The 72,089-nt window shown below is 34.0% G+C and overlaps 2 protein-coding genes across 3 annotated transcripts in view; both read left to right on the top strand.

Moving 5' to 3' along the window:
* Positions 1-4,113, top strand: part of LOC306641042 (uncharacterized protein) — an 87,098-nt gene extending 82,985 nt beyond the window's left edge. For both annotated transcript variants that reach the window (XM_079105889.1, XM_079105888.1), the window contains one exon: positions 4,006-4,113. The gene's annotated coding sequence lies outside the window, so the exon portion shown is untranslated. The remainder of the gene's footprint in view (positions 1-4,005) is intronic.
* A 20,245-nt stretch (positions 4,114-24,358) lies between these two features.
* On the top strand, positions 24,359-59,788 carry LOC306641929 (uncharacterized protein; the record flags this gene model as incomplete). The annotated part of the gene is made up of 8 exons (XM_079107271.1): positions 24,359-24,646; positions 26,688-26,774; positions 37,402-37,485; positions 38,156-38,239; positions 57,329-57,436; positions 57,638-57,688; positions 59,557-59,679; positions 59,781-59,788. Exons 1-8 carry the CDS (start codon positions 24,547-24,549, stop codon positions 59,786-59,788), a joined length of 645 nt encoding a protein of 214 aa, XP_078963397.1. The 5' UTR covers positions 24,359-24,546.
* Between the last annotated feature and the right edge of the window lie 12,301 nt (positions 59,789-72,089).

The raw sequence follows: 72,089 nt of genomic DNA, 5'->3' as shown, positions 1-72,089 counted from the left end.
TGAGTAAATTGGTTTCACCTTAGGGATGCAAATTTGGTTCAACGTATTCAAGTCAATAAATGTAATACATCACATAAACAGAAACAGGACAAAAATCACATGATCATCTCAAAAGATGCAGAAAATGACTTTGAAAAATCTAGCACCAATTTATGTTAAAAAAAAGGCTGAAGAAACTAGGGATAGAAGTTACTTACCTCAACATCTTAAAGAGAATGAAATTAAAGGGATATAATAGGAAAAGAAGTAAAATATTTCTGTTTGCTGATGACATGTTCCTACAATTCTGTGCAATAAGAGCAATGCTGGAGTCTTCGCAATACTTAATCTCAAATTATGCTACAGATCTGGAGTAACAAAGACCACATGGTATTGGTGTAAAAACAGACATAAAGAGCAATGGAATAGAACAGAAGAAATAAATCCACATAGACAAAGTCATTTGATCCTTGACAAAGGTGCCAGAAATATACATTGCAGAAAAAATAACCTTTTTGCAAATGATGCTGTGGAAACTGGATATTCATATGTAGAAGAATGAAACTGGATCCCTACCGACCTCTCACCCTGCATAAAAATCAACTCAAAGTGAATAAAACCCAAAGAATTAAACTAGAAATACTGCAACTTCTAGAAGAAAACAGGGTCAACACTCTAACGTACTGGCAATAGAATCAACTTCCTTAATAAGACTCCTGAAGCCTAAAAAATAAAACCAAGAATTGATAAATACAGTCTCATCAAATTATAAAGTATCTGCATGGTAAAAGAAAGAAGAAAATAAAGAAAGCACATATAGAAAGAGAGAGAAATCTTTGCCAGTTGCTCTTCCAACAGAAGAATATATAAAGGACTCAAAAAACACCATCAGAAAAACAAAAAATTCAATCAATAAATGGGCAAATGATCTAAATAGACATTTCTCAAAAGAAAAAAATACAAATGACCAAAAAAGATATGAAAAAAATGCTCAGTATCTTTAATAATCAGGAAAACACAAATCAAAACTACACTGAGATTTCATCCTACCTCAGTCACAATGGCAATCATCAAGAATGCAAATAATGATAAATGCTGGTGAGGATGTGAGGCAAAAGATATACCATACATTGTAACTACAAATTAGAGCAACCACTTTGGAAGACTGTATATTCTTCAAAAACTAGGAATGGACTCAGCTATCTCACTGATTGGTATTATCCAAAAGAACTAAAATCAGCATGTCATAGTGATACTTCCATGCCAATGTTTATATAATGCAACTCATAATAGCCAAATTATGGAACCAGCTTAAACTATCAACAGATGAATAAAGAAAATGTGAGACACACACACACACACACACACACACACACACACACACACACACACACACACGTTTTCCACATACATAAAGAATAGTGAAAGTTTGCCATCTGCTGGTAAGTGGAGAACATTATGCTAAGTAAAGTAACCCAGACAGAAATTCAAGAGTCCAATTCTTCTATGTAGAAGTTAGAGAGAAAACAAAGGAATAAAATAAAGTCTCCCCGCAAAGTAGAAGGGCAATAGAGTAGAGGAAGTGGTTCACTATGGGGGGAGGACACAGGAAAATACTGTGGTATGAAATTGACCAAATTATGCTCTTGTCCATGTATGAATATTGCATAATGAATCACACTTTATATATACTTATAATGTACTAGTTTGAAAATAACAGTATAAGGAAGGTCAGTAGAATAAAGGAAGTGGACAGGGAGAGGGCAGAGGGAAGAGAAAGGGAAAATACTAGGGGATAAGATTGATAAAATTGTTATGTGTATATATGAAAATATCATAATGAATTCCACTGTTATGTGTCATTTTAAAGCACCAAAAAAAAACCATAAAATACTTAACACCATAAAAGCAAATAAACCAATTAATAAGTGGTCAAATGAACTGAACACTTCTCAAAAGAAATACAAATGGCTAATAATTATATGAAAAAATGTTCATTATCATTAACCACAGGAAAGTATAAATCAAAACTATATTGAGATTTCATGTGATCCCAGTCAGACTAGCTCTATCAAGGCTACAAAAAACAATAAATACTGGAAAGTCTGTAGGTGAAATGGAACACTCATACACTATCGAGAGCAATGTAAATTAGTATGGCAACTATGGAAAACAGTATGGAGGCTCTTCAAGAAACTAAAAACAAAACTACCATATGATTCAGCTATAGCACTCCCAGGCATATATCCAAAAGAATTAAAATCAGCATACTATAGTATAATTTACATTAGTCAAGTTGTGGAACCAGCCTGGGGGATGTGCCAATAGATGAATGGATAAAGACTATGTAGAAATTATCAAAATATTTTAAATACATATTTGAATATGCCACAATAAAACCATTAATATGTGTAATTTATATGCACTAATGAAAATAAGTTATATGGCAAAGGTCAGAAACGGCATTAAAAGGAGTTTACAAGTTAAGGATACATATTGTGATCCTTACATAGCTGGTTCTCAATCTGTTTGGTCCCATGAACTATCAATGCACTTAAAACTTACTAAGGAGACTAGACCTCTTCTTCTTGTGGGTTATATCCAAATTAACTGTATTGGAAATTAGAATTGAAAAATTCTAAAAAATTAACCATTTGTATGTTAATTCACCTACCAGAAAATAAAAAAGAATTTTCTATGAAAAAAGAATACATAATTACATTTAGATAGGAAGGATAAATTTTAAGAGCTCTATTTTCATCAAGAAATATATTCTCGAATATGATAGGGCTCTCACCAAAAAATAGTAATAATGATAATTACATAATGTTATATCTAATTCATTTTTATATAGCTACATTTAACCATGTGACTCACACCTGTGCCCTTTGTCTATTTCTATTGGCATTACCTTCTTACCTCCATAATTATCCCAATTGACCATCATTGTCAATTTTTATTAGAAATCTGTGTTTAAAGAAATATCATTAGTTCATCGGTATGGTTTCTCCATCATCTCTTCTTTCTTAGAATCCCAAATATGGTTACCATCATAAAAGTCTATTATACGTTCCTTTCCCTCATGGCATTTTGGAGGAAAATCTGTGTATTTCCATAGGTCCGAGATAGCTTGACTCTTATCTCTCATTATTCTCCAGAGCATTATACTGAATTTCATGATAGTGGTTTTAAATCAGGGGGCTCAATTCCCTTTTTTTCTCTTTCCTTCTCTTTTTTCTGGGTGTTTATAGAAAACAAGGAGGAGAGAGAGAGAGAAGCATTATTCTGTTATCTTCCTATGGATTAAATAATAGAAAAACAAATTTTTAAAGCTTTATGAGTATGTGACTTTGAAAACCTTGATGAATCATTAAAAGCACAATGTAATAGAGTATGATGGTGCACACCTGTGATCCCAGGAACTTGGGAGGCTGAGGCAGGAGAATTAGAAGTTCAAGGCCAGCATTGGCAACTTGAGTCTCTGTCTCAAAATTAAAAAATAAAAGAAAAAGGAGTGGATATGTATCTCAGTGATAAAGTACCCCTGGGTTCAATCCCCACTACAAAAAAATAAATGGTTTAAATGTCACCCCAATTACTACTAGGTTCATTTTACCCATATTGCATGTCCAGATCCCTATAGGCATTTATTAACTGGACAATAGTTTCTGAAATCCAAAAGAACCAATTCATTTCAAGTTTTTGCATTTAAAAACTGTGACTTTTTATAATATACATATCTCTAAAGTCTACTTTTTCCGTCTCTTAAAGGGGAATGAAATAGCTACTTCAATTATTTTGAGAATTAAATTAGATATTTGAAAAGTGGTTCATATAATACCTGTCATATAGTGACTATTTTTAAAGGTTTTGAAGATTATTGGGCATATTTACATTCAATTGAATAACTGGGACATTAAATTTTGAAGTAAATAGGGTTACATGACGTTAGGATAATATATCACTTCTATAATTTTAAGGTGTTATTTTTAAATGAACTAATCTGGTGTTCTATTATAATTACAGCTAAATATGAATCATCCTTAGAACTTCCAGATACATCAGAAAATCTTCCAAAATTGAAGCCATCAATCAGTGACATAATATTTCAGTTAGACTTAGACAAAGTGGTTGGTGAGTAAAGATTTATGTTTGGACACAGTAGACCATAATCTGAAAATTAAAGTATTTCAACTGTGTAGAAGGTATCTGTTTGGTTCTATTTCATGCTACCTGTCTCTTTATTAAATTTCCCATTTAGAACATAAATAAAACATAGAACATTTCTGCTTTTATTGATTTGTCCATCTGTATTGTATTGTATCTAGTTGCATTTGCTTCAGATCATTATTCAAATTCCTTTTCAGCCTATTAAAAATGTCAATTACTTTGGGGTCTTTAAATATTATAAATATATAAAGTGGAGTTCAAGTCAAACTTACAGTACTATTTTTTTAAAAAATTTTGCCCATATTCTTACCTTTACTGGATATCTTTATTTTTTTCATGTGATTCAAGTTACTAACATCATTTTATTTTATTTTTAAAAATTATTTATTTTTTTATTTTCTACAGACTGCATTTTGATTCATTGTACACAATTGGGGTACATCATTTCATTTCTATGGTTGTACATGATGTAGATTCATACCATTCGTGTAATCATACATGTACATAGAGTAATGATGTCTGTCTCATTCCACCATTTTTGTACCCCCTCCCTCTCATTTCCTTCTACATAATCTAAATTCCTCCATTCTTCTCTCACTCCCCACCCCCTCATCCCCATTATATATCATCATCCACTTATCAGTGGTTTTGGGGGATTGGCTTATTTCACTTAGCGCGATATTCTCCAGTTCTATTCATTTACCTGGAAATGCCATAATTTTATTCTTCTGAATAATATTCCATTGTGTATACATACCACAGGCTCTTTATCCATTTATCTATTGAAGTGCGGCTAGGTTGGTTCCACAATGTAGTTATTGTGTATTGAGCTGCTATAAATATTGATGTGGCTGCATTACTGCAGTATGCTAATTTTAAGTCCTTTGGTATAAACTGAGGAGTGGGATAACTGAGTCAAATGGTGGGTCCATTCCAAGTTTTCTTAAGAATCTCCATACTGCTTTCCAGGATGGCTGCACCAATTTGCAACTCTACCAGCAATGTATGAGTGTGCCCTTTTCTCCACATCCACACCAACATTTATTATTGTTTGTGTTCTTGATAATAGCCATTCTAATTGGAGTAAGATGAAATCTTAGAGTTGTTTTAATTTGCATTTCTCTAATTACTAGAGATATTGAACATTTTTCATATATTTACTAATCACATATATGTCTTCTTCCATAAAGTGCCTGTTCAGTTCCTTGGCCCATTTATTGATTGGGTTCTTTGTCATTTTATTTTAATCTGTAGGACTTCCTTCATCATTTCTTAAAGGGCAGATCTATTGGTAATATTTTACAGACCAAAAGTTCTCCCACTCTTTGCAGACTGGCTTTTTACTGGGACATGCCACCATTTTCACAAAATTTCTCACTGGAGATAGCTTGCTCCTAATTGGACATTATCTTGGTTTCTATAAAGCTTTGACTATTTTCCAAAGTTTCTGACATATTGTTTATTTTTTAATTGCAACTAGATACAAGAAAATGCAGATAGATAATTCAATGAAAGCAGAAATGCATGTTCTAAGTGTGAGAAATTTAATAGAGATAGATACCATAAGATAGAACCAAACAGATATCTTAGAGCTGAAGGAGTCAATGAATGAAATTTAAAGAAATGCAATTCAGGTTTATTCAACAGTCTGTTAAATACACTTTAACAAGCAGAAAAAAGAATCTGTGATTTACAAATAATTTTTTGAAATTACTCAGAGGGTAAAAGCAATGAAAAGGAATGAAGAAAGCTTATAAAATTTTTGGGAGACCATTAAACAAACAAATGTTCATATTAGGGGAATTTCTGAAGACGAAGAGACAGGGAAACAAACAGAAATCTTATTTAATGAAATAATTGCTGAAGAATTCTCACAGTTTGTTGGAAACACGAACATCCAGATTCTGAAGCTCAAAGAATCTCAGATTTAACTGAAAGATCTCCTCTCTGAGGCACATGGTAAACAAATTGCCAAAAGTCAAAGACAGAGAATTTTTTAAAAAGTAAGAGAAAAACATCAATTTATATATAGAAAGGAATTCTCTTTCAAAGGCAGCAGATTTCTCAACAGAAACTTTGCAGGCCAGGAGAAAATAGAACGTTATGTTCAAAGTCCTGAAAGAAAAAAAAAACCAGCCAGCCAAAAATACTATAACCCACAAAGCTGCCTTTCATAAATGAAGAAGAAATAGTCTTTTCAAACAGCAAAAATTAAAGGAATTTATCACTAATGTATCTTTCTTAGGAAATGTTTAAAGGGAATTCTTCAAGCATAAAAGAAAGGACAGTAATTACTATCATAAATGCATGTGGAAATGTAAATCTCATTGATAGAGGAAAATATCAAATCAGAATACTCCAATATTTTAATTGTGGTGTTTTAAATTATATACATCTTTAGTATGAAGGTTAAAAGTCAAAACTTTAAAAAATAACTAAAGCTTCAATCAGTTTTTAAGGAATAAACAATATAAAAATATGTAAATTACAAAATCAAAAGCAAATTGTGGAGGGGAAGACTATAGTATAACATTGTTGAAGGCAAGAAGTTAATATGGCACCTCTCACAGAAGTGATGTGTGTGATCTTGAATTGTGGTAATGGAAATGTTTGATATTTTGACTGCAATATTTGCTAACATCCTGGTTGTGATATTGTTCTTCAGTTTTGGGTTTATTATTATTCAGTTTTTGTTTATTTTTCAGTTTACTGAGGAAAATTCAGTTTTTCCTATTATTTTCTTACAACATAGATCACTTCTGTAATCCCCCCAAAAAGTATGATATTGTTGTAAGCAATAGAAGCTATTCACTTAAAATAGTCAATTACAGCTATTAAATGTTTACATGAGCTGTGTGCTAACCATAAACCAAAAAGCTATAGCAGATGTGCAAACAAAATAAAGGAATCAAAACTCAGTATTGAAAAAAAAATCAAATTATGCAGAGATTAGAAAGAACAAAGGAACAAAGAATCTACATAACAACCAGAAAACTAACAAAAGGGCAGTAGTATGTCCTTACCTGTCAATAATAACCTTACAGGTAAATTGATTAAATCCTCCAATCAAAACATATGGAGTAGGAGAATGGATTTACAAAATACATGTGGTGGTTCCTCATCTTACTAGGGTACATTCATCCTGACTACCTATGTAAATTTATTATGACTGTTGAATGTCTAAGTCAGGAAAGACTTTAGAATACAAAATTTAATGGCATGATTCTTACTAAATCATGTCCATTAGTAATGTTCAGTGGAAGAATACATAATGAAGGCTAAGCCACTGAACAATCTTTCCTTTCAAAGATGAAATTTTGAGTTATCCTAATTATTAAGTGGATGACATAGAATTGGGGACATAGAATTGTTAGAAGAAAATGATAAATATTATTTGAAGCCTTGTAATTAATTACAAAATAATCTTTAATAGCTGTACATATTTTTATGCATATATCAATCAAGGTGCTTTTCTTCACTTCTCTTTCTCCTATTCTTTGTGTTTAGCTATTAGTGTTACAATTCAGTTATACATCCAAAAACATATGACTAGTGGAAAGGATTAAATATGTAAAGATACTTGATTTAAGATTGATATAAATACTGATGGGACTTTATGCCTCCTTTTTAGGATAGAAGCCAGAGCAATGGAAGGTCAGAGAAAGCATTCTGTATGGTAATGCACAGAACAAGAATCACATGCCAGGAAATTAAAATAGGGTTGGGGGTGCTGGATAAGATTTGTAACTATCAAAGGTTCTCTGGCTAAAGCTAGATCTGCTGAGATGACACCAAATACAGTGAGAAAAGGAAAGGGTTCTTTGCACTCCTTAACCTCCAATCTCCTGAAATGCCTCTCATTTACCAAACCCAACTGAAATTCAGCTGACATGGGATGTATCAAATCCAGCCCTCCTGTGATGAAGTTAAGAGAAAGAGAAAAGAGAGAAATGGATTTGAAATAAATAGGCAATCAGTACTTTCTCTCATTCTACAAAGTGGAATATTGAAAAAATGTGAACCAACTAATAAAATTGATAAACTTCTGGGGAGAATGATCAACAGAAAAAAACATTAGAGTAATGAAAAAATCACATAATTCCATAACCTAAAGATATTTAAATATTATAATCAGGAATGATGGGGTAGATTACTTTTCATGAGACTTCTGTGTGAGAAAGGAATCAAGGCAACAAAAGAGAAACTATACTTCAAGGGAGAGAAGAGGAAGAATTCTGGTAACTAATATAGAAGTGATGGGAAACCTAAACAGCACAGAAAATCAAAAAGATAACACAGAAAAAAAAAGTACAAATTTTCAACTTCAGCTGTAGCTTCCAAGCTGAGATCAGGGAGCCTGAACACTGCAGGCATAGGTAAGCTTGGAGAGGGTGGAAACACCCATGATAACAGCTGTCTAGCAGTCCCAAGTGAGAGGAGATCCATGATTTTTATAAGCTTTAAATCCTTTGCATGGTTTTGGTCTAAAAGTGACCTTGAACTCATCACTCTCTGAGTTCTGTGACTAGTAACCCTTTGAAGGTCCCTGTTTTTAGGGACTGAACTGCCCTGGGGATCAGAAAACCCAGAACAGTCTCAGATCAGGGTCCCTATGGACACCCTGATGCATTGGCTAAGTGGGAGATGGCTGCATGGGCCAGTTGTGACTTTGGGGAATGTCTGACAGAACTCCACTGGGAGGATTATATTGTAGGGAGCACAGGCTATGAAGGAAAGAGGAGTGGAGATCACAGTGGTCAGTGATCCCACCCTCCATGATGAGAAGCAACACCAGTCACATGAGGTATCACATGGGGACCAGGTCTAAAAGCATATGACTAAGGCTAGCAAAGTGCTTGATTCTTGTGAAAACCCCCGCTAGCACAGAACTGGGTGGTTTTATAGCTCCTCCCCCAGCACATGATGTTTTCGGGGGATACATCTAATATTGGACATTTGCCAAATTCCTGAGTGTACAATCTAGAAACCTCTAGGCTGAAAATATGTCTGCCCAGCACAGACAATATATGACCAAACCTCAGTTGTGAGAAGGGCTTGCCAAGTTCCCAACTTTGGTCAGGCCACCTGATACACAGACAGAAACCCTGTTTAGCATGTATACATGTACCCACCATGGTCCGTAATCTGCCAAAACTCAGTGAGCTTGAAGGTTCACTGTGGCACCAACATGCCCCATGTCCCCAGGTGCATATACCAAAAACCTCTGGAGAGAAACAGTCCTGGTATGGCCAACTTTCTCTTAACTAATACAAGAAGAGATAATGGGTGCAACATGCTTTTTGCACCAATTGGTTTTGTGAGAACTGAGAAGAATCACAAGCTGTAGACATAATCCACTCTGTCCTCTATACCTGGCAGATTCCAACCTTAGAAGACCTAGACAGAAGTCTGCAACTACCTCAGCTAGGAGGAATATTTTTACTTTCTTTTCCTCCTCTCTTTTATTATTATTTTTGAAATGTTCTTGTTTTTTTCCTTTCTTACTTTTTAAAAATTCTGATTACATCTCTCTTTTCTTCTTTCTCATATCCCTCCTTTTTCCTTTTCTTACACTTTTAATGTGTTTTAATCAGCTTTTTCACTGCTGTGACCAAAAGACCCAACAAGAACAAAGTTAGAGGAAGATAAGTTTATTTAGGGTTTCAGAGGTCTCAGTTCATGGATGGCTGACTCCATTCCTTGGGGCTCAAGGTGAAGCAGGATGTCATGGTGGAAAAGTATGCAAAGAACATGGCTCAGGACACAGCACCAGGAAGCAGATAGAGGGAGCTCTGCTCATTAAGGACAAAATATAAAACCCAAAGGCACAGCCCGCAGGGATCCAACTCCCCCAGCCACATCCTACCTGCCTATAGTTACCACCAAGTTAATCCCTACCAGGGCATTAATGCACTGATTAGATTAAATGTCTGATAATCAATCATTTCATCTCTAAACTTTCTTGCATTGTTTCACACATGAGCTTTTGGAGGACACCTAATATTTAAATCATAATATCCTGTTTTCCTCTTTTTTCTTTTGACTTTTTAATTTTAATTTTTAATTATATTTTTGCAATACTTGGAATTGAACCTAGGGATTTGCACATGCTAAGCACACACTGACCTACATCCCAAGGCTTTTAATTTTAATTTTCTTTCCGAGATAGTGTCTAAGCTGCCCAGACTGGCCTTGAAGTTGTGATCCTCATGTCTCAGTCTCCCAAATATTTGAAGTTACTGGCAGATACTACCACAACTGGTTAATATTTAAATTCCCCCACACACATAAACACCTTTTTCACTTTTCTCCCTTACTTTTTTTGAGAGGGAATTGCTTTTCTTTTTTAACAATTTTACTTTCATTATTTTTAACACTTGTCTTATTTTGGTTCCTTTTCTTGTTGCTATTTTTGTGGAGGTTTTTGTTTCTATTTGGTTTTTAATTAATTTTTTATCTGATTTGTTTTTATGATGTTTTTCCTTTTGTTTGTTTCATTCTGTATCATGTTGGGGATCAAATCTAACACCTCCAGTAAGTTGGGAGTATTCTTTGCTGCTGAACTATATACCCCACCCAGCTGAGACAAATTGCTTTTTACTCAAGTCATAACCCAGTCCCACTCAAACCTTGGCAGATACCTCAACTTGAAGAATAGGGGAAGTGTAAGCTCCAAACTGACAACCTGGATCCAAGTAAGCATGGCTAGGGAATCCTGAGTTCACACCCTTTGACATTTATCATCATAACAACAGAAAAGAGAAATAAAGCATCTATTATGGACCCTGTACATATGAGGTAATTCATCATAAGTTAATCAATAGCCTTTAAGACCACAAAATGCTGACAAGACTGGAGGAGTTAACACAAAGGGTACTTACTCCCTATATACTCCACTATCTACACCACATCTACCTGAACTACTAAGGTCCACATACTCAAGAGACATACAAAGAAAGTGGGTCCCTCAGTTTGAACACAGTATGCATTGTGTCAAAACTCAGTAACAATAGCCAAATAAGTCACAGGGAGACTACACTACCAAATGCTTTTGGAATAAAACTCAACATTACACAACAAACTTATATCCTAAGGTATGTCATCAAGAGAAGGCTGCTTACTAAGAAGGACCACACATAAAAGTGGAAGAGACATCTATTACAGGATATGCACAAATGTTCAATAAAGAACACAAGAAAAATTTTTAAAAAGGCAACATGACAACACCTAAAGTTGATAACTCTCTTTCCAAAGATATAAGTGGATGAAACACTGGACAAAGAATTTTTTTAAAAATCACCTTTTTTTAAAGGTTGGTGATTGCTGTTTGGTGGCACATATATATAATCCTAGTAGCTCAGGAGGCTAAAGCAGAAGGATGGCAAGCTCAAGGCCAGCCTCAGCGACTTAGCAAGACTCTCAGCAACTTAGTGAGACCCTGTCTCAAAATAAAAAATTAGAAGTCCTGTGTATGTAACTCAGTGGTAAAGTACCCCTGGGTTCAATTCCCAGTATCAGCAACAACAACAAAAAACTCAACGAATCCAAGAGAATGTAAAGAACTCAATGAATTAAAGAAGACAATATGGGATATAGATGAGCACTTTAACAAAGAGGGATTCTGAAAAATAAACAAGTAGAAATCTTGCAAATGAAAAGCTCATGAAGTCAGATAAAATTCTTAATTTGAAATTCCCACCAGTAGACTAGATCAGACAGAAAAAGAAGTATCAGGTTTGAAGACAAGGCTGAAGAATTATCATATTGAACTAGTAATAATGATGAAAATAATAAAACAAATACACAGAGCATACAAGTTCTATGGGATATCAAAAAGACCAAAATACATATAATCAGAATAGATGAGAGAGAAGAGCTACATACTGAAGGCATAAAAAATATATTCAGCGAAAAAAAATTGCACAAAATATTTTGAAGCCTCAGACTGACACAGACAGCCAGGTATACATGTAACCCAAGTAGATATGACCAGAGAAAAACCAAAAGTACAACACAAAAAAGATTATTAAAAACTGCAAAAGAAGTGTGCCACACCACATTTAAGGGCAACACCACCAGAAAAACAGCAGATTCCTTAGCAAAAACTCTAAAGGCCAGGAGGACAAGGAATGAGGTATTTCAAACTCTACACGAAAATAACTGCTGATTTTGAGTACTCTAAACAGCAAAGTTTTCTTCAGAATTAAATGAAAAAGACCTTCCAAGATAAGCATAAACTAAGGAAATTCACAACCACTGAACAAGGAGAAACTTTACCGAAGGCTTATAGAAGATATTTAAGGAAATCCTATACTCCAAAAAGAAAAAAAGAAAAAGAAACAACCATGAAAGCATGGGAAAGACTAAATCTCACGAGAAAAGTAGATAAGCAAATGAGAATTGAGAAATGGGTTAGGTTTTTGTCACTTTGAAAAAAATACCTGAGAAAATCAAAGTGGGAAAGATTTATTTTAACTCACAGTTTCCGAGGTTTTAGTCCATAATCGCCTGGCTCTATTGCTGTTTGTTGTTGTGAGGTGGAACATCATGGTGGAAAGGAAATGTTGGAGGAAGGCTGCAGAGAGAGAGAGAGGCTGAGGAGAAGACCGATTCTCCAAGGGCATGCCCCCAAGGACCTACTTCCTTCAACTAGGTCCTACCTCCTACATTTTCTACCACCTCTCAATAGCATATTCAAATTATAAATCCACCGATGAGATTAAAGCTATCGTGATCCAATTATTTTCTAAAAGTCCCACCTCTGAACATTGCTGCCTTATAGACCAAACCTTCAACACATGAGTCTGGAGAATATTCTAGATCCAAATCATAACAGGAAATAATCAAACATCATCAATACAGTAAACCAACCTATCTCTCACCCTGCATAAAAATCAACTCAAAGTGGATCAAGGGCCTAGGCATCAGACCAGAGATTTTGTGCCTACTTGAAGGAAATGTAGGCCCAAATCTCCATCGCATCAGCATAGGAACCAACTTCCTCAGTAAGACTTCTAAAAGTGCAAAAATAAAATAAAAAATCAATAAATGAGATGCTATTCAACTAAAAAGCTTCTTCACAGCAAAGGAAACAATCAAGAGTGTGAATAGGGAGCCTACAGAATAGGAGAAAATCTTTGCCACCTGCACCTCAGACAAAGCATTTCCAGAATATATAAAGAGATTTTAAAAAACACCAAAAAATAAATAAATATCCCAATCAATACATGAGCAAAGGAACAGAACAGGCATGTCACAGGAGAAGAAATATAATTGGTCAAAAATTCTATGAAAAAACATTCAACATCTCTATCAATTAGAGAAATGCAAAGTAAAACTACACTTAAGTCAGGATAGCAAGTTATCAAGAATACAAGTAACTATAAATGTTGGCAAGAATGTGGGCAAAAATGTACACTTATCCATTGCTGATGGGACTGCAAATTGGAGCAACCACTCTGGAAAACAGTATGGATATTTCTTAAAAAACTTGGAATACCATTTGACTCAGTTATTCCACTCCTCACTTTATACTCAAAGGACTTAAAATCAGCATGCTACCTTGATGCAGCCACATCAATGTTGATAGCAGCTCAATTCACAATAGCTAAACTATGGAGCCAACCTAAGTGCCCTTTAACAGATGAGTGGATACAGAAAATGTGGTATTTATATACACAATGTATTACTTAGTCATGCAGAAGAATGCTGGGGAATGGATGGAACTGGAGACTATAATGCTAAGTGAAATAGGCCCATCCCAAAACTCAAAGGCCGAATGTCCTCTCTGATGTTGACACACCATGGGGGTGGGGGAGAACAGAACGCCATTGGATTAGACAAAGGGGAATGAAGGGAAGGGAGGAAGAGAGGAATAGGAAAGACAGTGGAATGAATCAGACATCACTTTCCTGTGTTCATACATGAATATACGACCAGTGTAACGCCACCTTATGTCCAAACACAAGAATGGGGAGTTATACTTGATATATATATAGTATGTCAAAATACATTCTACTGTTGTGTATATCTAAAATAAACAAAAATGAACAAAAGATATTCAAAATAACTAGAAGAAAAATTTAAATGAAAGGAATAAATATATACTTTAAATAATAACCCCAAAGGTAAATGGTTTTAATTATCAAAAGACAGATTGACTTAAAAAACCAAATCCAACAATGTGCTGCCTGAAAGAAATTCATCTCACCTGCAGACATACACAGATTAAAAGTGAAAGCGAAAGGATGGAAAATGATACTCCAAGCAAATGGAATCCACAATCAAGCAGGATTCAACAAAGTATACTTCCAAGCCAAAATCAGTCAGAAGAGGCAAGGAGAATGATTCATTAATAAGATAAAACAATTATAAATACACTGAACATTGGAGTACCCAATTTTATGAAATAAACAATACTGGACATAAAAGGGCAGATAGGCCCCAATATAATGATACTAGGTGATGTTAATAGATCACTCACTCAACAATCATCAACAAGGAAACATCAGAATTAAATTATGATCTAAATCAAGTGAGGTTTACAGACATTTACAGAATATTCCACCTAACAGGTGTAGAACACACATTATTTTCATCAGTACCTACAGCTTTCTCTAAAATAGATTCTATATTAGACCATAAAGCAAGTCTTAACAAATACAAAATACTGAAATAATTTATTATTGCATCTTATCAGCTCACAGTGAGATGAAACTAGATAGCAACATAAAAATGGCAGAAATTCAACCAACACATAAAAATTAAGCAATAAATTTTTGAATGGAAACTGGGGTGTTGACTAAATCAGGGAAGATACTTAAAAATTCCCAAAATCAAATTAAAATGGAGGAGGATGGAGAAAATTGTGGGGGTGAAGTAAGCCACAAGTCCCAATCCCCTCACACCACAGGAAGAGGACAGTGAATAAAAGCAGAATTAAGCAGTGGGTGACAAAATCAATGCTCTGAGACTCAGTACTACATAGTCTGAGGCCTGGAGAGACTGGAAGATAAGTTACCAGGGTAGAAATCAAAATTCAGAGTGTCCTGACCCAAACCTGTGGATGAGTGGGGGACGAGATAACAGAGAAAGAGAGGCAGGGAGCAGACATTCTCTTAAGCTCACACAGTTAAAAACCACTGGAAAACTGTTGAAAAGACAAAAAAAATTTAAAATGCGTAAGGTTCCTTAAAGCAGCATAAACCATTTAAAACTAAATTGTGGGGGAAAAAAAAAGCTGAGTGCAGGCCCCTGCAGCTGTCTTGCAGAGTCCACAGCTGACCAGTCAGCCTCTTAAATCAGCACAGCATCTTCCCACACCCAGACAGCCACAAATTAAACCAGAGGGAAGCTTCCCTGCAGTGGGTCTAAGAATCCAGCTAGAAAGGTCTTTTTTTATTGATTTTAGATATACATGATGGTAGAGTGTATTTTGACATATTATACATACATGGAGTACAAGCCATTCCCATAAGGATCCCATTCTTGTGCTTGTGCATGATGTGCAGTTACGCTAGTCAGCGTATTCATTTATGAGCAAAGAAAAGTGATGTCAGGTTCATTCTACTGTTTTTCCTATTCCCATACCCACTTCCTTCCCTTCATTTCCCTTTGTCTGATCCAATGAACTTCTATTCTTCTCTCCTCCTCCTTCCTTGCTCTGTGTTTGCCAGTAAATCTATCTGGAAACTATCATGCTAAATGAAATAAGCACATAAGACCACAGGTTGCATGTTCTCTCTGATACAAGAGTGCTGACACACATCAAGGGAGGGAGGATAAGAAGAGAAGTTTAGTGGATTATACAAAGGGAAATAAAAGGAAGAAAAGGGGACTAGGAATGAGAAAGGCAGTAAAATGAATCTAACATGATTTTTCTATGTACTTATATGAATACATCACAGTGAATCTATACATCATGTGCATCCACAAGACTGGGATCTTAATTAGACTAAGATATACTCCATGTTTGTATAAATATGTGAAAATAGACTGTACTATCATATGTAACTAAAAAGAACAAATTTTTAAAAAATATATTACTGATAAACATTTTAGATGTTAATCCATTTATAACAAAAATCACTTTAAATATCTATAACCTAAACACATCAACTTAAAAACCAGACATGTTACCAGGTGTAGTGGTGCATGCCTGTAATCCCAGCAGCTCAGGAGGCTGAGGCAGGAGGATCAAAAGTTCAAAGCCAGCCTCAGCACTTTAAAGATGTCCTAAGCAACTCAGTGAGAACCTGTCTCTAAATAAAATATAAAAAAGGACTGGGGATGTGTTTCAGTGGTAAAGTGCCCCTGTGTTCAATCCCTGGTGCAAAAACAAACAAACAACAACAACAACAACAAAAAGACATGTTCAGACAGGGTTGGAAAAAAAAAAAAGATCCAGATATATGTTGTTCATAAGAAACTTACTTTTAATATAGACAGACAAATTAAACCCAAAGAAATGAGAATATATGCCATCCTATCACTAATCAAAAGAAATCAAAAGTAGCTACATTAATCAGAATACGCAGACTTGGGAGCAGGACAATTACTATGATAAAAAGAGTCATTAAGTAATGATTAAGGAATCAAGTCTCCAAGAAGATATAGTGATCCTTAACATATATGAACCTACCACAGTGCACCAAAATGCAGGAAGCAAAACCAATAGAATTTCAAAGAAAACTAGACAAATACACTATTACATTTGGTAACTGAAATACCCCTCTATCAGTAATTGACACATCTTAGAGACAAAAATTTATTGAGAAAGTAGTAAACTACACAGCATCAATCTACCTGATAGATTTAGAATACTTTACCAAATAATAATAGAGTCATTTCAGGCTTTTTTCAGGCTCACACTATATATTTACCAGGAGAGATTACAAATAACTCCGTTCAAAAATAGGCAAAAGAGCTAAACAGATGTATCATCAAAGATACAAAGAATAACAAAAATAAGATACCACTGAATGATCACATTCATTGCTGGTGGGAATGCAAAATGAGATAGCCATTTTAAAAGAAAGACAGTTTGACAGTTTTTACAAAGCTAAACATAATCTTATTATATAATTGCCATCAATATCGCTTCTGATACTCAAATAGTTGAAACCTTACATCTACACAAACACTTGCACATAAATGTTTATACCTACTTTATTTATAATTGTCACAAATTAGAAGCAACCAAGATGTTCTTTGGTAGAATAATGCATAAACAAACTGGTACTTCCATGTAATGTTTCATTATTTAGTAATGAATAGAAAGGAGCTATTAAGCCACAAGATGATGTATGAGGAACTTAAAATGCACTTTACTAAAAATAAGCCAATCTGAAAGGGCTATATAAAGTATGATATCCTGTGATATTCTAGTAGGTACAAAATTACAAGTACAGTAAAAATATCAGAAGTTGACAAAGATTCAGAGTAAAGGGAGGTGCAAATAAGTATAAGCACGAGAACTTTTCAGGGTGCTGTAATTATTTTGTATGATTATGTATCAGTGGACACACGATTTTATCCATTTGCAAAAACCCATGAAAATACACAACACAAAGAGTTACCTCTAATGTAAACCATGGATTTTAGTTATCTATGAATTCAATGCAGTCACAGTCAAGATTCCAGGACTGGGGATGCAGAGGTAGCTCAGTAATGGAGCACTTGCGCAGCATGAGCTAAAGGCCTGGGTTCCATAACTAGCTCCTCAAAGATAAAAGGAAAAAGAAAAAAAAAAAAGAATTCCTCAACATTTTTTTCTGAAAAATTGATAACTGAATTCTAAAAGTTTTATCCCAGTAGAGGTTCATACAGACAAAATAGCAAAGATCCTCCTGAAAAATTACAAAGGACTTAAAACATTAAATTTGAAGGACATAAAACATTAAATAGCATGTCTTAGTATAAAGACACAATCATTAAAGCGGTTGTGGGTGTTGGTACAATGTTAGACAAATAGATGAACGGAACAAATTATTGTGAGAAACTCGCACATGTATTGATGACAATACTGAGTAACAAATATTATGAATATGTGAATATTCTTTTAGAAATAGTTCTATTCCTATGTATATTGTAAAATAATTAACCTTCTTGAAAATAATATAAGAAAATATCTTGTTTTGGGATTAAGGAAATACTTTTTAAATAGTGTACAGCACTGTTCTGTTTTTAAACTGGACTTGACTTTAAAAATTTATACACATTAATAGGTATCAATTATTAAGAAATTTAAAAAGAAAATGCCAGAGTAGGAGATTATTTTGCAGCATAAATACCCAACAGAAGACTTTTATCCAAGAATATTTAATTGCCAAATGACCATCCAGTTCTAATGTTTAGAGATTTGACAGTCTACTTTTATATCATTCTTATTTTGAATAAAAAAACTAATTATATTAGTATGTCATCCATTAATTTTTTAAAAGGCTAATTATGTGCGTGTCTCTCTCTCTCTCCCTCCCTCTCTCTCTCTCTCTCTCCTTCTCTCTCTCTCTCTCTCTCTCTCTCTCTCTCACACACACACACACACACACACACACACAGATTCATGCACCCATGTAGCACGAACGCAAACCTCATATCCCTATGTTAGTAATGCCTTACAAAGTGTTTTGAAATCTTTTTATTTCTATAGAGACTGATCCAGAACTCTTGAAAGATGCTTTAAAACAACATTTATTGAAGAGTGAATTCAGGATACCACCAGTGAATCTCCCTGGTATGTAAAAGCTTCTCAAGTCTAATATTTCTCATTTTTTATCACTTTTGGAGTATGGTTAAGTATGTGTCTGCAATGACAACACTATCTGTATATTACATGACATGGGAACAAGTCCTCACAAGTACCCTCCCATAATTGTACTGTGCTACTTACTAAAAATAGAAAATTAGCTACGTATCACTACTCTTAGAACTCATCCATTTAGCAAATACTTTAGAAAAGTCAAATGAGCTTAGTGCTTTATTCGTTCACATATATCCTATGCTATCCTAATTGATTAGATGAAAAGTTCTCTTTCTAATGTAGATAAAAAGTTCTTTCAATCTGCAATAATAAAATGACTCATACCTGTGGTTAAGAATATAACAGTTACGATTGTATTACAAACTGGATACGTGTTCTTGGTCATTCAGTAAACATGTTAAACCTCAGTATCCTGAAACTTATTTGATTTCAAATGACCTTCCAGTTCTAATGTCTAGAGATTTAACAGTGCAGACGTATCATAATAACTACATCCATTGTTACAAAAGGCTAATTATGTTAATCTCTCTCTCTCTCACACACACACACACACACACACACACACACACACACACACACACACACACACCTTTCACATCCCTATTTTAGGACTACCTCACAAAGTATTTTGAAATCTTATTCCATAGAGATTGATCCAGAATACTTGAGAGATGGTTTTAAACAACCTTTATTGAAGAGTGAATCCAAGACACTGCCAGTGGATATCCCTGGTAAGAAAAAAATTTGCAGGTCTAATATTTTACCTTTTTTTAAACTTCTTCAGATAAATATATGTCTTTAAGGACTATACTACTTCTACATTATCATGACATAGACAAAGATCTTCATGGGTACCCTTCTATGATTGTTTTTCACTGTCTTACTAGAAATGGAAAATTTGTTAAATGTTATTACTTCTGGAAATCATCCAGTCAGCAAGCAATTCATAAAATTCAAAAAGCACATTTTATAGTGAAATTAGAATATTATTGGTAAAAGTATGTCCGAAGCTATTCTTGTCACTTTGTATTTCCACTCTAGATAGAAATTTTCTTTGAATCTGCAAAAACAGAAAATTTGGCTTATACATGTGATAAAAGGAGAAAAATGTTATTTTATTAGTTACCAATTCTTGCTATACTTTACAATGTCGGGCATGGCAGTAATATAACTTTAGTAGAGTCCCTTAGTTGTGTTATATAATTCAGATATTTTAATACTGTCATTAGTCATGGAGTAACAGAATTAGATAAAGCATTCACTGATGTCTGATATACTGTTCAAAGGGGCAGACAGCTTAACAGAGAAATAAGGTAAGGAGACATTAAGAGAGAAAACCTCCAAAAGTCATTGTCATTCATTGTCATTGTACCTTCCAAAGGCCGTTCCTTAGAGGTGCAACATTAGCAGCTTCACACTACAAGAGTAAGAGACCCCTATTTCTCACCCCTACAATGGATCATAGACCTTAATGTAAGAACTGAAATTTTGCAACTACAGGAGGAAAACATAGGAGAGACACTTTAAGATAGTGTACAGGCAACAACTTCCTGAATAGGACTCCAAGTGCTCTGGAAATAATAGCAAGAATTGACAAATGGGATTATATCTAATTGATTATAAGATAAAGAGCAAGGAGAAAGGCAAGATAACATATATTGTATATCATATATATAAACATCAAAGGAAGATCTCCTTGAGCTGCTCAAACATATCAGTCTCCTCTGGAAATACCCAAAAATAATACTTTATGGGTTCTCTAGGTATTCCTTAATTCTAGTTTGCAACTAATATTAACCCTCATACCCAGTATGATTAAAAACTGGCTTAAACAGAAACTGTTCCAGGAGGCAGTATAATGACATATTCAAAGAGTTAAAGGAAAAAAAAATCTGTTATCTAAGATCTGTATATACAACAAAGTTAATTTTCCAGAAAGAAGGTGAAATAAAGATATTTCTAAATGAATGAAAATTTAGAGAATTTGTTGCTAGCAGAACTGCTTTCTAATAAGTTAAAAGAAATTTCCTCAGGCTAAGAACAATTGATCTCTGACAATAATTTGAATCCCACAAAATGAGCTTGGTTTAAAGGAATTCTGCAATTCTGAAAGACAATATAAATACATATGGCCTCTCCTTCCTATTGTATTGATTTAAACCTTGTTAGGACATTAATATATAGACATGCAATTTGCTCTATAATAGCAGCACATAGGTAATAGTAGGGAGAAATTATATATTAGAGTAAAATATTGACAAAATATGGCAATCTGAATCCACAGGAACAAATGTATAGAACCAGAACTTATAAATAAGAAGGGTAATACAATAAATGCTATAAATACAGTCATGCATCATTTAACAAAGCTGATACATTCTGAGAAATATATCATTAGGCAATTTCATCATTGTGAAAATGGCTACTTAAATCATATAGGCTACTATACACCTAGGCTATACGGTGTAGTCTATATTATATATATTTAGTCCATCACTGACTGAAACATAATTATGCTATGCATGACTGTATATTTTTATTCTTTTTGTCTCAGTTTCTTTAAAAGGCATGTGAATTTATGTAAAGAAATGATTATAACAATAACAGTTCAGTAATAGCAGTTGTCTTTAATATTTAAAGTTGTAATTTGTAATTTTTTTCACTGAGAAATAAGATTTTATTGGCTATTTTAGCATCTCTTAGCCCAGTCAATTTTTTTTTAAATTTATTTATTTTGATTCATTGTAAACAAATGGGGCACAACTTGTTTCTCTGGTTGTACATGAAGTAGAGGCATACCATTTGTGTAATCATACATGTACATAGGGTGACAATGTTTGTCTCATTCTGTTATTTTTTCTTCCCCCACCCCCTCCCACTCCTCTTTTTTTTTCTATACAATCCATCCATCCTCCATTCTTGCCTCCCTCCCAACCCCCATTATGTATCATCATCCACTTATCAGAGAGATCATTCGGTCTTTGTTTTTGGGGGACTGGCTCATCTCACTTAGCATGATATTCTGCAACTTCATCCATTTGCCTGCAAATGCCATAATTTTATTCTTCTTTATGACTGAGTAATATTCCACTGTGTGTATATATCACAGTTTCTTTATCCATTTATCAATTGAAGGGCATCTAGTTTGGTTCCACAATCTAGCTATTGTGAATTGAGCAGCTATGAACATTGATGTGGCTGCATCACTGTAGCATGCTGATAACAATAGCACAAAATGGGGAAAAGAAAATAGAGCTACATAGGAATAACTTTCCTATATTTCATTAGAATTTATTAAAAATAAATCTGAAGTACATTCTAAAATTGTGATGATGGTATATAAATCTCTGAATATTTTAAAAATCAAAGAATTGAACTTTTTTTTTTTTTTTTTGGTACCAGGTATTGAACTCAGGGGCACTTAACAATTGAACTACATCCCCAGCCCTTTTTTTGTATTTTATTTAGAGACAGGTTCTCTGAGTTGCATAGGGCCTTGCTGTGTTGCCAAGTTTTGGACTCTTGATCCTCCTGTCTTAGCCTCCTGAGCCACTGAGATTACAGGCATGTGCCACTGCGCCCAGTAGAACTGAATGTTTTAAATGGGCTAATTATATGGTACAGTGTAGATGTTTAAAAAATACATCTGAAAAAAAACCTTAAAATTATTAAAGAAGGGAAAGATTTTTTTAAAAATTAAATCAAAGGGATGATGTTGCATAAAAGGAAAATGGTAACTCCTATTAGATCATCTCTAGCATATACCTTTTACTTCCTATTCCTTAACCCAATTTTTCCTCAAATTCTCATTTCTTCCATTTATGTAAGGATCATTTGCATGCTCATTTCAAATGAATCAGTCCTTTACACATATACCAATTGTAGAAAGGACCAGAGAGGCTAAAATACATGTGTTAATATTCCAAGTTTTGAGTTGATGTATATCTTACTACTTTAACAAAATGCTGTTCCTTAATTATCGAAAAAAGAAAAATTCTGCCTTATCTCATGCATCTTTTTATTTTAGTAATAATGTATCCATTGTTATAGAGTGTAATCATGAAATATTTGAGCAACCTATTTCTACAGGAACGGATACAGATGGATCGACACATGCAATTGAAAGAGGCAAAAAAAAGAGTGAATCCAAGATACAAATACAGAATCCCCCTGGTAATAACAAGAATTTTTATGAACTTAGCATTTCTTTTTAGCTTATATTCTCCAGAATTAATTTATTGTGGCTCCTTAGTGAGAACAGTACCTATAAATCCTTACCACATGAGCAAAAGTCTTCATGAATTCCACTATAATCCATATAACTCTAGTATTAACTGGCAATTTCAAATTAACTAAATACAGTTGTTTTTCTTAACTCTCCACTTGGAATGTAATCCATAAAAAACAATAGTATAATAACCTTAGAATATACTTCATGGGAAGATATCCAGTTATGCAATATAAAGTTGCATAACTTTATTATGCAACTATTCAGTGCTATTCTATTCACTGTTTCAGGATTATATAGAAATGTTCCAATTTTTCAAAACCAGAAAGACTGGCTAATAGATATAATAATAACAAGAATTTAACACATAGTTATTTTCATTAGTTATCAAGTCCTCTTTATGATAAAAACATCAGGCAACATGTATTCAAGTTCTTTAGTTGTCTTATTTATTCATATGTGATCCAGTTTTCCAAAGAGAAAAAGTCTACTCTATAGGGTCAGAATCATAACAGGTTTCCAAACACAGTTACATGCTCTGCTAAAACCAACTCCCACCCACAAAATGTTAAGTTTCATCATTGACCTTACCTCACCAATCCCCTTTTCAATAAATTTCCTTTTAAATAATTTTTATGTTTTTTATGAAATGTTATTTTTATGTCTTTGAACCTAGTTAGTGGTTTTTGAGTCCAGCAAAAATATAAAGTTGCATAGAAGCTGAAGAGGGAAATGATCTCATCATGCCCAAGTATTTTGCAAATTTAGCTATTTTCTTTTTGCTAAATGCTACAGGAACCTCAGAGGTCACTTTTTTAAAGTCCAACAAATATCTTGTCATTCTTTTTATCACTGACATTTAGAATGATTTACAGTTACATGATCTAAAATGAAATGGAAATATTTGTGGTGAATCAAAGAATTTCTTCCTTATACTAAGTATCTGTGACTAGTGAGATTATGATCTGCAGCTGGAACTATGGGGGGAAATGTTAAGTTCCATTTCACATGGAACATACTACAGAATTAATGTGATTTTAATTTTAATTTGAAAGTTATATTATTATCATAATGTCTCTGAGTGATTTCAATTTGTATAAGAGCTATAACTGCATAGAAAAATCACTGGTTAAAGAGTTGCATGACTTTGAGATGTGCATCAGGTTTGCCTTTCTCTGGAAATATGATCTTGGTGAACTCAGTACACATATCTAACCTCAATATTATGTGACTTATATAATTGCTAGCATCCTTTCCCTTCGAAGGTTTTGTTGTTTTCCAATTTAGGCATTTCATTATTATTCTATAAATAAAATTGTTTAGTTAGCACTACCAACACACACACATGCACACATCACTTACACAATCATATTTGTGAATATCTGGTTATCATACAGTGTTTTGATATATGTGTATTTCTACAGGAACGGATACAGATGGGTCGACACGTGCAATTGAAAGAGGCAAAAAAAAAGGTGAATCCAAGATACAAATACAGAATCCCCCTGGTAATAACAAGAATTTTTATGAACTTAGCATTTCTTTTTAGCTTATATTCTCCAGAATTAATTTATTGTGGCTCCTTAGTGAGAACAGTACCTATAAATCCTTATCACATGAGCAAAAGTCTTCATGAATTCCACTATAATCCATATAACTCTAGTATTAACTGGCAATTTCAAATTAACTAAATACAGTTGTTTTTCTTAACTCATCCACTTGGAATGTAATCCATAAAAAACAATACTATAATAACCTTAGAATATACTTCATGGGAAGATATCCAGTTATGCAATATAAAGTTGCATAACTTTATTATGCAACTATTCAGTGCTATTCTATTCACTGTTTCAGGATTATATAGAAATGTTTCTTCCAATTTTTCAAAACCAGAAAGACTGGCTAATAGATACAATAATAACAGGAATTTAACACATAGTTATTTTCATTAGTTATCAAGTTCTCTTTATGATAAAAACATCAGGCAAGGTGTATTCAAGTTCTTTAGTTGTGTTATATTTCCGAGATATTATACAACTGAATGTAGTACTGCAAATGCAGAGTTAGGCACACTTCTTTTGATTAAAACCAAAAGAAGAGATTTTAAGAGAGAATTCCGGGGGAAAGGAGGAGGAAAAAAGGGAAATACGGGGAACTAGATGGTAAGAAATATTTAGAAAGCCCTGGTAAAATCACTGACATTCAAGGGAGATGGTTTTCATGTCCAAGGGGGGCCCTTGAAGAACAACCTAAGAGTGTTCCAACAGCAGAGGGAAGAGACTCAAGTAAAATAATCCTGCCAAATCAACAACAAGGAAACAAAAACAAGTCCGCAAAGGGGATGAATAAATCAGCATCCAGATTTTCTATAATATATTATCTAAATAGCATAATTGCATATAATCTGTGTACATTCTCCTATATAGTTTGAATCACCTCTAGATTATTTATAATAACCAGTACAAAGTAAATGCCATGTAAGTAGTTGTTATACTATATTGTTTAGGGAATAATGACCAAAAAATGCCATGTATGTTCAATATAAATGCAATTTATTTCAAACGCTTTGGATCCATTATCAACTGAATACTTAGATGCAGAACCCATTTATATAGAGGGTCACCTGCATTAATAACCATTGAATTGGACACCTTTAAATGGGAAAACATTTGGTATGTTTTATAGATAACATTTGTATATACGTGTATATAATAGCATAACTAACATTTTTTTATTTATATGTATATGCTTATATATATATGTTCCCATTTATGTATACATATACATATATGTATGCATATTATATAAACATAATGTACAATATGTACGTCATATATAATTTAATTTAAAGCAATAATATGAGGAAGAAAAACTGTGACTAACTAGATTATAAATTTCTCTTGCAGAAACCTTTGAATTCCTAATGTCTAACCCTGTTCTAAACTGCTTTACTCATTGTCTTCCTGCTTACCTGGGAATTCTTGGATTTCTTATTTTGAATGAATCAATATTTCTTTTATACATATATCTTTCTCTTCTTTTGGTGCTGAATACCAACCATATGGCCTTGTGCATGCTAGGCAAGTGCTCTATCACTAAACTACACCCCCACATCTTTTACATATATCTTTAAATGAAAGACCATAGAGCCTAAATATATTTGCTAATGTTCCGCAGTTGATGTTGCTATAACTCATTACTTTTACAAAAATGTTGCTATGTAATTATATAAAGTTGCTTTGCCCAATCTGATACACCTTGGTTTTTTTTAATGCTTCACCTGATTTCTGCCTGTTGATTGTACTGGTATATATTTAGGTTGCTATGACCGTAGTACAAATTTTAACATTTATTCATAACATTTATTCCACCAATTCTTCAAGACTTCAATGCATGGTGTCAGGATCAGGACACATTTCCAACTTCTCTTACAAGTTGCATCAGTCTTTTCTAATGAAAAATGTTAATTAGGGTAATACTAGACACACATATATGCATATATTAATATTTACTTTAGAAAATTGTTTTTAAATCTGTTTACTTTTATAGAAACTAATATACAGTTCTTGACTGATATAAAAGGAAAAGGTCTAATAATAAAGGATGAAATGAAGACAAAATCAATGAGTCACCCTGGTAAGAACAATAATTTTTAAAATTCACTTATGATTTAACTATCTTCTCTGGGAGTTTATGGATATTCAATGACAACAGCACTATTATTATTATATTAGTGGCATTATTATTATATAAGAAAAATCTTCATGAATTCTCTCCTACAAAAAGCCCACAGTAATAGAAAGAAGACCAGTAGAGTATGATTACATCAAAATTAACCCCAACATTATGTATAACTATAATGCACTAATAAAATTAACTAATTAATTTGTATGAAAAGAACAGAAACTAAAGAAAGCATCAGAAACTAAAAAGACTAGAAGACAGATAGTGGGATGGCATAGTCAAAGTATTACAAGAAACCATGATTTTACATCCAACCAAATACATAAAAAGAGAATTTTTACAATCAGGCACTTATAAGAAAGAGTTCTTCATACTGAAAGCAAGTGTCCTCACACCATTTTTTGAATCCATACATTCAAGAGCATTGGTGAAGTGATTCTGTTATTATAAAGACTGTACAAATACATATTTTTGTTCTCTTCTTTTACTTGACTTAAAATGTAATTATAGAGTACAATATTTATTTAGTTGTATAATTGAGATGGGTGGGTGGAACCTATGACGTGCTGGAGAAAGAAAATTAAAGGAGACAGTAACTCAAATCCATAGGGAAGTATTTTTGAAAGAATTTTTACTAGCAATTATAAATAAAGGACATAATTATAACAAACTTGTCCTTTTTTTTCTTTTCTTGACTTCTTTAAAAGTTAAAGTTTATATAAAGAAAGAATTGTAATATGATTATAGTAACAGCTTTAATGCTTACAATATTTATAGGAATACTAAGTCAGAAATAGGCAATAATGTTTCTATAACTTATTGAAAATTAATGATAAATTTGAGGTCAATTCTAAAAGTGATTTGCTGCATGGTTTCAACAATGCTATGGATATATTAAATGCTATTGAATTGGATACTTTAAAAGAAGAAATTATATGATATATTTCATACTTTTAAAGAATAGTTTAATGACATGAAATACTTTGAAATCATTCTAGAAAAAGAGATGAAAGTCTCTACAGTGAAAAACTATAGAATAATAAAGGAAGAAATACAAGACTTTCAAAGATGGAAAGATCTCCCATGCTCTTGGAGAAGCAGAATTAACATTGTCAAAATGAGCATACTACTAAAAGTGTTATACAGATTTAATGCAATTTCTATTAAAATCCCAATGACATTCTTCATAGAACTAGAAAAAGCAATTATGAAATTCATTTGGAAAAATAAGAGACCCAGAATAGCCAAAGCAATACTTATCAAGAAAAGTAAAACAGGAGACATCACAATACCATACCTTAAATTTTACTACAGAGGCATAGTAACAAAAATGGCATGGTATTGGCAAAACAGAGATATGTAGACCAGTGATCCACAATAGAGGACAAAGAGACAAACCCACATAAATACAGTTATCTAATACTAGGTAAAGGTGCCAAAAAATATATTTTTTGTATTTAGCCTCTAAAACAAATGGTGCTGGGAAAACTAGAAATCCATATAAAGCAAAATGAAATTAAACCCCTATCTCACCCTGCATAAAACTCAGCTCAAAGTGGATCAAGGACTTAGGCACTACAACAGACACTGTAGTTAATAGAAGAAAAAGTAAGCCTAAATCTTCCCCATGTCAGCTTAGGAATTGAACAAGAACCCTAAACACAAGAAGTAAAATCAAGAATCAAAAATGAGATAGTATCAAACTGAAAGCCTCCTCACAGCAAAGGAAATTATCAATAATATGAAGAGAGAGCCTACAGAATGGATCTTTACCAGATCTTTACCACATGCACCTCAGATAAACATTAATGTCTAGGATATATAAAGAACTTACAAAACTTAACACCAAAAGAACAAATAACTCAAACTATAAATGGACTAAGAAACTGAAAATACACTTTACAGAAGATGGTATATAATTGATCAACAAATATATGAAAAAAATGTTCAGTATCTCTAGCATCTTACTCCAGTCAGAATGGCAATTATCAGAATACAAGCAACAATAAGTGTTGGCGAGGATGTGGGGATAAAGGTACACTCGTTCGTTGCTGGTGGGACTGCAAATTGGTGCAACCACTATAAAAAGAAATATGGAGATTTCTCAGAAAACTAGGAATGGAACCATCATTTAACCCAGTTATTCTCACTCGTTGGTTTATACCCAAATGACTTAAAATCAGCATACTAGTGACACAGTCACATTAATGCTTATAGCAGCTCAATCCACAATAGCTAAACTGTGGAACCAACCTAGGTGCCCTTCAACAGATGAATGGATGAAGAAATTGTGGTATATATACACAATGGAATATTACTCAGCCTTAAAGAAAAAAGAAATTATGGCATTTACTGGTAAATGGATGGAGCTAGAGAATATCATGCTAAGCAAAATAAGCCAGTCCCCAAAAACCAAAGGCTGAGTGTTCTCTTTGACATGTGGATGCTAATTCACAATAAGGAGGGTTAGGGAAGAATAGAGGCATTTTGGATTAAACAGGTGATAATGAAGGAGGGAAGGAAGGTATGCAAGTAGGGATGATAGACTGAATCAGACATTATTATCCTATGTGCATATATGATTACATGACCAGTATAACTCTATATCATGTACAAGCATTTTGATGTGTCAAAATGCATCTACTGTCTTGTATAACTGATTAGAACAAATTTTTAAAAATAGAAAAAACAGTTTAATGAAATTAAGGAAGAATAAAAAGAAATTTGAATCCACCAGAGAATATTGCAAAGTGGAAAAATTGTGATTCTTGCTAGGACATGAATTTCTCCAGCACATACCGGTACATTCCTGGTACTTAAACCTGTTTGACCTCAAATAATCTTTCCATTACATTCTTTATTATCTAGGAACATTGTATCAGTTAGAGAAATAACCAAAAAAGTTAAAATAGGTTGATGTTGTTACCAAGTTTTGTGTTGCTATGGCTCATCACTAATACTCAAATCTTATGCATCTTTTTTTATTTTGGCAAAATTGCCCCAATGGAGCTACATCTTTATACAGATTGCAGTGGGATGTCAAGGTCATTGTGCAACATTAAAATGTGTTCATGGACTCGGCAATTGCTCAAAGGGGAAACTTGCACTTTATAGTATCTGGTTCTTTACAGGTTTCCAACTGTGTTTACATACTCTGCTAAAACTCAGTTTCACCAAGAAAATGTTAGGCCCAATAAGTGACCCAGATTCACCAGTCTTGATAATTCCATTTTCAATATTAATTCCCCTTTGTTAACATTGATTTCATATTTCTGTCACTGCAGTTAGTGGTAATGTTAAAATCAAGCAAAAACTTCCACTCATATAAAAACTCAAATGGAAAGAGATTCAATATCAATATTGATGCTAATGCAAATTTATTCATTTCCAGCTACAAAGTCAACATTCTGAATAGACCTAAGAGAGTACATTATCTTACTCCATAAGATTATTACTATTCTTTTTCATTACTATTGTCATTTAATTTATAGCTGTATAATCTAAAAATTTGGTAAAATATTCTAACACATAGTAACTTTCTGTGACTATAAACACCATTGTTTACCAATTGACCTGTGAATAGAATTGTGTTCCACCTCACCAAGTGTATCTCTACTGCAATACGAGTGAATTTTAATGTAAAATGAAAATTATATTACTATCTTAAGTACTCTAGCATGATTTCAAGTTGCATAAAAGGTAGTGTTGTATGGAAGAACTGGCTAATAAATGGGGAGGTATCCATTTCTGCACAATTTGCTCATTACCTGGCTGTATGACTTTGTTCAAATCATACAAATTCCCTAAGCCTCAATAAAATAATGCTTATGTGATTGTTAAGAATGTTTGCAATCCCATGGTTTTATTATTTTGCAGTCGAGATCTTTTGACAAAATTCTTCTTCCTTAAGAAAAGCCAGTTAAGATTTCACTACCAGTAAACACAAATACACTGATACACAAAGTTGTATTTTACTTTTCAAAAGTAAACACCACATTTAAGGGCAACACCACCAGAAAAACAGCAGATTCCTTAGCAAAAACTCTAAAGGCCAGGAGGACAAGGAATGAGGTATTACAAACTCTACACGAAAGTAACTGCTGATTTTGAGTACTCTAAACAGCAGTTTTCTTCAGAATTAAATGAAAAAGACCTTCCAAGATAAGCATAAACTAAGGAAATTCACAACCACTGAACAAGGAGAAACTTTACCGAAGGCTTATAGAAGATATTTAAGGAAATCCTATACTCCAAAAAGAAAAAAAGAAAAAGAAACAACCATGAAAGCATGGGAAAGACTAAATCTCACGAGAAAAGTAGATAAGCAAATGAGAATTGAGAAATGGGTTAGGTTTTTGTCACTTTGAAAAAAATACCTGAGAAAATCAAAGTGGGAAAGATTTATTTTAACTCACAGTTTCCGAGGTTTTAGTCCATAATCGCCTGGCTCTATTGCTGTTTGTTGTTGTGAGGTGGAACATCATGGTGGAAAGGAAATGTTGGAGGAAGGCTGCAGAGTGAGAGAGAGGCTGAGGAGAAGACCGATTCTCCAAGGGCATGCCCCCAAGGACCTACTTCCTTCAACTAGGTCCTACCTCCTACATTTTCTACCACCTCTCAATAGCATATTCAAATTATAAATCCACCGATGAGATTAAAGCTATCGTGATCCAATTATTTTCTAAAAGTCCCACCTCTGAACATTGCTGCCTTATAGACCAAACCTTCAACACATGAGTTTCTGGGGAATATTCTAGATCCAAATCATAACAGGAAATAATCAAACATCATCAATACAGTAAACCAACCTATCTCTCACCCTGCATAAAAATCAACTCAAAGTGGATCAAGGGCCTAGGCATCAGACCAGAGATTTTGTGCCTACTTGAAGGAAATGTAGGCCCAAATCTCCATCGCATCAGCATAGGAACCAACTTCCTCAGTAAGACTTCTAAAAGTGCAAAAATAAAATAAAAAATCAATAAATGAGATGCTATTCAACTAAAAAGCTTCTTCACAGCAAAGGAAACAATCAAGAGTGTGAATAGGGAGCCTACAGAATAGGAGAAAATCTTTGCCACCTGCACCTCAGACAAAGCATTTCCAGAATATATAAAGAGATTTTAAAAAACACCAAAAAATAAATAAATATCCCAATCAATACATGAGCAAAGGAACAGAACAGGCATGTCACAGGAGAAGAAATATAATTGGTCAAAAATTCTATGAAAAAACATTCAACATCTCTATCAATTAGAGAAATGCAAAGTAAAACTACACTTAAGTCAGGATAGCAAGTTATCAAGAATACAAGTAACTATAAATGTTGGCAAGAATGTGGGCAAAAATGTACACTTATCCATTGCTGATGGGACTGCAAATTGGAGCAACCACTCTGGAAAACAGTATGGATATTTCTTAAAAAACTTGGAATACCATTTGACTCAGTTATTCCACTCCTCACTTTATACTCAAAGGACTTAAAATCAGCATGCTACCTTGATGCAGCCACATCAATGTTGATAGCAGCTCAATTCACAATAGCTAAACTATGGAGCCAACCTAAGTGCCCTTTAACAGATGAGTGGATACAGAAAATGTGGTATTTATATACACAATGTATTACTTAGTCATGCAGAAGAATGCTGGGGAATGGATGGAACTGGAGACTATAATGCTAAGTGAAATAGGCCCATCCCAAAACTCAAAGGCCGAATGTCCTCTCTGATGTTGACACACCATGGGGGTGGGGGAGAACAGAACGCCATTGGATTAGACAAAGGGGAATGAAGGGAAGGGAGGAAGAGAGGAATAGGAAAGACAGTGGAATGAATCAGACATCACTTTCCTGTGTTCATACATGAATATACGACCAGTGTAACGCCACCTTATGTCCAAACACAAGAATGGGGAGTTATACTTGATATATATATAGTATGTCAAAATACATTCTACTGTTGTGTATATCTAAAATAAACAAAAATGAACAAAAGATATTCAAAATAACTAGAAGAAAAATTTAAATGAAAAGAATAAATATATACTTTAAATAATAACCCCAAAGGTAAATGGTTTTAATTATCAAAAGACAGATTGACTTAAAAAACCAAATCCAACAATGTGCTGCCTGAAAGAAATTCATCTCACCTGCAGACATACACAGATTAAAAGTGAAAGCGAAAGGATGGAAAATGATACTCCAAGCAAATGGAATCCACAATCAAGCAGGATTCAACAAAGTATACTTCCAAGCCAAAATCAGTCAGAAGAGGCAAGGAGAATGATTCATTAATAAGATAAAACAATTATAAATACACTGAACATTGGAGTACCCAATTTTATGAAATAAACAATACTGGACATAAAAGGGCAGATAGGCCCCAATATAATGATACTAGGTGATGTTAATAGATCACTCACTCAACAATCATCAACAAGGAAACATCAGAATTAAATTATGATCTAAATCAAGTGAGGTTTACAGACATTTACAGAATATTCCACCTAACAGGTGTAGAACACACATTATTTTCATCAGTACCTACAGCTTTCTCTAAAATAGATTCTATATTAGACCATAAAGCAAGTCTTAACAAATACAAAATACTGAAATAATTTATTATTGCATCTTATCAGCTCACAGTGAGATGAAACTAGATAGCAACATAAAAATGGCAGAAATTCAACCAACACATAAAAATTAAGCAATAAATTTTTGAATGGAAACTGGGGTGTTGACTAAATCAGGGAAGATACTTAAAAATTCCCAAAATCAAATTAAAATGGAGGAGGATGGAGAAAATTGTGGGGGTGAAGTAAGCCACAAGTCCCAATCCCCTCACACCACAGGAAGAGGACAGTGAATAAAAGCAGAATTAAGCAGTGGGTGACAAAATCAATGCTCTGAGACTCAGTACTACATAGTCTGAGGCCTGGAGAGACTGGAAGATAAGTTACCAGGGTAGAAATCAAAATTCAGAGTGTCCTGACCCAAACCTGTGGATGAGTGGGGGACGAGATAACAGAGAAAGAGAGGCAGGGAGCAGACATTCTCTTAAGCTCACACAGTTAAAAACCACTGGAAAACTGTTGAAAAGACAAAAAAAAATTTAAAATGCGTAAGGTTCCTTAAAGCAGCATAAACCATTTAAAACTAAATTGTGGGGGGAAAAAAAAAGCTGAGTGCAGGCCCCTGCAGCTGTCTTGCAGAGTCCACAGCTGACCAGTCAGCCTCTTAAATCAGCACAGCATCTTCCCACACCCAGACAGCCACAAATTAAACCAGAGGGAAGCTTCCCTGCAGTGGGTCTTTCTAAGAATCCAGCTAGAAAGGTCTTTTTTTATTGATTTTAGATATACATGATGGTAGAGTGTATTTTGACATATTATACATACATGGAGTACAAGCCATTCCCATAAGGATCCCATTCTTGTGCTTGTGCATGATGTGCAGTTACGCTAGTCAGCGTATTCATTTATGAGCAAAGAAAAGTGATGTCAGGTTCATTCTACTGTTTTTCCTATTCCCATACCCACTTCCTTCCCTTCATTTCCCTTTGTCTGATCCAATGAACTTCTATTCTTCTCTCCTCCTCCTTCCTTGCTCTGTGTTTGCCAGTAAATCTATCTGGAAACTATCATGCTAAATGAAATAAGCACATAAGACCACAGGTTGCATGTTCTCTCTGATACAAGAGTGCTGACACACATCAAGGGAGGGAGGATAAGAAGAGAAGTTTAGTGGATTATACAAAGGGAAATAAAAGGAAGAAAAGGGGACTAGGAATGAGAAAGGCAGTAAAATGAATCTAACATGATTTTTCTATGTACTTATATGAATACATCACAGTGAATCTATACATCATGTGCATCCACAAGACTGGGATCTTAATTAGACTAAGATATACTCCATGTTTGTATAAATATGTGAAAATAGACTGTACTATCATATGTAACTAAAAAGAACAAATTTTTAAAAAATATATTACCGATAAACATTTTAGATGTTAATCCATTTATAACAAAAATCACTTTAAATATCTATAACCTAAACACATCAACTTAAAAACCAGACATGTTACCAGGTGTAGTGGTGCATGCCTGTAATCCCAGCAGCTCAGGAGGCTGAGGCAGGAGGATCAAAAGTTCAAAGCCAGCCTCAGCACTTTAAAGATGTCCTAAGCAACTCAGTGAGAACCTGTCTCTAAATAAAATATAAAAAAGGACTGGGGATGTGTTTCAGTGGTAAAGTGCCCCTGTGTTCAATCCCTGGTGCAAAAACAAACAAACAACAACAAAAACAACAAAAAGACATGTTCAGACAGGGTTGGAAAAAAAAAAGATCCAGATATATGTTGTTCATAAGAAACCTACTTTTAATATAGACAGACAAATTAAACCTAAAGAAATGAGAATATATGCCATCCTATCACTAATCAAAAGAAATCAAAAGTAGCTACATTAATCAGAATACGCAGACTTGGGAGCAGGACAATTACTATGATAAAAAGAGTCATTAAGTAAAGATTAAGGAATCAAGTCTCCAAGAAGATATAGTGATCCTTAACGTATATGAACCTACCACAGTGCACCAAAATGCAGGAAGCAAAACCAATAGAATTTCAAGGAAAACTAGACAAATTCACTATTACATTTGGTAACTCAAATACCCCTCTATCAGTAATTGACACATCTTAGAGACAAAAATTTATTGAGAAAGTAGTAAACTACACAGCATCAATCTACCTGATAGATTTAGAATACTTTACCAAATAATAATAGAGTCATTTCAGGCTTTTTTCAGGCTCACACTATATATTTACCAGGAGAGATTACAAATAACTCCGCTCAAAAATAGGCAAAAGAGCTAAACAGATGTATCATCAAAGATACAAAGAATAACAAAAATAAGATACCACTGAATGATCACATTCATTGCTGGTGGGAATGCAAAATGAGATAGCCATTTTAAAAGAAAGACAGTTTGACAGTTTTTACAAAGCTAAACATAATCTTATTATATAATTGCCATCAATATCGCTCCTGATACTCAAATAGTTGAAACCTTACATCTACACAAACACTTGCACATAAATGATTATACCTACTTTATTTATAATTGTCACAAATTAGAAGCAACCAAGATGTTCTTTGGTAGAATAATGCATAAACAAACTGGTACTTCCATGTAATGTTTCATTATTTAGTAATGAATAGAAAGGAGCTATTAAGCCACAAGATGATGTATGAGGAACTTAAAATGCACTTTACTAAAAATAAGCCAGTCTGAAAGGGCTATATAAAGTATGATATCCTGTGATATTCTAGTAGGTACAAAATTACAAGTACAGTAAAAATATCAAAAAGTTGACAAAGATTCAGAGTAAAGGGAGGTGCAAATAAGTATAAGCACGAGAACTTTTCAGGGTGCTGTAATTGTTTTGTATGATTATGTATCAGTGGACACACGTTTTTATCCATTTGCAAAAACCCATGAAAATACACAACACAAAGAGTTACCTCTAATGTAAACCATGGATTTTAGTTATCTATGAATTCAATGCAGTCACAGTCAAGATTCCAGGACTGGGGATGCAGAGGTAGCTCAGTAATGGAGCACTTGCCCAGCATGAGCTAAAGGCCTGGGTTCCATAACAAGCTCCTCAAAGATAAAAGGAAAAAGAAAAAAAAAAAAAAAAGAATTCCTCAACATTTTTTTCTGAAAAATTGATAACTGAATTCTAAAAGTTTTACCCCAGTAGAGGTTCATACAGACAAAATAGCAAAGATCCTCCTGAAAAAGTACAAGGACTTAAAACATTAAATTTGAAGGATATAAAACATTAAATAGCATGTCTTAGTATAAAGACACAATCATTAAAGCGGTTGTGGGTGTTGGTACAATGTTAGACAAATAGATGAACGGAACAAATTATTGTGAGAAACTCGCACATGTATTGATGACAAATACTGAGTAACAAATATGTGAATATTCTTTTAGAAATAGTTCTCTTCCTATGTATATTGTAAAATAATTAACCTTCTTGAAAATAATATAAGAAAATTTGTTTTGGGATTAAGGAAATACTTTTTAAACAGTGTACAGCACTGTTGTGTTTTTAAACTGGACTTAACATTAAAAATTTATACACATCATAGGTAGTAATTATTAAGAAATTTAAAAAGAAAATGCCAGAGTAGGAGATTATTTTGCAGCATAAATACCCAACAGAAGACTTTTATCCAAGATTATTTAATTGCCAAATGACCTTCCAGTTCTAATGTTTAGAGATTTGACAATCTAGATACTTTATATCATTCTTATTTTGAATAAAAAAACTAATTATATTAGTACATCATCCATTAATTTTTTAAAAGGCTAATTATGTGCCTGTCTCTCTCTCTCTCTCCCTCTCTCTCTCTCTCTCTCCCTCTCTCTCTCTCTCTCTCTCTCACACACACACACACACACACACACACACACACAGATACATGCACCCATGTACGCACGAACGCAAACCTCATATCCCTATGTTAGTAATGCCTTACAAAGTGTTTTGAAATCTTTTTATTTCTACAGAGACTGATCCAGAACTCTTGAAAGATGCTTTAAAACAACATTTATTGAAGAGTGAATTCAGGACACCACCAGTGAATCTCCCTGGTATGTAAAAGCTTCTCAAGTCTAATATTTCTCATTTTTTATCACTTTTGGAGTATGGTTAAGTATGTGTCTGCAATGACAACACTATCTGTATATTACATGACATGGGAACATTCCTCACAAGTACCCTCCCATAATTGTACTGTGCTACTTACTAAAAATAGAAAATTAGCTACGTATCACTACTCTTAGAACTCATCCATTTAGCAAATACTTTAGAAAAGTCAAATGAGCTTAGTGCTTTATTCGTTCACATATATCCTATGCTATCCTAATTGATTAGATGAAAAGTTCTCTTTCTAATGTAGATAAAAAGTTCTTTCAATCTGCAATAATAAAATGACTCATACCTGTGGTTAAGAATATAACAGTTACGATTGTATTACAAACTGGATACGTGTTCTTGGTCATTCAGTAAACATGTTAAACCTCAGTATCCTGAAACTTAATTGATTGCAAATGACCTTCCAGTTCTAATGTCTAGAGATTTAACAGTGCAGACGTATCATAATAACTACATCCATTGTTACAAAAGGCTAATTATGTTAATCTCTCTCTCTCTCTCTCTCTCTCTCACACACACACACACACACACACACACACACACACCTTTCACATCCCTATTTTAGGACTACCTCACAAAGTATTTTGAAATCTTCTTATTCCATAGAGATTGATCCAGAATACTTGAGAGATGGTTTTAAACAACCTTTATTGAAGAGTGAATCCAAGACACTGCCAGTGGATATCCCTGGTAAGGAAAAAATTTGCAGGTCTAATATTTTACCTTTTTTTAAACTTCTTCAGATAAATATATGTCTTTAAGGACTATACTACCTCTACATTATCATGACATAGACAAAGATCTTCATGGGTACCCTTCTATGATTGTTTTTCACTGTCTTACTAGAAATGGAAAATTTGTTAAATGTTATTACTTCTGGAAATCATCCAGTCAGCAAGCAATTCATAAAATTCAAAAAGCACATTTTATAGTGAGATTAGAATATTATTGGTAAAAGTATGTCCGAAGCTATTCTTGTCACTTTGTATTTCCACTCTAGATAGAAATTTTCTTTGAATCTGCAAAAACAGAAAATTTGGCTTATACATGTGATAAAAGGAGAAAAATGTTATTTTATTAGTTACCAATTCTTGCTATACTTTACAATGTCGGGCATGGCAGTAATATAACTTTAGTAGAGTCCCTTAGTTGTGTTATATAATTCAGATATTTTAATACTGTCATTAGTCATGGAGTAACAGAATTAGATAAAGCATTCACTGATGTCTGATATACTGTTCAAAGGGGCAGACAGCTTAACAGAGAAATAAGGTAAGGAGACCTTAAGAGAGAATACCTCCAAAAGTCATTGTCATTCAGAAGTGACTGTGTACCTTCCAAAGGCCGTTCCTTAGAGGTGCAACATTAGCAGCTTCACACTACAAGAGTAAGAGACCCCTATTTCTCACCCCTACAATGGATCATAGACCTTAATGTAAGAACTGAAATTTTGCAACTACAGGAGGAAAACATAGGAGAGACACTTTAAGATAGTGTACAGGCAACAACTTCCTGAATAGGACTCCAAGTGCTCTGGAAATAATAGCAAGAATTGACAAATGGGATTATATCTAATTGATTATAAGATAAAGAGCAAGGAGAAAGGCAAGATAACATATATTGTATATCATATATATAAACATCAAAGGAAGATCTCCTTGAGCTGCTCAAACATATCAGTCTCCTCTGGAAATACCCAAAAATAATACTTTATGGGTTCTCTAGGTATTCCTTAATTCTAGTTTGCAACTAATATTAACCCTCATACCCAGTATGATTAAAAACTGGCTTAAACAGAAACTGTTCCAGGAGGCAGTATAATGACATATTCAAAGAGTTAAAGGAAAAAAAAATCTGTTATCTAAGATCTGTATATACAACAAAGTTAATTTTCCAGAAAGAAGGTGAAATAAAGATATTTCTAAATGAATGAAAATTTAGAGAATTTGTTGCTAGCAGAACTGCTTTCTAATAAGTTAAAAGAAATTTCCTCAGGCTAAGAACAATTGATCTCTGACAATAATTTGAATCCCACAAAATGAGCTTGGTTTAAAGGAATTCTGCAATTCTGAAAGACAATATAAATACATATGGCCTCTCCTTCCTATTGTATTGATTTAAACCTTGTTAGGACATTAATATATAGACATGCAATTTGCTCTATAATAGCAGCACATAGGTAATAGTAGGGAGAAATTATATATTAGAGTAAAATATTGACAAAATATGGCAATCTGAATCCACAGGAACAAATGTATAGAACCAGAACTTATAAATAAGAAGGGTAATACAATAAATGCTATAAATACAGTCATGCATCATTTAACAAAGCTGATACATTCTGAGAAATATATCATTAGGCAATTTCATCATTGTGAAAATGGCTACTTAAATCATATAGGCTACTATACACCTAGGCTATACGGTGTAGTCTATATTATATATATTTAGTCCATCACTGACTGAAACATAATTATGCTATGCATGACTGTATATTTTTATTCTTTTTGTCTCAGTTTCTTTAAAAGGCATGTGAATTTATGTAAAGAAATGATTATAACAATAACAGTTCAGTAATAGCAGTTGTCTTTAATATTTAAAGTTGTAATTTGTAATTTTTTTCACTGAGAAATAAGATTTTATTGGCTATTTTAGCATCTCTTAGCCCAGTCAATTTTTTTTTAAATTTATTTATTTTGATTCATTGTAAACAAATGGGGCACAACTTGTTTCTCTGGTTGTACATGAAGTAGAGGCATACCATTTGTGTAATCATACATGTACATAGGGTGACAATGTTTGTCTCATTCTGTTATTTTTTCTTCCCCCACCCCCTCCCACTCCTCTTTTTTTTTCTATACAATCCATCCATCCTCCATTCTTGCCTCCCTCCCAACCCCCATTATGTATCATCATCCACTTATCAGAGAGATCATTCGGTCTTTGTTTTTGGGGGACTGGCTCATCTCACTTAGCATGATATTCTGCAACTTCATCCATTTGCCTGCAAATGCCATAATTTTATTCTTCTTTATGACTGAGTAATATTCCACTGTGTGTATATATCACAGTTTCTTTATCCATTTATCAATTGAAGGGCATCTAGTTTGGTTCCACAATCTAGCTATTGTGAATTGAGCAGCTATGAACATTGATGTGGCTGCATCACTGTAGCATGCTGATAACAATAGCACAAAATGGGGAAAAGAAAATAGAGCTACATAGGAATAACTTTCCTATATTTCATTAGAATTTATTAAAAATAAATCTGAAGTACATTCTAAAATTGTGATGATGGTATATAAATCTCTGAATATTTTAAAAATCAAAGAATTGAACTTTTTTTTTTTTTTTTTGGTACCAGGTATTGAACTCAGGGGCACTTAACAATTGAACTACATCCCCAGCCCTTTTTTTGTATTTTATTTAGAGACAGGTTCTCTGAGTTGCATAGGGCCTTGCTGTGTTGCCAAGTTTTGGACTCTTGATCCTCCTGTCTTAGCCTCCTGAGCCACTGAGATTACAGGCATGTGCCACTGCGCCCAGTAGAACTGAATGTTTTAAATGGGCTAATTATATGGTACAGTGTAGATGTTTAAAAAATACATCTGAAAAAAAACCTTAAAATTATTAAAGAAGGGAAAGATTTTTTTAAAAATTAAATCAAAGGGATGATGTTGCATAAAAGGAAAATGGTAACTCCTATTAGATCATCTCTAGCATATACCTTTTACTTCCTATTCCTTAACCCAATTTTTCCTCAAATTCTCATTTCTTCCATTTATGTAAGGATCATTTGCATGCTCATTTCAAATGAATCAGTCCTTTACACATATACCAATTGTAGAAAGGACCAGAGAGGCTAAAATACATGTGTTAATATTCCAAGTTTTGAGTTGATGTATATCTTACTACTTTAACAAAATGCTGTTCCTTAATTATCGAAAAAAGAAAAGTTCTGCCTTATCTCATGCATCTTTTATTTTAGTAATAATGTATCCATTGTTATAGAGTGTAATCATGAAATATTTGAGCAACCTATTTCTACAGGAACGGATACAGATGGATCGACACATGCAATTGAAAGAGGCAAAAAAAAGAGTGAATCCAAGATACAAATACAGAATCCCCCTGGTAATAACAAGAATTTTTATGAACTTAGCATTTCTTTTTAGCTTATATTCTCCAGAATTAATTTATTGTGGCTCCTTAGTGAGAACAGTACCTATAAATCCTTACCACATGAGCAAAAGTCTTCATGAATTCCACTATAATCCATATAACTCTAGTATTAACTGGCAATTTCAAATTAACTAAATACAGTTGTTTTTCTTAACTCTCCACTTGGAATGTAATCCATAAAAAACAATAGTATAATAACCTTAGAATATACTTCATGGGAAGATATCCAGTTATGCAATATAAAGTTGCATAACTTTATTATGCAACTATTCAGTGCTATTCTATTCACTGTTTCAGGATTATATAGAAATGTTCCAATTTTTCAAAACCAGAAAGACTGGCTAATAGATATAATAATAACAGGAATTTAACACATAGTTATTTTCATTAGTTATCAAGTCCTCTTTATGATAAAAACATCAGGCAACATGTATTCAAGTTCTTTAGTTGTCTTATTTATTCATATGTGATCCAGTTTTCCAAAGAGAAAAAGTCTACTCTATAGGGTCAGAATCATAACAGGTTTCCAAACACAGTTACATGCTCTGCTAAAACCAACTCCCACCCACAAAATGTTAAGTTTCATCATTGACCTTACCTCACCAATCCCCTTTTCAATAAATTTCCTTTTAAATAATTTTTATGTTTTTTATGAAATGTTATTTTTATGTCTTTGAACCTAGTTAGTGGTTTTTGAGTCCAGCAAAAATATAAAGTTGCATAGAAGCTGAAGAGGGAAATGATCTCATCATGCCCAAGTATTTTGCAAATTTAGCTATTTTCTTTTTGCTAAATGCTACAGGAACCTCAGAGGTCACTTTTTTAAAGTCCAACAAATATCTTGTCATTCTTTTTATCACTGACATTTAGAATGATTTACAGTTACATGATCTAAAATGAAATGGAAATATTTGTGGTGAATCAAAGAATTTCTTCCTTATACTAAGTATCTGTGACTAGTGAGATTATGATCTGCAGCTGGAACTATGGGGGGAAATGTTAAGTTCCATTTCACATGGAACATACTACAGAATTAATGTGATTTTAATTTTAATTTGAAAGTTATATTATTATCATAATGTCTCTGAGTGATTTCAATTTGTATAAGAGCTATAACTGCATAGAAAAATCACTGGTTAAAGAGTTGCATGACTTTGAGATGTGCATCAGGTTTGCCTTTCTCTGGAAATATGATCTTGGTGAACTCAGTACACATATCTAACCTCAATATTATGTGACTTATATAATTGCTAGCATCCTTTCCCTTCGAAGGTTTTGTTGTTTTCCAATTTAGGCATTTCATTATTATTCTATAAATAAAATTGTTTAGTTAGCACTACCAACACACACACATGCACACATCACTTACACAATCATATTTGTGAATATCTGGTTATCATACAGTGTTTTGATATATGTGTATTTCTACAGGAACGGATACAGATGGGTCGACACGTGCAATTGAAAGAGGCAAAAAAAAAGGTGAATCCAAGATACAAATACAGAATCCCCCTGGTAATAACAAGAATTTTTATGAACTTAGCATTTCTTTTTAGCTTATATTCTCCAGAATTAATTTATTGTGGCTCCTTAGTGAGAACAGTACCTATAAATCCTTATCACATGAGCAAAAGTCTTCATGAATTCCACTATAATCCATATAACTCTAGTATTAACTGGCAATTTCAAATTAACTAAATACAGTTGTTTTTCTTAACTCATCCACTTGGAATGTAATCCATAAAAAACAATACTATAATAACCTTAGAATATACTTCATGGGAAGATATCCAGTTATGCAATATAAAGTTGCATAACTTTATTATGCAACTATTCAGTGCTATTCTATTCACTGTTTCAGGATTATATAGAAATGTTTCTTCCAATTTTTCAAAACCAGAAAGACTGGCTAATAGATACAATAATAACAGGAATTTAACACATAGTTATTTTCATTAGTTATCAAGTTCTCTTTATGATAAAAACATCAGGCAAGGTGTATTCAAGTTCTTTAGTTGTGTTATATTTCCGAGATATTATACAACTGAATGTAGTACTGCAAATGCAGAGTTAGGCACACTTCTTTTGATTAAAACCAAAAGAAGAGATTTTAAGAGAGAATTCCGGGGGAAAGGAGGAGGAAAAAAGGGAAATACGGGGAACTAGATGGTAAGAAATATTTAGAAAGCCCTGGTAAAATCACTGACATTCAAGGGAGATGGTTTTCATGTCCAAGGGGGGCCCTTGAAGAACAACCTAAGAGTGTTCCAACAGCAGAGGGAAGAGACTCAAGTAAAATAATCCTGCCAAATCAACAACAAGGAAACAAAAACAAGTCCGCAAAGGGGATGAATAAATCAGCATCCAGATTTTCTATAATATATTATCTAAATAGCATAATTGCATATAATCTGTGTACATTCTCCTATATAGTTTGAATCACCTCTAGATTATTTATAATAACCAGTACAAAGTAAATGCCATGTAAGTAGTTGTTATACTATATTGTTTAGGGAATAATGACCAAAAAATGCCATGTATGTTCAATATAAATGCAATTTATTTCAAACGCTTTGGATCCATTATCAACTGAATACTTAGATGCAGAACCCATTTATATAGAGGGTCACCTGCATTAATAACCATTGAATTGGACACCTTTAAATGGGAAAACATTTGGTATGTTTTATAGATAACATTTGTATATACGTGTATATAATAGCATAACTAACATTTTTTTATTTATATGTATATGCTTATATATATATGTTCCCATTTATGTATACATATACATATATGTATGCATATTATATAAACATAATGTACAATATGTACGTCATATATAATTTAATTTAAAGCAATAATATGAGGAAGAAAAACTGTGACTAACTAGATTATAAATTTCTCTTGCAGAAACCTTTGAATTCCTAATGTCTAACCCTGTTCTAAACTGCTTTACTCATTGTCTTCCTGCTTACCTGGGAATTCTTGGATTTCTTATTTTGAATGAATCAATATTTCTTTTATACATATATCTTTCTCTTCTTTTGGTGCTGAATACCAACCATATGGCCTTGTGCATGCTAGGCAAGTGCTCTATCACTAAACTACACCCCCACATCTTTTACATATATCTTTAAATGAAAGACCATAGAGCCTAAATATATTTGCTAATGTTCCGCAGTTGATGTTGCTATAACTCATTACTTTTACAAAAATGTTGCTATGTAATTATATAAAGTTGCTTTGCCCAATCTGATACACCTTGGTTTTTTTTAATGCTTCACCTGATTTCTGCCTGTTGATTGTACTGGTATATATTTAGGTTGCTATGACCGTAGTACAAATTTTAACATTTATTCATAACATTTATTCCACCAATTCTTCAAGACTTCAATGCATGGTGTCAGGATCAGGACACATTTCCAACTTCTCTTACAAGTTGCATCAGTCTTTTCTAATGAAAAATGTTAATTAGGGTAATACTAGACACACATATATGCATATATTAATATTTACTTTAGAAAATTGTTTTTAAATCTGTTTACTTTTATAGAAACTAATATACAGTTCTTGACTGATATAAAAGGAAAAGGTCTAATAATAAAGGATGAAATGAAGACAAAATCAATGAGTCACCCTGGTAAGAACAATAATTTTTAAAATTCACTTATGATTTAACTATCTTCTCTGGGAGTTTATGGATATTCAATGACAACAGCACTATTATTATTATATTAGTGGCATTATTATTATATAAGAAAAATCTTCATGAATTCTCTCCTACAAAAAGCCCACAGTAATAGAAAGAAGACCAGTAGAGTATGATTACATCAAAATTAACCCCAACATTATGTATAACTATAATGCACTAATAAAATTAACTAATTAATTTGTATGAAAAGAACAGAAACTAAAGAAAGCATCAGAAACTAAAAAGACTAGAAGACAGATAGTGGGATGGCATAGTCAAAGTATTACAAGAAACCATGATTTTACATCCAACCAAATACATAAAAAGAGAATTTTTACAATCAGGCACTTATAAGAAAGAGTTCTTCATACTGAAAGCAAGTGTCCTCACACCATTTTTTGAATCCATACATTCAAGAGCATTGGTGAAGTGATTCTGTTATTATAAAGACTGTACAAATACATATTTTTGTTCTCTTCTTTTACTTGACTTAAAATGTAATTATAGAGTACAATATTTATTTAGTTGTATAATTGAGATGGGTGGGTGGAACCTATGACGTGCTGGAGAAAGAAAATTAAAGGAGACAGTAACTCAAATCCATAGGGAAGTATTTTTGAAAGAATTTTTACTAGCAATTATAAATAAAGGACATAATTATAACAAACTTGTCCTTTTTTTCTTTTCTTGACTTCTTTAAAAGTTAAAGTTTATATAAAGAAAGAATTGTAATATGATTATAGTAACAGCTTTAATGCTTACAATATTTATAGGAATACTAAGTCAGAAATAGGCAATAATGTTTCTATAACTTATTGAAAATTAATGATAAATTTGAGGTCAATTCTAAAAGTGATTTGCTGCATGGTTTCAACAATGCTATGGATATATTAAATGCTATTGAATTGGATACTTTAAAAGAAGAAATTATATGATATATTTCATACTTTTAAAGAATAGTTTAATGACATGAAATACTTTGAAATCATTCTAGAAAAAAGAGATGAAAGTCTCTACAGTGAAAACTATAGAATAATAAAGGAAGAAATACAAGACTTTCAAAGATGGAAAGATCTCCCATGCTCTTGGAGAAGCAGAATTAACATTGTCAAAATGAGCATACTACTAAAAGTGTTATACAGATTTAATGCAATTTCTATTAAAATCCCAATGACATTCTTCATAGAACTAGAAAAAGCAATTATGAAATTCATTTGGAAAAATAAGAGACCCAGAATAGCCAAAGCAATACTTATCAAGAAAAGTAAAACAGGAGACATCACAATACCATACCTTAAATTTTACTACAGAGGCATAGTAACAAAAATGGCATGGTATTGGCAAAACAGAGATATGTAGACCAGTGATCCACAATAGAGGACAAAGAGACAAACCCACATAAATACAGTTATCTAATACTAGGTAAAGGTGCCAAAAAATATATTTTTTGTATTTAGCCTCTAAAACAAATGGTGCTGGGAAAACTAGAAATCCATATAAAGCAAAATGAAATTAAACCCCTATCTCACCCTGCATAAAACTCAGCTCAAAGTGGATCAAGGACTTAGGCACTACAACAGACACTGTAGTTAATAGAAGAAAAAGTAAGCCTAAATCTTCCCCATGTCAGCTTAGGAATTGAACAAGAACCCTAAACACAAGAAGTAAAATCAAGAATCAAAAATGAGATAGTATCAAACTGAAAGCCTCCTCACAGCAAAGGAAATTATCAATAATATGAAGAGAGAGCCTACAGAATGGATCTTTACCAGATCTTTACCACATGCACCTCAGATAAACATTAATGTCTAGGATATATAAAGAACTTACAAAACTTAACACCAAAGGAACAAATAACTCAAACTATAAATGGACTAAGAAACTGAAAATACACTTTACAGAAGATGGTATATAATTGATCAACAAATATATGAAAAAATGTTCAGTATCTCTATCATCTTACTCCAGTCAGAATGGCAATTATCAGAATACAAGCAACAATAAGTGTTGGCGAGGATGTGGGGATAAAGGTACACTCGTTCGTTGCTGGTGGGACTGCAAATTGGTGCAACCACTATAAAAAGAAATATGGAGATTTCTCAGAAAACTAGGAATGGAACCATCATTTAACCCAGTTATTCTCACTCGTTGGTTTATACCCAAATGACTTAAAATCAGCATACTAGTGACACAGTCACATTAATGCTTATAGCAGCTCAATCCACAATAGCTAAACTGTGGAACCAACCTAGGTGCCCTTCAACAGATGAATGGATGAAGAAATTGTGGTATATATACACAATGGAATATTACTCAGCCTTAAAGAAAAAAGAAATTATGGCATTTACTGGTAAATGGATGGAGCTAGAGAATATCATGCTAAGCAAAATAAGCCAGTCCCCAAAAACCAAAGGCTGAGTGTTCTCTTTGACATGTGGATGCTAATTCACAATAAGGAGGGTTAGGGAAGAATAGAGGCATTTTGGATTAAACAGGTGATAATGAAGGAGGGAAGGAAGGTATGCAAGTAGGGATGATAGACTGAATCAGACATTATTATCCTATGTGCATATATGATTACATGACCAGTATAACTCTATATCATGTACAAGCATTTTGATGTGTCAAAATGCATCTACTGTCTTGTATAACTGATTAGAACAAATTTTTAAAAATAGAAAAAACAGTTTAATGAAATTAAGGAAGAATAAAAAGAAATTTGAATCCACCAGAGAATATTGCAAAGTGGAAAAATTGTGATTCTTGCTAGGACATGAATTTCTCCAGCACATACCTGTACATTCCTGGTACTTAAACCTGTTTGACCTCAAATAATCTTTCCATTACATTCTTTATTATCTAGGAACATTGTATCAGTTAGAGAAATAACCAAAAAAGTTAAAATAGGTTGATGTTGTTACCAAGTTTTGTGTTGCTATGGCTCATCACTAATACTCAAATCTTATGCATCTTTTTTTATTTTGGCAAAATTGCCCCAATGGAGCTACATCTTTATACAGATTGCAGTGGGATGTCAAGGTCATTGTGCAACATTAAAATGTGTTCATGGACTCGGCAATTGCTCAAAGGGGAAACTTGCACTTTATAGTATCTGGTTCTTTACAGGTTTCCAACTGTGTTTACATACTCTGCTAAAACTCAGTTTCACCAAGAAAATGTTAGGCCCAATAAGTGACCCAGATTCACCAGTCTTGAGAATTCCATTTTCAATATTAATTCCCCTTTGTTAACATTGATTTCATATTTCTGTCACTGCAGTTAGTGGTAATGTTAAAATCAAGCAAAAACTTCCACTCATAAAAACTCAAATGCCATGAGATTCAATATCATTATTGATACTAATGCAAATTTACTCATTTCCAGCTACAACATTCTGAATAGACCTAAGAGAGTACATTATCTTACTCCATAAGATTATTGCTATTCTTTTTCATTACTATTGTCATTTAATTTATAGCTATATAATCTAAAAATTTGGTAAAATATTCTCCCATAGTAACTTTCTGTGACTATAAACACCATTGTTTACATATCGACCTGTGAATAGAATTGTGTTCCACCTCACCAAGTGTATCTCTACTGCAATATGAGTGAATTTTAATGTAAAATGAGTATTATATTACTATCTTAAGTTCTCTAGCATGATTTCAAGTTGCATAAAAGGTAGTGTTGTATGGAAGAACTGACTAATAAATGGGGAGGTATCCATTTCTGCACATTTTGCTTATTACCTGGCTGAATGACTTTGTTCAAATCATACAAATTCCCTAAGCCTCAATAAAATAATGCTTATATGGTTGTTAAGAATGTTTGCAATCCCATGGTTTTATGATTTTGCAGTCGAGATCTTTTGACAAAATTCTTCTTCCTTAAGAAAAGCCAGTTAAGATTTCACTACCAGTAAACACAAATACACTGACATATACAAAGTTATATTTTACTTTTCAAAATCTGTTTTATTTTTATAGAGACTGACATAGAACACTTGCCAGATACTACTGGAAGAGAAATAAAACAGCAGACAATCAAGAAACAATTAAAGATTCATCCAAGTAAGAATAGGAATTTTCAACTCTACTATTTATTAATTTAGCTTCTCTAGAGTTAAATAATTGCGTATCATTGATGAAAAACTGTAACTATATTACTTGAACAAATGTCTTCATGAATTCCATCCTAAAGTTTGTAGAACTCTGGTATATTATTGATACCAGTCTTGGGTTGATGTTTTAGCATTTTAATGTTTAAATTAATCAGATATCTCCTCCAGCAAACACATTTGTGAAGAGTATTCCATTTATGTTTAATGTATTTTACTCATTTTTAACTGTAAAAACCAAGATGTCAGAAAATTGTAGTTAATATTATTTGCCATCTCTTCCCCATTGAATAAAAATCCTAGAAGCAATGGATGTTACATTTTAGACATTTTATGGAAACCAACACTTGTCTGACCACCTAGTAAATCTTGTGGGTAATTTTAAAGACATCTTTATTCTAATCTGTTTAACCAATTTAAATTGAACTTCTTCTAAAGTTACATGAACCAAAAGGTCTTTGGATCCATTTCTTTTTTAAAATTTTTAATTTATGGTGTTCACTTATCTATATGCCAATTTTGATACAATGTAAATGATCAACAGACACACATCTAATACACAGGTGCGCACAAATAAACATAAAACCCAACAGGAAATAAAAAAATTTGAGCTTTCCCTTGAGTGTTTGATTTCTGAATATAGACAGTGCAAAAATCTCTATAGTTAGGTAAAATAAGACTGATCAGAATAAAACATGTTAATTTAGGCATGCAGGATCAAATGTGAATTCACCACAAAACCATAAGCTCAAAAATACAGAAATTTTAAAAATATAGAAGTGCTAAAAAAAATGACGTGGCCATAATTACTCTAATAAAAGAGCATGCATAACATGTTTATTAGATTAGAGTGTATTTTTGGGTCAGATTTGAGTCAGTCCAGATGTTTAAAGAATGTGAGAGCCCTGAAATCCTCAGGTAAAAGTTCTCAAGGTAAAGAAGACTTGCACATATAGGATTGTTCCATTTCCCCTCCCTGTTCTGTAGTGTTTAGGAAGGAAATTGTTAGGAGAACAAAATCACAGAGAGTAAAACCAGATGAGATAGCCATTTAGGTACCACAGCAGCTTGGATTTAAAAGTGACACCGTCTTTTTCCCTTTGTTCTCAAACTGGTTTTGGACAATTGCTTCTGTAGCTTACACTCTAGATGCATGCCTTGGAGAGAGAGAGATCTGACAGAAAGTTAAGAAGTAAGGAAAGCTACCATTTTGCACTTGAGAAACAAAACCTCATACATAAAGCATTTTTTACCATTTTTTTCTCCATTTTGTAAAAATCAGTTGATTGAGATGTGATGTTACAGTTTATATTTCCTTTGGAAACCATTTTTCATTCAACCAGTTGGCAATCAGGTCAGGTTTGGATGCAGAAAATTATAAGGCATCTCCTTGTCTTCAACTGAGATTAGGTTATTTTCCATTATTCCTTTTGAAGATGAGGGTCCCCTCTGAAAACAAAATGAAATGAAAGAAACGGAACAGAACACAGGTGCCTGCACCAAGAAAACTGTTTCTCTGGTTAGAAGACATCTCCCTGTCCTGGGACCTCTAGCTCCTGGAAACTCTAGTGGTCAGCAGTTTCTTGCCTCTCCTTTCATGACATCTGAATTTAACTACTGCCTTACCAGTGTGGTTATACTGCTCTCCTCTTTCATGGGTGGCCATGAAAAAGATGCAAACATCCAAACTATCCACCCTTACCATGTGAATTGTTACCCTGGGAGACCATGAGACCCTTAGATGTTTTTCTTATAATGAATCCTGGTCTGTCTGTGCTGAACCTACCATTAGTTAATGAAATTTGAGGGGGTAGGGATTGGGCCTCACTCAGAATAAAGGATCATAGCTGAATCTAATTTACATTTTATGCAATTTGGTTTTTTTAAACAAGGTCTGAGAAGCCCTTAGTCTTGCACATAGGAACCTCAGGGTATTTTCCTTCCTTTTTACAGAACAGGCTAAGCTGTAGAATAGTATTAATATGTATATTTCCCACTGATGACCCTAATTCTTTATTGGAAAGTTTTTATTGAGGCCATGTTTGGCAGCAGAAAACAATGAGACACCTTTTCTTGAGTATCTGTGGGTCAACCTTGCCTCAATTTTCCAGTTTGTGGGTTAGTGGTGAACCTGGCGTAACTGTTACAATTGGAGCACCCTTCTGAATGTGAGAAAACCACCCAGATGCCTGCACCAGAGAAATTGCCCATTTTGTTAGGGACATCTTCATAATGAACTCCTAACAACCCAAAAAATCTGCCTTTCACTGCCTGGTTCTGCTAGATTTAGTGCTGTCTTACTGGTGAGAATGATGCAAGGTCTTCATTCACCTTCATGCCACTATCAAACTGCCAAATGTGATGACCCATGGAAAAAAACGACCTATGTTGGGGTGTATTCCTCTGCTGTGCATATCTATACAATTACGTAGTCTGGTCTGCAAGAATTATCCTTCATTCATACAGGATTTGAGGAAGTTATGGAGAACTAGAGTCATTAAGGATAAGAGCTGGGATAAAGAATTTAAGTTTGCTGTGGGCCAAAGGAATTTCCAGAGGGTGAGGATGACATCTTAGTGGTTGTTGAATGCTTAATGCCTTCTTTTGCTTGTTTGTTTGTTTGTTTTCTTTTGTTTGTTTTTTTGGTTTTTTTTTTTTTTGGAGGACTCTAAGCAACAGGTGAATTGAAACGGTGGGGGTATAAGTTTCCCTTTTTGCAGCCAAAGAAGCTAGCAGGGAACACGGGAGCACAAAAACAACAATGGGGGAAATTCCTAAAGGCTTATAAAGCCTCAATATGTGAACAAAAGGAAATCCAGTCTTTTCTTGTGAATCACTGCATGTAAAATATTCCTCTCTCAAAAGCTAGAGTTTGATCAGTGAGGGAAGGGGAGTGCTCAGAAGGAGAAAGTGTGGGATGTGATGATTGGCTCATACAGAGGTACATGTGTTACTGGGTGTTCACTCAGTGTGGGCAGCAGTGACAGAGGATGGGGGAGCAGTAACTGAGATTGGGGGGTCTGATGACCTTATGACTGTGGTATGCTCAGTGCCTGGGAATATTTCTGTGCAAGGGCACAGGATGCTTGACTGTTGTGGCAATGCCCTGCATGAGGAGGCTCTGTGGAAGAGTCCTGTCAGCTCTGACCTTGATCTCAGGCACAAAAGCTCCTGGGAAGGAAGGAATTCTTATGCTAGACAATCACAATGTTTCCCCAGTTCCACTTTTCTGATTCCTGCCCACTTTACAGTAACTTTTAACAGTGGGCTTTCTTGAGAGCTACACAAAGCTCCTAACATTGCACTTTGCAACTTGGAAAAGCTACATAGATGTCCTAGTTTCTGTAACATTCCTGTATACAAAGAATAATGATTGCATAGTCTTTAACCTGATAATGAGACATATATAAAGATTGTTGGTATAACGCTTTAGATCTGCGTCTCCATCAGAGAGAACTCCACCTGATCCCAGCTTAATCTTTAAAATCTGTGTTTGTGAATCTTTGTTTTCCAATCCCCCTTCTCTTCTCAGCAGACTGGAGAGTTTAGTTGCACTGGTTGTGGCAGCTCAGCACCTTTTGATCAACCATTCATCATAGGATACCCATTGGGCTGTCAGGAGAGAAGGTTGGGGGAGAAGCCTTTGAGATTCACTGGGGAGTGACCCTGGCAAGAATCTTGCAGTTGCTTCACTCTTTTGCTCAACTTGGTGCAGCCACAGGCAACTGGGATCAGAGGCTGCTGTGTACTGACACCAGACACACTTAGGGCCAGGATAGGAAAGTGAGAAGTGGCTTTGGCAGAACCCAACATGCCTGACTGTCTTAGTCATCTATTTTACTGCTGTAACTAAGAGATCTGACAAGCACAATTATAGAGGAGGAAAGGTTTATTAGAGGGCTCACGGTTTCAGAGGTCTTAGTCCATAGAAGGCTGGTTCCATTCCTCAGGGATTGAGGCAAGGCTGAAATCATTGCAGAAGAGCATAGCAGAGGGCAGCAGCTCACATCATCAGAAAGCAGAGACAGAGAGAGACTCCATTCTCCGGGTACAAAATATATACCCCAAAGCCAGACCCAATTCCAATCTCCTCCAGCCACACCCTACCACTTCAATTAATCCCACCAGGGATTAATTCACTGATACGGTTAAGACTCTTACAACCCAATCATTTATCTGCTGAAACCTCCTGAATTGTCTCACATGTGAGCTTTTGGGGGACACCTCACATCCAAATCATAACACTGACCCACAGGGCAGGCAATTAGGAAGCATCAGAGGCCTTGAACCCTTTCACCTGAGTTTTCAGGTTGGCCGCTTGCATTAATTGTGTTTAACTATCCTACGGGTGCTCAATATTGTCCTCCAGAAAGAAAGATAAAGGAACGGAAAAGCACACCTCAGAAAGATGTGAGGTGTAGAGAAGCTTACCTTGGTAACAATCCCAAAAGAGATCAAGGATGGGTCCTCATTCCCCTAGTGTTGACAATTAAACACCCAAGAAACTCTGAGGCAAGAGTAGAAAACAAGTTTTATTTAAGAAAGGGACAGAAACACACTTCTCTGAAGAGAAGTGGGACCCAGAACTGGGTGTCCGTGGGAGTGGGTGTGCCTTGTTCTTTTACAAATCCACAGAAATCCCCCTCCTTCTCTTTCTTCTCTGTGTATGTGCCTATGGACAGGAAGGAGAAACACAAAGGGTACTCTCTTGTGTTGGGAAGTGGTCAATCCCTGATCCCTGGAGGTGTTAGCAATCAGTTGAGCTGAGAAGTATGATCCCAGAGGTTAGCTGTTAGCAACCCACTGATAACCAGTCATCATCCTCTCTTGACCTCCATTGTTCATTAGCTACACTGATTGCCAGGCCTTCCACCCTGCCTGGGGTGGAAGTTTGTTGAGGAATGTGATGTTTTCCATCCCTTCAAGGCCAGGCAGGCCTACAGGCAGATTGCTTTTAGGCAAAGAAAGCATGTAGAGAATCAGTACAATGGTTCATTTTATAGAATTATTCTCTTAACCTCATGTTCTCACCATCCTCATCTATTTGTTCCATTACACTATCAATGGAACATTAGCTAGATAGTATTATTTTAGAACTCATCCATTTAGACCGTAAACAATAAAAATCAAATGCTATTGTGACCTAAATGGATGCTTGGTGCAATTATTTTAAATGCTACTTGTTTCTATATTTCTCACTTAGCTAGGAAAGTTGCTTTGATTTTAAAAAGAAGTCTAGCTGATGAATGTGATCAGAAGAGAAATAATTATTTCATTGGTTTCCCGTTTCCTCTAGTTGATGAAAATGTCATGTAAATTTACAATATCTCAGTTAGAGTTATTTAGTTGTCATGTAGTTCAATGATTATGCAAATGAATTTAGTTCTGAAATAGTCATGTTAGACAGTTTTCCTTGATCTTTAGTGAGATGCTAAATTAGACAGCTTAAAAGAGAAATAGGGAAAGAAGAAGTTAAAGGGACCCTGCTAAAACCACTGTTGGGCTGGGGTTGTGGCTTAGTTTTAGAGCATGCCCACAGTTGGTAACAGTGTGCATGCTCATCACTGTGTTTTGTGGGGAGCAACAGTAGAGGCATTTGTATCACAATGGAACACAAAGGAGATGAATAGGTTCAATGATGTGTTCATGTAAGAAAATGACACCAAATGATAAATTAAATCCACAGCAAAAATTGCAATGAGTCAGGAAGGTTATTATAGCAAACATTATTTATTCTTACTCCTTTCTTCTTTCAGTTAAATAAGGAAATAATTACGATAACAATTATAATAATACATTTAACATATAACATGGTAATAGGGAAATAACACGTTATATAGGAATAATATTTCTACATTTCAAACACTATATAGAAATAATTTTTCTACATTTTGCTGAAATTAATGTAATTTCAAAAACAAAACATAAAATTGACTTTGTTGGCACCTATACAAATATGTAAACATTTTAAAGACCATTGATTTGGACACTTTAAATAGGCATGTCATATGGTTTATGTTTTATCAAACTATCTCAGTGAATTCCAAACACAATAGAATTTTAAAAGATTTAAAGCAACAAGAGGATATTCTGAAGGAGAAAATTGTGAATTTTACTAGATAGTTTCTCCAGCATATACTTTATTTTGGTCAGCTATTTCGCTGCTGTGACTAAAATATCTAACCAGCACAATTGTAGAGGAGGAAAAGTTTATTTGAGAACTCACAGTTTCAGAGTTCTTAGTCCATAGAAGGCTGGCTCCATTCCTCCAGGCTCAAGGTGAGGCTGAACATCATGGCAGGACAGGAAAGCAGCTCACTTCTTGGTGATCAGAAAACAGAGAGAGAGACTCCACTCCCCACATACAAATATATACCCCAAAGCCACGTCCCAATTCCTACCTCCTCCAGCCACACCCTACCATTTCAGTTACCATCAGTTAATTAGGGGGATAAATCACTGCGTTAAGACTCTCACAACCCAATCATTTTCCTCTGAGCCTTCTTGCATTGTATCACACATGAGCTTTGGGGGGACACCTCACTTTCTCAACCAGAACATACTTTTATATTCTTGATGCTTAGCCCTATATGCCTTAACATGCACTTTTCATTCCTTCCCTGCTTATTGAAGGATCTTTGCATGCTCATTTGCAGTGAACCATTTCTTCTTACCAGTTGGAAAAAGAATCTATGGATATTTCTTACTACACTACACTCTTTAGTTCCAGAATAGAAATATTAGACAAATAATATTTCTTTAATCCTAGAAAGACTAGTTATGAACTTTTTTCAGACTTGATAGAATTTGGAACTTGTGATTAGTACTTTCAGAGAAGAGGCCCCAGAGATCTTATCATCCCTGACTCCTTGTGAGGACACAGCTAGAAAGTGCCATCTATGATCCAGAGTGGGGCCTCACCAGGCACCAAAAATGCCAGCGTTAATCTGGAGATTTGTAGCTTAATCTCTATAGATTTAAACACTGATATATATGTGTTTCCATTGAAATTTACACTCAAACCAAGATTTCTGTAACTTTGGTTTTGAATACTATTTTTATCTTAATATATTCTCACATATTTCTGAAAATTATTGTTAAAAATTAAATAAGATATATTTTCTCAAACAACTTATAACTGAGGGAAAGCTAGAACTGAATACATAAAATAGTTTGAAACAATCATTCAAATTTGTTTTGTGTTTTATCTTAAAATATTTGATAGGTTATGATGAGCTCTTTTTCTGCCTTTATATTTCAGGATCAGTATCTTCAATTACTTTTTGATTCAGTGTTGCTCAATGAGTGGGTCCTTGTTACTTTTGAATAACCACTTTAGACTCATCAATAAAATGCTCTCATTTAAGTCCTGTCAATTTAAAATATCATACATATTAAGAATCACAGTGCTAATTAATTGATACTTATTTTTAATAATTTAGGTTATGATAAAAATGCTGTAGATAAAATTTAAGAGATGTAAATTGTTAAAAGGAAACATTTAAAAGGGGATTACAATTCAGAGATAAAAATGAATATTCTTGTTCAAAATAAAAAGGTATTGAGATAAAGGCCAGAATTAAGGAAGATTATGTCAAGGAACATAAACAAAAATGAGGAAAAAATGATAGAGACCTTAATAAAAATTGGAATAATAGATAAGTAGTCACTCTATAAAATGGGGAATAAAAATTTATAAATACAGAAACAAAGACTTAATTTGGTAGTAGTTTGTAAGTAATCATCATGGCATCATATGACTTTTAAAACTTTTTTATTTTAGGTGTGAATTTATCCAAAGGCAAAGATATGCTCCCACAAGAAGAAGATAGGTTTGTCAAGCACACTGCACCAAGTAAATCCTTAACAAAATCACCCATGTACAATCAAGGTAAAAGATAGTATATAATCATATAAAATAAGTATCTAATTACTTAGAATAGTTTTCATAGAATTCTTTTTATTTTACTCTTGACATATTTGAAATTTTCAGAAAATACATAAAGGCTTAAAATACATAAAGCTCAAGCTGCTATAAAATAAATACCTTTAACTGAGTAGTTTATAAACAGTAGCAATTTATTTCTCACAGTTACAGAAGTTGGAAAATCTATGGCCAACCTGCTGACAGAAGGCGTGTCTGGTGAGTGTTCATTTTCTGGTTCATGGATGGTGCCTCTTTCTGTGTCCTCACATGGTAAAAGGGGCAAGGTGGAAAGGTGGAAGGGGACTTGTTAAATGAGAGTACTGATCAAGTTCATGAGAACTGAGCCTTTGTGACCTAGTCACCTGTCGAAGACACCACAACCTATACCATCACAGGGTGATTAGGACCGACCATACTGACTGAACAAACATTCAGATGAGAGCAAAAATCAATATAAAAATATAATGTACTCCTAGAGTTCCATTTCTACATTGTCATAATCTCATTCCTCCTTTCTCAGATTTTATCATTTGTGGATAAACTATATGTTGTCTGAATTTTTTATTGTGGCCTCTGTGTTTTACTTTCCCTTTTTTTGTTGAATTCTCCACATCCTCTTCTCTTCCATCACCTACATTACTTTATGTCTATGATATTTTGTAAAAAATGCGCACATATGTACACACACAAAACCTTTTGGCAGAAATCCCCAAGTTCAATGCTTTTTCTTCATCTTGGTATCTAGCATTTATTTTTACAACATTTTAGCAATACTTTAAGAACATATTCGAATCTATAGTTCAGCTCGTGAGATTAGGCCATTTGGGATAGTCTTCTGTACCATCTGTATCCAAAATAACATTCAACCTGTAATGTCAAGATGTTTTAAAATATCATCATACAAACAAGTTTGCATGGGCATTTTCAGAAAAATAATCGAGAGAATGAACATAGATTTGGTAACATGGAGTCATCGCCTTAATATGCTTTAAGGTTTTTATTTTTAGTGATTTACAGGTTTTCTCCAGCTTTCACCCTTATCTGACAAATGTGAATGGATAGCTTAAGCCATGGGTTCTGAAACAAATTATGTCAATGATAATTTGTTCGCTCAGTGGACTTCAGTTGCAATGTCTTGTTCAGTTTCTTATCCTCTGGCTTCAAGATGGAAGTTTTCTACAATAGCATGTTACTTTCATAACAAATAGGATTTATGAAAAATCAATCTAACAAGCTTTGGTTGAATTGGGGGTGGATTCAATGACATGCACGAAACATTGTTCTTTAAAATGATCTTCTGAGTAATATTCCATTGTGTATATATATATATATATATATATATATATATATATATCACAGTTTCTTTATCCATTCATCAATTGAAGGACATCTAGGTTGGAATATTACTCCACCATAAAGAATGATAAAATTATGGCATTTGCAGGCAAATGGATGAAATTGGAGAATATGCTAAGTGAGATAAGCCACTCTCAAAAAACCAAAGGATGAATGATCTTGCTGATAAGCGGATGATGACACATAATGGGGGGTGGGAGGGGTTAGTGTTAGGGTTAGGGTTAGGGTTAGGGAGGGGGGCAAGAATGGAGGAAGGAAGGACTGTATAGAGGGAAAAGAGGGGTGGAGGGGTGGGGGGGAAGGGAAAAAAATAACAGAATGAATCAAACAACATTACCCAATGTAAATTTATGATTACACAAATGGTATGCCTTTATTCCATGTACAAACAGAGAAACAACATGTATCCCATTTGTTTACAATAAAAAAAATGATCTTCTGAAAGTATTGTTTTAAATGTAGACTACAGATAAAGTACAGAAATGAATATTTGGTCCAAAGTAAAGTGGGGTTGTGGTATAAGTCAAAATTAAGTAACATGCTGTCACAGGACATAGAACAAAGACAAGAAAGAGAAAATGATTAAAGACTTTATAGAAATAGTCATAGACAAGTGACTACTCAGTAAAACCTAAGAAAAGTTAGGAATACAAAAATAAAGAGTTTGGGGAGTAATGTGTGAATAGTTAGAATATTCATGAAAATTTTATTTTAAAATTTTATTTTAGGTGTGAGTTTACATAAAAGCAAAGATACATTCCTACAACATCGAGAAGATACTCATACTAAGAAAATCATACCAACTAAATTTCCAACGAAGGTGGTCACTTTATCACCATTTATAAATAAAGGTAAAATATATATAAAAATATTTTAAAGTATCTAATTACTTAGATCAGTTTTGAAGTATGTTTTTCATTTACTTTTTTTATCTTACATTTTTATTCAATAGTCTTTTAGGGAAAATTGTATGTTTGAAAATGAAATAGTTTTAATTCATACTTTTTACTGATTAAATAGTATTGCAAGGGTTAGAATACTTTATTCAATTACTATTGCATTAAAGATCATTGACATTTTTAGCATTTTTTTCCTTACTACTAAATGTATCCATATACATACATTCTGATGTACTGGTACATTTGTTCTTTGCAGGTAAAGAAAGCCCCAGGATTGAGATTTCTTGTTAAAATGTACATGGTTTTTTAATATTAGAAGATATTTCCAATTTGCTTTCCTATGAGTCTATTAAAATTAATGCTTTCATTTGGCAATCTTGGGGGGTTTATGTTTTTCATTGCATAAAGGTCTTTTAAAAACAGGTTGATTTGATTTGATTTATGGTCTTCTGAATTTTGTTAAATAATAGCTCAACCTTATTTTGATTTTTATTTCCATATTTGTTAGTATTCTACTACATAGCTATGCCCTGAACTTTTTAAAAATTAATTTTAACTGATGCATAAAAACATAAAAATTATACATATCATTGGGTTATCACGTGATGTTCTCATACTTGTATACATTGTGAAATATTTAAATATGGTTAAATATACTCCTCAAACATTTGTCATTCTTTTGTGGTGAACATATTTAAATTTTTTTCTTTTACTTTTTTGAAATATACAATATACAGTTGTAATCTGTGGTTATCCTACTGTGCCATAGTACACCAGAACTTCTTACTCCTATGTAACTAATCAGTCTCCTCTGATCAACCTTTTCCCATCACATTTCCCCTGATCTCTACTCTGGTAATCATAAAACAGTAGCCACCAGCCTCTGGTTTCTCTACAAGAAATGTTTTCAGATTCCACAAATGAGTGAGTTCATGCAACCCTTGTTTTTCTGTGCCTGTCTTATTTCGCTTAATATAATAATCTCTACTTTCATCCACGTTGTTGCAAATTACAGGATTTCATTTTTTTATGGCTAAATAGCATTCCATTGTGTATAAGGACCACATTTGTTTTATCAACTCATAAGATAATGGAGCCTTCAGCTGTTTCCATTTCTTAGCTGTGATGAATAGTGCTATAGGTAAACATTGGAGTATGTCTCTTTAACATACTGAATCATTGTGGGGTTTTTTGGTTATATACCCTTGCTAGATCATATAGAAGTTCTATTTCTTATTTTTATTTATTTATTGATTGATTCATTGCAGTTCTAGGGATTGGTCCCAAGGCCTTTACATAACTAGGGGAACACTCAACCACTGAGCTATACCTTTGACCCCATTTTTAATTTTTGTGGAACCTCCAAATTATTTACATAATAGATATACTAACATATATTCCTATTGCAATATGCAAGGGTTCCCTTTTCTTCACATCCTTGCTGGTATTTATTTTCTTTTGTCTTTTTGTTAATCGTCATTCTTACTGAAATGAGATGATAGTGCACTGTAGTTTCAATTTGTATTTTCTCAACAATTACTGATGTTGAGCATCTTTACATGTACTTATTGGCCATTCGTATGTCTTCTTTTGAGAAATTTCTTTTTTTAATTGGTTCTTTTTAGTTATACATAACAGAATTCATTTTGATATAATTGTGCAAGCAAGGAATATACCTTGTTTTTGTTAGAACTGCATTCTCATGGGTGTAAATTATGGTGCGGTTCACTATGATGTATTCATATAAATACATAGGAAAATTATTTCAGATTCGTTCCACTGTCTTTGCCCTCCCTTCCCTTCATTCCCCTTTTGTTTATTCTACTGAATATCTATTTTCCCCTCTCCCCCCTTATTGTGGGTTAGCTCCCACATACCAGCAAAAACATTCAACTTTTGGTTTTGGGGGATTGGCTTATTTCACTTAGATTGATAGTCTCCAGGTCCATCCATTTACTTGCGAAAATCACAGTCATTTTTCTTTTGGCTGAGTAATACTCCATTGTGTATATAACCCATTTTCTTTATCCATTCATCTCTTGAAGGGCACCTAGGTTGGTTCCATAGCTTAGCTATTGTATATTGAGCTGCTATAAACATTGATGTGGCTTGTGTCACCATAGTATGCTGATTTTAAATCTTTTGGATACAAACTGAAAAGTGGAATACTTGGGTCAAATGGTGGTTCCATTCCTAGTTTTTCTGACAAATCTCCATACTTTTTTCCATAGCAGTTGCATCTACTTGCAGTCCTACCATCAATGTATGAGTGTACGTTTTTCCCCACATCCTCACACTTATCATTACTTGTTTTCTTGATAATTGCCATTCTAACTGGAGTAAAATGGAATCTAACTGTAGTTTTAATTTGCATTTCTCCAAATGATAAAGATGTTGAACATTTTTCATATATTTGTTGACCATTTGTATTTCTTCTGAGAAGTAACTGTTCAGTACCTTAGCCCATTTATTGATTGTGTTACTTGGGTTTTTTTTTTTTTTTTTTTTGTGTGTGTGTGTGTGTGTGTGTGTGTTAAGTTTTTTGAGTTCTTTATATATCCTGGAAATTAATGCTCTATCTGAGGTGCAAGTTGCAAAGATTTTCTACTTTTACCATTCTATAGACTCTCTCTTCACATTCTTGATTGTTTCCTTTACTGTGAAGAAGTTTTTAGTTTGATACCATCCCTTTTATTGATTCTTGATTTTACTTCTTGCACTTTACGAGTCTTGTTAAGGAAGTCAGTTCCTGAGCCAATATGTTAGAGTCTTGGGCTTACATTTTCTCTTAGTATGTGCAGTGTTTCTGGTATAATTCCTAGGTCTTTGATTCACTTTGAATTGACTTTTGTGCAGGGTGAGAGATAGGGATTAAATTTTATCCTACTACATATGGATTTCCAGTTTTCCCAGCACCATTTGTTGAGGGGGCTATCTTTTCCCCAATGTGTGTTTTTGGCACCTTTATCAAGTATGAGGTAACTGTACTTTGCGGGGTTTGTCTCTACTCTATTCTATTTCATTGGTCTTCTTGCCTGTTTTTGTGCCAATACGCTGCTGTTTTTATTACTATAGCTCCATCGTATACTTTAAGGTCTGGGATTGTGATGCCTCCTGCTTCACTTTCCTCATTAAGGATTGCTTTAGCTATTCTCAGTCTCTTAGTTTTACAGATGAGTTTCATGACTGCTTTTTTTTTTATTTCTATGAAGAAAATCATTGGAATTTGATGAGAATTGCATTGAATCTGTATAGCACTTTTGGTAGTATAGGCATTTTGATAAAATAGAAGAAGACTTTAGAAAATGAAGAAATTTCTATTTAGAACTATTGCCCATTTTTAATTGGGTTATTTTTTAATATTAAGTTTTGTGAGCTCCTTATATATTCTGGATATTAGTTCCTTGTCAGAAGCATAGTTAGTAAATATTTTCTCCCATTCTCTAGACCATCTCTTTGCTGTGCAGACTGCACAGAAGCTTTTTAGTTTGATGTAATTTTGTCTGTTTTTGCTTTGGTTGCCAGTGCTTTCTGGGGACTTCTTCCCCTGCAGAGAAAAAAAATCTTTGCTATTTCCAATGTCCTGAAGCATTTCCCTTGTGATTTTCTTTTCCAAGTAGTTTCCTAGTTTCTGGTCTTACATTTAAGTTTTAATCCATTTTACATTGAGTTTTGTAATCAGTGAAAGATACAAATCTAATTTCATTCTTTTGTATATGGTTATCCAATTTTCCCAGCACCCATTTATTGGAAAGACTGTCCAATCTCTAATTTGTATTCTTATCGCTTTTGTCAAAAAATCAGTTGACTATAGAAATGCAGGGTTAATTCCAGGCACTCGATTCAGTTCCATTGATCTGTGTAGTTTTGTGATAATACCATGATGTTTTGTAGTCCATTCTGAAGTCAAGTTGTGTGAAAACACTAACTTGGTTCTTTTTTGCTCAAGCTTGCTTTGTCTATTCAGGGTCTTTTGTGCTTCCATATAAATTTTAGGATTGTCTTTTCTAATCCTATTAAGAATGTCATTAATATTTTTATGGAAATTGCATTGAATCTATAGATTGCTTTGAATAATATATACATTTTAACAATATTAATTCTTCCCATCCATGAATATGGGAGGTCTTTCCCTTTTTTAATGTCCTTATCAGTTTCTTTCATCAGAATTTTGTAATTTTCATTCTAGAGATCTTTCACTTCCTTGTTTAGGTTTATTTCTATGAATTTTAATTTTTTGCAGCTATTGAGAATGAGGTTTCTTTCATGATTTTTTTTTCTCAGCAATCTTGTTATTTAAATACTACTCAGAAATGGGATACACACATCTCTGATAGCTATATAGATTTGGTTAAGGATCAATTTTGCTTCTCTGGAATATCAGACTCTCAGGATGTCAAATCTTGAGCCCAACCCACGCCAGCCCAACTGTCCCCTTCTAACTCAGAGGAAACTGAGGGCCACTGCAGGTCTGGACAGAACCCTGCATCTCCCAATCCTCCCCCACGGCTGCTGCCTCTGTAGGACCAAGAGGCCCATTGTTTTCCCCAGATGATAATTTCTGAGGAAGCCAAAAAAAAAAAAAAAAAAAAAAAAAAAAAAAAAAAAAGCCCAACCAGCAACACAGGAGCAATAGCATCAATGCTGAGATGTGTGTATCCCATTTCTGTGACTTGTCCCCATGGGGTTGTCCCTCAGACCTTGACACTGTCCAGTGTGAAGACAGGGGTTGTGGCTCTCTGTTTCTTGCCTGTCATTCTAGGCTAAGAGCAGCCTCAGCTTATCTGGCAAAGTGTCTGTGGCCTCAGCCTCGGGAACCAAACCAGTGGAGCCAGATGCCCAGCTATCCTGCCATCTTGGTGGCTCATGTTCTGTTCAGAGCAGCCAAATAATTGTGTTAAGCCATGTTGTTTTGAAAAGCTCTTAACTGATCATCAATATTTTTTCCTGTAAGTTTGGAATGTTTTTCACACTGACCTGTACTGTCAGCGACTACTCTACTGAAAAGTGATTTGATCAATATAAAAGTGTTCAAGCTATGCAGCTAAAATAAAACAAAATAATAAAATGCTATTGAGTTTTGTATGTTTATTTTTGTGTCCTGCAGATTTGCTGAATTCACTTACCAATTCTGATAGTCTTTTAGTGAAGACTTTAGATTTTCCCACATAGAGAATCATATCTTCTGCAAACAGGAATAATTTGACTTCCTTCCTTTCTATTTGTATACCATTTATTTATTTTTTTCTTGCCTAATTGTACTGGCTAAGATGTCTGCAATTACATTGAATAAGAGTAGTGAGAGTAAGCATCCTTGTTTCAGATTTTAGAGGAAAAGTTTCACCTTTTCCCCATTTGGTATAGTGTTAGCTGCAGCTTTATTGATAAAACTTTTATTATATGAAAGTATGTTCCTTCTATACATAATTTTTCCAGAAGTTTTATTGTTTTGTCAATATCATAGGATATTGAATTTTATTGAAAGTTTTGTTTCTCTATTTAGATGAGCATATGACTTACCCTTCATTTTGTGATGTGATGTGTTATATTCATAGATTTGCATCTGTTGAACCATCTTTGCATTCCTGGTATAACTCTCATCTGATTATAATAAATGATCTTTTTGATATGCTGTTGGATTTGATTTGCTAATATTTTATGCATCTGGGTTTTTAAAATCTATGTTCATTAAAGATATTACTTTATAGTTTTTTGTTGTTGTTGTGTCATTGTCTTGTTTTCGTATCATGGTAATGCTGACTTTATAGAGTTGGGTTTCCAAGAATTCCTTCCCTTTCATGTTTTTAATAGTTTAAGAAGAATTAGTATTAGTATTAGTTCTTCCTTATAAATTTGATAGAATTTAGCAGTGAAGTCATCTTACTATTTGTTAATTGTTTAGTGTTCTATGTCTTCATGGTTCAATTTTAGTGTCTAGAAATTTACCCATTTCTTCTAAGTCTTCCAATATTTTGGTATATAGTTATTTGTAATAATTTTTAATGATCTTTTGTATTTCTGTGGTATTTTTTATAGTGTCTCATTTTTCATCTCTAATTTTATTTATTTGAGCCTTCTCCTTTTTCCTTAGTCTAGATAAAGGTTTGTTGATTTTTTTTTACCTTTTCAAAAAACCAATTATTGCTGGATGTGTTGGGCCATGCCTGTAATCCCAGGAGTGCTGGGGAGGCCAAGGTAGGAGGATCACCAGTTCAAAGTCAGACTCAGCAACTTAGTGAGGCCCTAAGCAATCTAGCAAGAAATGTATAGTCTGGCCAGCACAGTGAATGGATGGTTAACTGGCACAGGCAATGAGCTGGATTGGGAAAATTAATTAGAAATTATAGAACTAAGACAAACACTCATTTATTAGCAGAAAATAGGGCACAGTGGGGACCAGCTCTGGTAGAAACTGACAAGAAAATGGAGTCCACAAAGTAGGTACCCCAAAGGGATTCAGTGTGAAGAACTTCTTAAGGAAAACAGGATGAAGATGGCAAAAACAAATTGTTTGGGGCTTAGCAGTTTACTCTCACCTCTTCTACCTCTGGGCAGCTAGGATTTGAAATCAAAACCTTTTGAACTAGTGAGTTCCATGACAAACAGAATTTCCCCTATCAACAGGAATCATCTTGCAAATGGGCGTTCCCTGGGCATCTTCGCACCATGGGTTTCCCAAAAGCAGTGTTTCACTGTCCAGGGTTTCACATAGTTCAAGGCATTGGTTCATCAACTGCCTACAACAACCCTGTCTCTAAATAAAATATAAAAAAGGGTTGGGGATGAGGCTCAATGGTTAAGTGCCGCTGGTTTCAATCTCTGGTACAAAAAAAAAAAAATTCTTTGTTTATTGGTCTTTTGTATTTTCTTCTTGCCTCTATTTCATCTGTTTCTGCTCTGATATTTAGTATTTCCTCCCCTAATTTTGAGTTAATTTGTTCTTGCTTTTATAGGTACTTGATATGTATCAGTAGGCTGTGTTTGAAATCTATTTTTATCTAAGCTATTATTGCTATAAATTTACCTTTTAATATTACTTGTGCTATAAGTTTTAGTTTGTTGTCGTAAGTTTTAGTTTGTTGTATTTCCACTTTTATGTTTCATGAAATTTTAGTTTCCCTTTTGTTTTTTTTTAATAAACCATTGTTCTCCAAATGTATTTTGTTAAATAGGCATATATTTGTAGAGTTTCTGAAATTTATTTTGTTATTTATTTCTAGTTTATTCCTTTTTAGTCAGAAAAGATATATGATATGGTTTCAATTTTTAAAAATTTGTTGAGACTTTTTTCATGGCCTAATATGTGGTCTATTTTAGAGAATGTTCCATGTACTGATGAAAAGAATACATACTCTGTAGCCATTGAATACAGTGTTCTGTAAAAAACTAAATCCATTTCATTTTAAGTTTAGTTTAACTCTGATATTTCTTTGTTGATTTTCGTTGTTGTTGTACTGGAGATTGAACCCAGAGGTGCTTTACCTCTGAGTCCCATTCTCCAGCTCTTTTTTGATATTTTATTCTGAGACAGAGTTTCACTAAGTTTCTTAGGGCCTTGCTAAGTTGCTGAGTCTGGTCTTGAACTTGTGATCCTCCGACCTCAGCCTCCAGAGCTGCTGAGCTTACAGGTGTGTGTTACCATACCTGGCTCTTTGTTGATATTTTTGTATGGATGATCTGACTATTGATGAAAGTGGGGTGTTAGAAAATATAGTTGAGACTTTCAAAAATATGTGTATTAATTTTGAGAAAGGTTCTTGCTAAATTGATGAAACTGGCCTCTAACTTGCAATCCTGCCTCAGACTTTCTAGTCACTGAAATTATAGTCCAGTATATCCAGCTCAACTGTATTTTTAACTTGACTTACTAAGTTCTCCATTTCCAAGATATCTGTTTCGTTCTTTTTCAAGATTAATCTCCCCCTCTCTCTTTCTCTCTCTGTCTGCTGAATTTCTCATTCACATCATACATTATTTTCCAGATATCATTCAACTATTTGTATTCTTTTGAATCTCATTAAGGTTTTTATAATCATTCTTTTATGTTATTTTCAAGGCATTTTATCATTTTTGTTGTGATCTGTTACTACTGTACTTCTTCGAAAGTATCATGTTACCTTGTTTTTTTCATATTTCTTATGATAGTATGTTGAGAATTGTGAATTTTTTTTGGATTAGTTATATCTACCACTTGTATAAGGTGATTTTTGTAGTACAATGCTTTCTCATAAAGATATGTCTTAGAGTGTAAATTGGGTATGCACTGGTGATTTTGTGTACCATAGTGTAGTCTCCCTGTAACTTCTTTGCCTTAATTAATTTCTTCCCTTTGAACACAGTGTGTACCATGATAAGGTGAAAGAGACTCACTGTTTCTGGGGACCACAGAGGTTACAGCAGCCCAGGCACATGTACATACAGCAGTGGGCTTGGGATGTCCACTGTATAGCTACTCTGGCAATAGAGGTGGTAGCCCTGGGAGGGGATGCTGGGGCTGTCAGTGCCAGAGTCCCTTGCCAGCAGCAAAGCTTGCTTCAGGAGCACCTGAGGAAACCATCATCCATTCAGAGCCACCTTTTGTTGTTAAAGCCACTACCTGGGCTGCAAACTTGCAACAATTGTGAAACTTGGCAGTAGCTAGGATTGCTAGCATGTATACCCATGGAGCTTACTCCACTCTTTCCCCTGCAAAGAAGAGTCTACCTCTGGCTGGGGATCTGAGGTTTCGGTTGCCAGCATGTTTTGTTCCTCTTTGTATATTGCTCTCTAGAGTTTCTCAGTCTTACAAAGGTCTCTCCCTTTCTGAGTTTTAGCATTCTCCCATAGTCAGTCACCTCAAAATATAAGTATCTGTCTATTGTTTTGGTTCTTTGTGGATGCATGTGCTGGAAGTGTACCCCCAAAACTTAAAAAAATTAAAGAGCAACCATTTGTGCACTTCATGGTTAAGGAGGTATTGATTTGTGCTGGTCTTCACTGAGCTAACTTGTGCATTTTTGACCAACTTGTCAGTTACTTCACTCAGCCTAACTGGAAGCTACTTGGCAAATAAAAAAAAAATATATGGTTTGTAGATTTCCAGGTCTATTATCAGAAAAAAATATAGAATGGTACAGAATGATGGTTTTAGAGAGAAGAGAATATAGATTTAACATCTGGCACAGAAGGTGACTTGGCTTCATTCAACCAACTAGCTGAGGTGTCTTCACGTGATAACTGCAAGTCCTTGCATGTGGGCAAGCCTCAGTATAGAAGCAATTTAAAAGTATCTGCTTTTAATTATTGCTTCTTCCATTCACCAAAGGCTGGAGCCAATACCAGTTGATGAGGAGGATCTCAATACAAGTAGAAAAGAACACACTGACATCATTAGAAAGCATCCACCAAAGTGTTTTCTCTAGTCGCAAATATTCACAACCTTCCCACCAGCAAAATACAACCAGCTATTCCTTGGACCCCACAAATCCTCACCCAATTCTGGCAACAGAGCAAAAGTCCCACAATCTTGTTACCTATAACAATTTTGAGAGTCAGCTCCAATGATGTGATTTCTCTTGATTCATAGAAGTTTTTAGTCACTTGCCGCCCACAAAACACATAAACACATACACATTCAAGGTAACAGTGAGTCGAGGATAGGCTCTTGAGTATGCACCCTCATAAGAAAAGCAGGGAAAATCAAAGGTGAATAATAGACAGTGACCTTTGTCTTTTTGATCATTGAATAGCATTATAATTTTCTCAATAAAGAAAGCATACATCCAAAAATAAATGAATTAGGATGTTGGAGGACACCAGAATAAATTACAGACTTGGAAAAATATAACTGATTGTATTATAAATACATGATATACAGTACTTAAGGGGAAAAGTAAAAATGAGCTATTCTAAATAACTAGAAAACAGTTTTTTAAGGGAAGACTATAGGTAAAGATAGAAAGAACCATTGTACTTTCTATCTAGAGTACAATGTTGTAAAAACATAGTACTCTAAGTTGGTAAATGTGTTCCTCATAGAGGTACAGATTAGCAATTTTATAAAAACTTCATTATAACTTACTTGCATGTGACAAAAATCACCCATTTCAAGTGTATGTGTCTAGGGTTTTAGTAATTTACCTAGGTCTGTGATCATCACCTTAATTCAGTTTTAGAACATTTTGATTATTTCAGTAAATACCTCATGATTATTCACAATTGTTAGTTCCCACTCTTGGCCCCAGATATCAACTTTTTATATCTCTAGTTTTGCTTTCTGTGGACATTCCATATAAATATAATATACAATATAAGGTATTTTGTGAGTTTTGTTTTTTATTGTTGTTGTTATTCTAATCAGTTATACATGACATTTTGCATTTTGACACATCATACATAAATAAAGTATTATCTTCTCATTCTTCTGTTTGCACATGCTGTAGAATTACACTGATCATGTAGTCATACATGCACATAAGGTATTAATGTCCGATTCATTCTACTATCCTTCCTATCCCCCATACCCACTCCCCTCCCTTCACTTCCCTTTGCCTAGCCCAAAGTACCTCTATTCTTCCCTAGTGCCTCTCCTCCCCAACTTATTGTGAATTAGTATGTGCATATCAGAGAAAACATTCAGCCTTTGTTTTGGGAGATTGGCTTATTTCACTGAGCATATCCTCCAACTCCATCCACTTTGGTATTATTTTATGATAAACTTATGTTAACTATTTTTTTAAATGAAAAACTGTTCAAAGTGGCTTTACTATTTTACATTTGCACCAGCAAAGCTATGATGTTTTCTATTTCTCCTTATCCTTGCCAGCAAAATTTGCTAGTATCTGTGTGTATGTTCTTTCCCTGTGTGTATGTATTTAGGATGGACTCCAGGGCTTGTGCACACTAGGCAATCACTGGGCTAAAACACCAACCCTTATCTGTGCTTTTTTTTTTTTTTTTTTTTTTTTTTTTTTTTTTTTTTTTTGCGGTGCTGGGGATTGAACCCAGGGCTTTGTGCTTGCAAGGCAAGCACTGTACCAAATGAGCTATATCCCAAGCCCTCATCTGCGCTTTTGATTATAGGTTTTGAGTGTGAAACGGCATTTTACTGTTTTTTTTTTAATTTTTTTATTGTAGACAAATGGGATACATGTTGTTTCTCTGTTTGTACATGGCATAAAGGCATACCATTTGTGTAATCATAAATTTATATAGGGTAATGTTGTTTGATTCATTCTGTTATTTTTCCCCTTCCCCCCACCCCTAACACCCCTCTATTCCCTCTATACAGTCCTTCCTTCCTCCATTCTTGTCCCCCTCCCTACCCCTAACTCTAACCCTAAAACTAACCCCTCCCTCCCCCGAATATGTGTCATCATCCACTTATTAGCAATATCATTTCTCCTTTGGTTTTTTGAGATTGGCTTATCTCACTTAGCATGATATTCTCCAGTTTCATCCATTTGCCTGCAAATTTCATAACTTTATCATTCTTTATGGCTGAGTATTATTTCATTGTGTGTGTGTGTGTGTGTGTGTGTGTGTGTGTGTGTGTGTGTATATATATATATATATATACCACAGTTTCTTTATCCATTCATCAATTGAAGGACATCTAGATTGGTACACAATCTGGCTATTGTGAATTGAGTAGCTATGAACATTGATGTGGCTGTGTCTCTGTAGTATGCTGATTTTAAGTCCTTTGGGTATAGGCCAAGGAGTGGGATAGCTGGGTCAAATGGTGGTTCCATTCCAAGTTTTCTAAGGAATCTCCACACTGCTCTCCAGAGTGGCTGCACTAGATTGCAGCCCACCAGCGATGTATGAGTGTACCTTTCTCCCCACATCCTGGCCAACACCTGTTGTTGCTTGTATTCTTGATAATTGCCATTCTAATTGGGGTGAGTTGGAATCTTAGGGTGGTTTTGATTTGCATTTCTCTTATTACTAGAAACGTTGAACATTTTTCCATATGTTTGTTGATTGCTTGTAGATCTTCTTCTGTGAAGTGTCTATTCATTTCCTTAGCCCATTTGTTGATTGGATTATTTGTATTCTTGGTGTAAAGTTTTTTGAATTCTTTATAGATTCTGGAGATTAGTGCTCTATCTGAAGTATGATTGACAAAGATTTTCTCCCACTCCGTAGGCTCTTTCTTCGTATTGCTGATAGATTCCTTTGCTGAGAGAAAGCTTTTTAGTTTGAATCTATCCCAGTTATTGATTCTTGCTTTTATTTCTTGTGCTATGGGAGTCCTGTTAAGGAAGTCTGGTCCTAAGCCGACATGTTGAAGATTTGGACCTACTTTTTCTTCTATAAGATGCAGGGTCTCTGGTCTGATTCTGAGGTCCTTAATCCATTTTGAGTTTAGTTTCATGCAT

The sequence above is a fragment of the Sciurus vulgaris genome (genome assembly GCF_902686455.1).
Source record: "Sciurus vulgaris genome assembly, chromosome: 12".
In the NCBI taxonomy this organism is placed as follows: domain Eukaryota; kingdom Metazoa; phylum Chordata; class Mammalia; order Rodentia; family Sciuridae; genus Sciurus; species Sciurus vulgaris.
This window is presented reverse-complemented; position numbering and strand designations above follow the sequence as displayed.